Source organism: Dasypus novemcinctus, chromosome X (assembly GCF_030445035.2).
Source record: "Dasypus novemcinctus isolate mDasNov1 chromosome X, mDasNov1.1.hap2, whole genome shotgun sequence".
Lineage (NCBI taxonomy): Eukaryota > Metazoa > Chordata > Mammalia > Cingulata > Dasypodidae > Dasypus > Dasypus novemcinctus.
In genome coordinates, this window is record NC_080704.1 from 182,788,169 (window position 1) to 182,859,092 (window position 70,924).

General features: G+C 46.2%; 2 protein-coding genes and 1 pseudogene across 4 annotated transcripts; 2 read left to right on the forward strand and 1 right to left on the reverse strand.

Annotated features, from left to right (window-relative positions):
* Positions 1-2,441: 2,441 nt before the first annotated feature.
* NSDHL (NAD(P) dependent 3-beta-hydroxysteroid dehydrogenase NSDHL) lies at positions 2,442-28,971 on the reverse strand. 3 transcript variants are annotated; one of them, XR_009184458.2, is made up of 9 exons: positions 28,859-28,971; positions 22,276-22,390; positions 17,274-17,432; positions 10,813-10,959; positions 7,708-7,836; positions 5,474-5,616; positions 4,640-4,742; positions 3,381-3,832; positions 2,442-2,559 (listed from the first exon to the last, which is right to left on the reverse strand). XR_009184458.2 is itself a non-coding variant. In XM_058292081.2 (9 exons), exons 2-9 carry the CDS (start codon positions 22,345-22,347, stop codon positions 2,551-2,553), a joined length of 1,086 nt encoding a protein of 361 aa, XP_058148064.1. In that variant the 5' UTR covers positions 22,348-22,390; positions 28,859-28,971; the 3' UTR covers positions 2,442-2,550. The 3 variants fall into 3 exon arrangements, 2 of the variants coding, with proteins under 2 accessions (XP_058148064.1, XP_058148062.1); XM_058292081.2 differs by having other exon boundaries at positions 3,509-3,832; XM_058292079.2 differs by adding an exon at positions 25,497-25,574 and having other exon boundaries at positions 2,442-3,832; positions 28,859-28,967.
* Positions 28,972-29,121: 150 nt separating this feature from the next.
* CETN2 (centrin 2) lies at positions 29,122-33,626 on the forward strand. Its single transcript, XM_004470135.5, has 5 exons — positions 29,122-29,266; positions 30,499-30,657; positions 30,994-31,122; positions 32,487-32,624; positions 33,021-33,626. The coding sequence occupies exons 1-5, from the start codon at positions 29,264-29,266 to the stop codon at positions 33,108-33,110; spliced, it is 519 nt and encodes a 172-aa protein (XP_004470192.1). The 5' UTR covers positions 29,122-29,263; the 3' UTR covers positions 33,111-33,626.
* Positions 33,627-40,888: 7,262 nt separating this feature from the next.
* Positions 40,889-41,535, forward strand: LOC101426350 (ornithine decarboxylase antizyme 1 pseudogene; annotated as a pseudogene).
* Positions 41,536-70,924: the final 29,389 nt, after the last annotated feature.

Consider the following 70,924-nt stretch of genomic DNA (forward strand, 5'->3'; position numbering starts at 1 on the left):
TGAGCGGCTAGGCCAATGGTTACATCTGGGGGTAAGGGCCTTGAGGAAGATGCTGAGGGTGCTGCAGGAAGGAGGAGGAGGCCTGAGGGGGAAGCTGCGAGGAGGAGAGGACATTTGAGGTGGGAGTTGGGAGGAGAGCAGTAAGTGGCCCAATGCCCTGAGGCCAGGAGCCCAAGAGCCCAGAGGACCTAGGTAGGAGCCCAAGGGTTGGAAGGAGGGAGGGAGGACAGGGAAGTTGCAGCGGAAGGGAGAGCTTTCTGTGTGAGACAGCCTTGCACTCCTAGTCAGTCAGCAGACTCCTGCTCCCAGCCTTGGCCTTTGTGCCCCGTCTGCGATGCTGACATCCACATAGGTTCCAGCTCCTTCTTGCTTGGGAGTCACTGACCCCACAGACGGAGCAGCTGGCCTAGGGACCTAAGCAGGTGGGGGCCTCTGCCCCTCAGGCTTGTCTCTCTCCAAAGTGGAGCCTTCACACTGGTAGCCCCCAGTCTACTGTCTCAGGTCCCCTTCCCTGGCTGGTTTAGTTTCTGCCGAGATTCCAGGATTCCCACCAGACAGGGGGAGCTCTGGGCAGTGAGGGCCCGGTGGGCTCTGCCTTCAAGTAGCTGCTGGCCTGGGGTGGGCGGTAAAGCACCAACTGGTAATAGAGAAAGCCTCCTCCGTGCAGCTGAGATGGAGAGCCACAGCCTGGCAGTTCTGAGAAGAGAGTTTCCAATGGGGAGCATCAGGCTAGGTGTTGGGGGGAGCTGAGACCACTGCAGGGAGCTGTGTTCTGTTTGGCTGGAGGTCAGCAGGTGTGATGCACGTGGGAGAAGTTGGAAAGGTGGGCCAGGCACGGTGGCCTGGCTGCGGAAGGCCAAGTGAGCAAGGACCAACCATTAGGGAGAAAATTGGAACCTGCCATCGCATTTCCGGCAGACAGAGAAGAGAAGGACCGGCTGGAGGGGTGGGGATCAGCTCTGAGGCTGGCCCAGGACACCGGACCTCGGTGCTAAGTCTGTGTCGCCGGAGAAGGAAGAGGGGCTGGCACACAGGACCTGGGGCCGTTTCTGTCACAGCGGAGCGGGGTGCCGGCCTGGGCCTGCATGCCAGGATGCCATTTCAGCTGTTGGGAGAGGGACGGGTGGCCCTGGGACTTGGACACGGAGGTTGTCAGTTGCTGGAGGGGGCTGCGATGGGGCATGAGCTGGAGCCAGTTCAGTATTGCAGTGGCTGAGGTAAGGTTCCAGCTGGACATGATGACCTGGTGGGAGGCTACTCTGGTGGCTTGGAACCATTCGGAAGGCAGGTTAACACGGAGTGCTGGGTCCACCCCGAGTTTCTGGTTGAATAGGTCTGCGATGCTGGTGGTGGGACTTCCTCCAATCGGTTGTTACAGATTGGGAGTGGGGCTGAAATAGGTCTGGCTGGAGAGGCAGGGAAGGCACCCACCAACTGGCTTAGGCCCTGGGGGTGCTTTCCCCTCCCAGGACCTTAGCTAAGGAACTCTGCTCTGCCCGTCTCTCCCATGCCCACCATTCTGCTTCCCGGGGCGGCCCTGGCGCTGTCCTGCCCCACCTTCTCATCCTGGCATCCACCTGCAAGCCGACTTCTCCCAGGGCCTTGCATTTTCCTTCTGCCCCGCCCAGGATGTCAGCTTGGGGAAGCCTGGGGGCCATGGTGCCCAGCACCCACATGTGGGAGGAACAATGAGAGCAGACAGATGCCTTCAGTCGTGGTAGCTGTTAAGTGTTTTCCTAAGGATGCCAGAAGAAGCTGAGGGCCTGGTGCTCCTCACTCGGCCAGGGCGCCCAAGCTCACCCCTCACCGCCCACCCCCCGGCTCTGGAAGGGGCTTTGTCCTCCTCTAAGCTGCGTCTTCCCTAAAACGCCCCCTCGGTCCCTCCCACGGGTAAGCATGCTCCCGCTGAAGGCTTCCTTCCCCTCTCCACCGCCCTCGAGTGTTGGTGTAGAGGGTTTCCCAGGCCTGCAAGACTAAGCTCGCCCCCTTGGCTTGGCGTTGGCTCTCCACCAGGGCCCAGTCCTCACACCCACGCTGGGCTGGTTGCTTCTGTACTTCTTTGACACAATTATTTTATGTACCACTAAGAAAGACAAACACGGGCCAGTGACCAGATGAGATGTACCCAGACTTCAGAGCCGTTACAGGGTGGAAAAGCGTCAGCATGGACAGTCCACCTGGGTTCTCCTGTCCTGCTGCCAAGCACCACAGGCCACTTCCTGAAACGCCAACTGGGGGGCTGTACCTACCGCACCTCTATCCGATGGCCCCCGCTGGAAGCAGTGCCTCGTTCCTCTGGACTTAAGGGTATCATCCTCTGCCTGGTCTCACAGGAGCGGCTTGGGAATGCTCCTTGGTTATGTTTATACCCCACCCCATCAGGCCAGAACCATCCCTGCCCCGGGGTGGGGGTAACAGCCACACAATACCAACTGCACAGCACGGATGACACACTTTATTCAAGGCTTCCCAGGTGCCTCCCACCCTTGCAGGAAGGCAGAGAAGACTCCAGAGGTACTGAGAGCACATTTCATTTAGCTGAAACAGAAGTCAGATTTTCTAAGGAGAAAAGAGAAGGTGAGTTATTAGATTTACATTGAAATGTCAACAGAAGGCCGAGGGCGGGCAGCAGGGAAGGAGCCCTTTCTGCATCATCTTGTCGGGGATGTGAGGACCGCCCTAGAGGAGGCTTCCCACGCCTGACCTCAGCCAGCCGCAGGCCCCGCCTCGGGAGGAGCTGCCCCAGCCACCGGCCCACTGAAACGACAACAGGACTCTGGGGACAACAACAGGACTCTGGGGACGAAGAGGAATGTGCCTGCCAAGGAATGTTTTATGAGAAAACAAAACCCGCCAATGGTACCGGGACCAGACTGGAAGCAGGTGGAGTCCAGCCACCGGCAGTGTTTTTTTTTCCAGGGAAAGGCAAGATCACAGCTGGTTTAGCTCCTTACGTTGGAACGCTTTTAAAACTCTGTGTGTGTGCCACGAGATGGACCCCTGAGGTCTCACCCCGTGTTTCTACCTCCTGCTTTTCCTCTAAGGTCTTTTAACGCAGGGCCTTAAACAGAGGCAAGGGACATCTGCTCTAGCACTGGTGAGGGTGGAAACCAAGCAGCTCTCCATCTTCAATCAGCAAATGGCTTATCGTCTTCAAAGATGGAGTATAGACTAAAGAGGAACTCAAGAGATTCCAAAGGTGGTCTCTGTGATAAGGAAACTGAGTGGGGGCAGAAAGAGGGAGGGAGGGAGGAAAGGAGAGAGAAACACACAGAACGGTAGAACACAAAGTCGCCTGCTCTGAGAAATCCAAATGCAGCCTGAGAAGAAAGCCAGCCTGCTGCCTCTGCCCCCTCACAGCCACAGCAGGGGCCGGGTACCTCCATTGGGCTAGCAGGGGGAGTCCTGGGCTCCGAAGACCCTCACTGGAAGGGGCGGAAACTTGTGTTGGTTCATCGGTTCACAGGGAAAATATGAGAGAGCTGGGTCCCAGGGCACGTTACTCAACCCTCCGCAGGTGGCGGAAGCTCTGCACGGTCCTCTCCACAGCCTCGTCCATGGTGACCAGCGGCCGGTAACCCAGGGCCTTCTTGGCCCGTTCGCAGCTGTAGTAGTGGAAGGTGCCAGCCAGCGCGACCCGCATCGGGGTGAAGGTGGGCCGGAGCTGGAGGACGGGGCGCAGCAGCGCCACCAGCAGGGTCAGCAGGAGGGCCAGGTAGTAGGCCACCCAGTAGGGGATGTGGTACTTCGGTGCCTCATAGTTGAGGCCCGTCAGGAGGCGGGCCAGGAACGTCCAGAAGGGGATGGGCTCGTCGTTGGTGATGTGGAAGGCCTGGGGAGGGGAGGGGGCGTCAGAGACACACCGGCTGGGAGCTGAGTGGGCCATGCCCTGGCCGCCCTGGTGGAGACTCACTGCCCCACACATCCCTGCCACTGAGCATTTCAGGCGGTCTGTCTTGACCTCTGAAATGCCCCTCAGGACAGTGCTGAGATGCAGAAGGGGGAAAAGAAAGTTTTATGTGGAGATTGCAGTCCAGGAGGTAAACTTCAATCTGACGGGACTAATGGTGAGATTCATCTATCTTCTTCTCCCACGTATGCATCGGTTCCAAACTACCCTAAGAGTTACTGTGGAGATGAGCAAAGGCTCAGGAGAACAAAATGAGGCCAAAGCAGCAAAGGGCAGTCCAAAATCGGGAGAGGGTACAAGGAAAGCACGGGCCCTGGTACTGAGAGGAGGGGATGAGGGGATGGTGAGTGAGAACCGGCAGATAGTGGCCAGTGCTAGCCACCTGCTGCCCACCGGTCAGCCAAATGCCAGGAGCTTCAGACGCCTCTGGAGGGGTGGGGGGAATGGGCGCAGGTGGGTGACAGGTGAACAGAGACTTTGGTGAACTTGAGGGGGCGGGGTGAGGAGCAAGCACCCGCCCACACACACTGGGCCACATCCCACCGGGCAGATGGTGGCTGCCTGTGAGTTAAGGACAAGCCTCCTATGGGATGCTATGGTGGCGGTGACATAGCACTGTGCACCACAGGGGCTCAACCAAGGCACCAGGTGGTTCAAAAGCAACTTGCCAACAAACCCAGTCTCGGGGAGAATCAACCCAAAGCCAGTGGACGGCCACAGCTCCCTTACCTTCCCGCATAGTGCTGCGTCGTGGGCGAGGTGCTCTGCGGCCAGGATGTGGCCGTGGACCACGTTCTCCACGAAGGTGAAGTCTACCAAGTTCTTCCCGTTTCTGCAGGCACAGAAGGCACAGTTCAGTCCTGGCAGGGCCCTGGCCCAAGGATCTGGGGAGCTCCCTGGCCTCAGCACCTGAGAGGGGCTACCACAGCTGCCTCCTGCTGTGGCAACGCCAGCCCCTGGAACATATGGATGCTGGGCGGGCCAGGATGTCCAGGGGCCCTCAGGGATGGGGTGTGAGGACAGGGCCAGCCAATGACTCTGGGAGGTCAGGTCTGCCCACCCCAGTCCAGGGGCCTTCGGGTGGCTCCCGCTCTGGGCTCCGAGGCGGGCAGCAGCCTTTTAAAGCCAATGCCTTGCTCCACTCTCCCATTTTTCTACCCATCTCTTTCTAATCCCTCAAAGTGATACTGAGAGGTGAGACAAAGCAGCAGACGAAGGATGGGGTGAGAAAGGGCAGAAATAGAGGAGGAAACAAAGGAAAGGGAAGGCATATTTGGGAAAGAGCAACCACCACAGCTGCCCGCCACCCTCTGTTGCCACCTGCCTAGGACCTTCCACCTGCACGTGCCTGCCTTCCTGGATGGAGTGGATACCCTGGGCCATTTGCATCCCCTCTGAGCTAGTTCCAATCTCCACATATGGGCACAGATATTTTCCCAGCTTCCCTGAGAGGGCAACCATGAAGGTCACACCAGGATAGATGCGAAGCTTCTGGAGTTCGGCCTAGGGGTGGTATGACTGCAAGGGACCCTCAGGGCACAAAGCCACCATGGGAAGGCTCACCCAATGATGAACTTCATCTTGCCCCTCCTGGCTGCCTCGATGAGGATGGGGACCAACTGGGGGTCCCTTGGGCCGAAAATGCCATGAGGGCGGATGGCGATGGTTAAGAAATTGCTCTCTGGACTATTGGCACTGAGGACCGCCTGTGGGAGAGGAGGAGGAAAGCTTAACCAGACAAACTGGACAGCCCAGCATCTCCAATAAGCAGCACCTCCCATGGTGGACAGACAGCCCACATGCCCTGCCAGGAAGCCTCCCCACCGCAGTCGCTGATGTAATTTAGGGCTACTTCTTTACCCCCATCCCTGTGCCCCCAAGTCTGAAAGTACAAGAGGGAGAGCAGGGTAAAGACTAGTCAGCCCAGCTACAAAGTCCTGGGTTGGGGTTCAGACACTGAAATGCATGAATGTGGCATGGGGAAGCCCAGCCTTGGCAGCAGTTGGTAGCTGCCAAAGGGGCACCTCCCTAGGCTCGAGGTGCCGACCACACACACAATCCCACCACTCCTGGGCTGTTCTGGTCAATTCTGAGACCTCAGTCAAGTAAGAGGCTTCACTACAAGGAAAGCCCAAAGAGCAGAGGCCCTTCTCCAGGAAGTACCCACAAAGCAGGAGCCATTACTCCCATCCTCTATTATAAGGAAAACACGAAGGCTTGTTCTATGGCTTATAAACCAGAACTTACAAGCTTCAGGTCCAGAGAAGTAGGTTGTCCCCAAAAGTAACAAGGGTCCACCTTTCCAAAGACCCATTATGTTGTCGATACAAAGGGGGCTCATAAAGGTACCTGCCCTGACAGGGCTGTGTGCCGGTTACAGGGGATGATCTGTGTCAATTTGTTAGCCGACAGGACACCAGGCCAGCAGAGTAACCCTGATGCCATATCACTCTATGCTCTACACTGTCTGCTCTACACTGGTGACATTTGCACTCGTGGTTTTCAGTCACGGTTATTTCAAATTACTTGTTGACTGAATTGACAATGATCAGTGCCGTCCAAGACTGGAGAAGTAGCTTTTTTTTTCTTTTTTTTAAACTGTGAATGTAGCAGCTACTCTGATTCCCAGATGCCCCTCCTCTTCCTGCCAGGCACTGGGTCCTCACGGTGACGGAGGGAACGACTTATAAATAAGTCTTCAAATGGCCTCTACCAAGACCCCCTGCTACTGCTAAAGAGGAGAGAGCGGGAAGGAGGGTCTGAAGCTGACAGGGGCTGTGGACCTTGGATGACAGGAGACACCAGGTGAGGTGCTGCTGGAGTCGCCAAGATACTTAGCATCTTGAGCCAAAGCTGTTTGTCTGAGCCAAAGCTGTCAAGAGGAGGGGAGGCCCTGGCACCTCGGCCAATATGTGCACAGGATCCCTGGATGACCAAGGTCACTGTAGGCCCGGAGGAGGCTTCCAAGTGCTCTGCGGTGGCACATGAGCATTGGAGGAGCAGGGTGGGGGCTGCCTGAAGATAGGCCTCTGACCCCGGGCTTGGGAAGACCTCACATTTCCCTGTGGATGACTTGTGGGACTTTGCGAGCTGGAGAAATAGCAGACAAATGGGATGTAACTGGTTCTCAGGTTCTCAGGGGGCCGCTGTTGGTTAGGTGCTAAGCTCTGGTTTGATGCATTTGCTTAGAAAGCGCTTTTAAGGGAGTGAGATCTGCTGCAAACCCCTGGGAGGCATTATTGGAGACTGCTGGCCACACTGCCTAAAGCACATGTCCCTTGGCGAAGCCTTATGCCCAGTTGAGAAGCATTTCTCTTTGATGTAAAGCCAGATCCCTCTGTGGTTCAATTTAAAAAAAGGGAGGTGAGTTCAGATGAATACACGCTTGCCCACGTGCTCTGGGCCACTGGGAGTTGCCTCTGATTTCTGAGTCCCCTAGTGAGCAAGGAAGGCCATGCATGATGCAGGAGCTCAGCTGCCTGGCTTCAGCCCCCCCACTGGCTGCATGGCTGTGGGAAGGCACCAGACTGCTCTGTGCTGCGATGGCCTCATTTGGAATATGTAGACAGTCAAAGAACTGACCAGGTCGGAAGGTTGTGACGTCTCAACGAGGCCATTTCCGTCAAGGGCCCGGAAGAGTGTCTGGCCACGTTTAAGTGCTCCGTTGGGGTCAGCTGTCCCTCACAAGTTAGGGACGAAGGCCTCCAGAGTACTAACCTCCTGGTTCACAACCGTTTCTCTGCAGAACTCTCACAGGATGCGCCTGCAACTCATTCGACCGGCTCCCAGGCACTTACCATCTCCTGCAAGATCTTTGTCTTGGTGTAGTAGTCAATGGGCCTCACAGCATACGGGAGATCTTCGGTTCCATTCTTGATGTCGACGCCCTCGAAGATGACACTGGCACTGCTGGTTAAGATGAGTTTCTGGCAGAGGAGAAAGGAAGATTTTGTGAAAAAAAAAACCGCATATCAGTAACTATCACTATTAAACGGCTTGGCAGTCCTGTATGAAAGAGAAGCAAGTGGCACCTGTCCACCCAGAGTCACAAGGCCGCTCTACCTTCACTCTTCAGGACAAAGGGTGCCCCTTGTGCAGTTACGTGGATTCCAGACACGTAGGGCGTGACATCCCAAAATGGTGGATTTGCACATTGTTTTCTATGCCAACACACCCGAGGGATACAACAGGTTTCCACGGGCAAGGATAGCTCAAAGTTCCAGGGAGATGTCTGTTTGGTGATGCTGATACACACACGCGCACACCCTGAGAAATGCTATTCTAGCCTTCTGGTTAAGGCACTGAAGGCCATCAATCTGGATCCTAAGTTTACATTTTTATTGACCATCATACTGGAAAGTCCTGACTAGAGTGGCAGGATTAAGACTAATAAAAAGGTATAATGGTTGGAACAAAGAAACAGAACTGTTATTGTTTGCAGAAAGTACAGGTAAATACACTCAAAAACTTTTTTTAAAGATTTATTTTCTCTCCCCTTACACCCTTACACCCTCCCCCCGCCCCTGCTGTCTGCTCTCTCTGTCCATTTGCTGTGTGTTCTTCTGTGTCCAATTGCATTCTTGTCAGGTGGCACCGGGAATCTGTGTCTCTTTTTGTTGTGTCATCTTGATGCATCAGCTCTCTATGTGTGCGGCACCATTCGTGGGCAGGCTGCACTTTTTTCCTAAGGGGCAGCTCGCCTTGTGGGGCACACTCCTTGCACATGGGGCTCCCCTATGGAGGAGACACCCGTGCATGGCACGGCATTCCTTGCGTGCATCAGCACTGCATGTGGGCCAGCTCATCACATGGGTCTGGAGGCCCTGGGTTTGAAGCCTGGACCTCCCATGTGGTAGGCGGATGCTCTATCAGTTGAGCAAAATCCGCTTCCCAACAGACAAAATTAAAGCAATATGAGAGTTCAATAAAATTGCTGAACACAAAATCAGTATACAAAAATGAACTGTGCTCCTATGCATTAGCAACGATTAAAAACATAATGTAAGAGACATTTTAAGCAGCAACCAAAAATAATGCACTAGGTTATTAATTTAACAAAAGATGACATCATGTATAAAATTCTATCATGAGGCAGTAAAGAGTGGTTAATAAATGGAGAGATATCCCATATTTATGGATAGGAAGACTCAATTTTGTCAATTCTTTCCAAAATTACTTCTAAGTCTAGTGCAAGTAGAGTAACAACCAAGGAACTTGACAAACTGATTCTAGAATGTATACAGAAGGGCAAAGGCAAGGCGATTTTGAAGAACATGGGTGGTGAGATGACTTGCCCTGCCAGACTGGGACTTAGTATCTAGCTGTCTCAGTTAAGACAGAATGTGCCAGCACAGGGAAAGGACGGGGCAAAGGGCCCTGGAGAAGACCTGGGCAGGGCGTGGATGCCCAGCATGCTGGAAGGGATAGTGAACAGCAGGGAAAGGACAGGTCACACAATCAATGGTGCCATAAGGAAAACAATCAGGTCTCTGTGTCACTTTGTACATGGACAGAAATTCCTGGTGTATTGAAGCCTTCAATGTGGAAAGCAACGCTTTTTCAAACTTTCATAAAAAAATACATAATGCAATCTTTTGATTTTGGTGTTGGGAAACATTCCTTTAAATATGCCACACACACGCAAACCATTTCCTGCACCCTTATCCACTAAATTCTTTTCTCCCTTCAGTGAATGTACTAGGGTTCCCAAAGAAAGACAGATAAACCGCAGCCACCTAAGTGTTGGGGAAAGAAGAAAGTTGCCCAAGAATAAATTCCATTTGATGGTGTTTTTATAAAGTTTTATAACATGCAGACTAAGACCTTATATCAGCTGTTCATGCAGCAAACAGAAATAAAATCAATTTAGAAGTGCCGATAGCTGTGGGTAGGGCCGGGCACAGGGGGGGCTTCAACTCTACCAGTATTCTTGTTTCTTAAGCTCTGTGACAAGTATATGGGTGCCACATTATTCTCCCACTCTTTTTGTGTGCCTGGAATATTCCCTTTCCAAAATGGCAGCAGTGCTCTTTACAGAGCTCCATTCATAAGCACATGGTGTTGTGCAGAGCCTGGAATTTGGCACCAGAAGTTCTAATTCACATCCCACCTCTTCCGTTTTCTAGCACAGAGCTACCTGTGAACACCTCTAAAGCTCAGTTTCCTCAATGGTTAGGGGATATTAGTAGCCTCTGGTTACCGAATGAGGGAGCAGATGAAGTGATAATGGTCTGGTCAAGTGTCTCGCAAGTTGCAGAGGGTAAGTGGGTGCACAGAACCTGGAGAAGCAACCTCCTTGGCTCCTCTTGTTGCCCAACAGCCTGAGGGGGCGGTTCTCAGTAAAGAACCTCCCCAACTCACTCTGGGCTTTTCTCCCACTTATACAGCATCCATGGCATATGTCACTGTGAGTTTGGGGTGCTGGGCTGACAGGTAGCTCTTTCATCCAGAAGCTGGTGCCTCAGAGAACCAGGATTTATCACAATGCGGGGAGCCTGTGGCTCGTGTGAAGTCCCTATCCTCTCAGAGCTGTGTGAAAACAGGTTTCCATTGGCTAAGAGTAAATACAGTTTGCTTTTCTTGTAAATTATAGCAAATGTCTACATTTCATAGCTGTTTAACCAGAGACTAATAGGCCTTAGGGTCCTCAGATGGCCTCAAAGGCCTCCAAGTCAAATATTTCTGTTGTCGCATGCAGTTAGGATGTTACAACCCTGCTGGCCGTGGCGCGTGGGCCATCAGCACATGCAGGGATGCCTGTGGCCAAATCTTCACAACAGAAAAGATCTTAGCAACACTTCAGGAAGCAACCGCGGCTAGGCAAAGGGGAACTGGGGCCCCATGTGCCTGGGAAGGGGTCACGCCACCTTCCCAAAGGCATTTCTTCCCGGCCTTCTCCTTACCTGAACCCCAGCCTCTTTGCAAGTTTCAATGACATTCTTGGTGCCAATGTAATTCACTCTGTAAAAGAGCTCCTTGTTGTTGCTGGACGGTGGGGGTGACGCACAGTGAAAAACCGTGCTGACACCTTTCAGGGCTGGGTACAGATCCTGGACAAGAAAACAAAGACCAGGAAAAAAAAAAGTCACTCCTGCTTTAGACAGGTCAAACCACCTCCTCGCGCTCCCGTTCCCTGGCCCGTGGGGGGAGGAGGGGGGCTCTCGCCCTTTCATAATTGTACAAGCAATACAGAAATACATTCTCCGAGTAAAAGAGCCAAACGGTATGGAAGTGCACTGGGTGGAAACCGAGCTGTCCCTTTACCCGCCCCATTCCCACTGCCTGGTCTCTAATAAAGACTGGTTGAGGGCAGAAGCCGGTGGGATCAAGGCAGAGGCAACAAAAGCCCCTACCTCCATGGTGGGGGCTCAATTCAGGGCACCTGTGGCATAAAACCCGAGGCAGGTGAGCTCGTGGATACAAATTATGAAGTATGAAAAAGCTGCACCCCATTCGAGCCAGTGGAAAGAGCCAAGACACAGGAATATTCCTTCCTGGGAAACTAGACATGCTACCGCAACTTGAAAGGGTGGGTTTAATTTACTGCTCAACGAAGTGCAGCTCCTGAGAGCAATGGCTGATGGCAGATCTGGGGCAAGAAATCCACAAGATAAGCCAGGAACATCTTGTCATTATCAGAAGGAAGCCATCAAGACTACTTGGGTCATGTGAAAGAGATGTACAAGCCAACTCAAAGAAGGGACAATCTGATCACCAGTAAGAAGGGCAATTCTTTCTGAAGGGTGGTAAATAAAAGGCAAGAATCAAGCATTTAATCTTTCCAAAGTACAAATATTTGTGCTAGCCAAGGAATGATAGCATGTCAGCATTGTGCCAAGCCTTAATTAATGCAGAGTACCTAGGCCTGATCATCAATGGAGGCCAATATCTCCAAAAAAATTCCATGCCTAGGTTCACCAATTATTAATATTTTGCCATGATTTTTTCCTCTTGCTCTACACAAAGACATAATTTTTTCCCTCAAACCTTTCAAAGCTAAGTTGCAGGCATCAAAGCACTTCAACCCTCAACATTCCCCCAGGCATCTCCCAAGAATAAGGACATTCTCCTAAATAACCACAAAACAATGATCACATTCAAAGAATTTAAGTGAAATGAAGCTATAAGCCAATAATTACTCTCTTCACAAATGTCCCCAATTGTCCCAAGAATATCCATTTTTATTTTTGGATACAGGAACCAGCCACAGCCAGTATGTCTTTTGTCAGTCTGGAACAATCTCCCCAGATTTTTTTCTTCCAGAACACTGCCATTTTTCGAGTCCAGGATCAGTCTGTTTCTGTTTATATGTTTTAACAGGTTAGTCTGTTCCCTCATGATTAGATTTGGGGAAAATCTTCACGTAAGCGATACACTGGCAGTCTAACCCATTGTGGGGGATGTTACATTTGATCAATGGGTTTAAGGTAGTACCTGCCAGGTCCCGGTCATCAAAAAGACACCTTTTCTTCCCTATTATTATTACATTATTACTGCTAGCCACAGTCCATAGGTCACTCCAGCTCTATCTTTCCCATGCTTCTCCACATTCCCACCACCCTGCAGTAGTGATGCACATTTGCTCTAGCTCACAAAGGACACTCTTGCATCTGTACCATCAACCACAATTCTCATCCACCTCTGGTTTACTGTGCTATTCAGTGCCTAGATTATTCTCTAGCATTCTGTCAATTGGCATTTACATCTGTATACTACCATTTTCAGCCACATCCCCATTTATAGGCCAGCTCTTTGTAATTAAGTAATCTGTGGGGTGATCATTAGAGACCGACTGCATAAATCTCGTTCTCCAACAACCTCCCACCGCATAGCTTTCACAACATTTATTGATTCTTGGTGGAGAAGCACACTCTATGCCCTGCTTGCAAAACAGCAGAGTTTGAACTCCAGCACTGCTTGTGTGTTTATTAGTAAAGTAGGACGCCCTCCTCCCCTCGTGTTTCTTTTAAGGGTCTCTACGGACTTGTGGCTTCTTTCTTTAGTAAATGTATTTTAATCTATCATGGTCATTGTGTTTTTGGATGCTCAAAATGCCCCAAATTCAGCCAGAGGAGATCTCGAAAGCTGCTCAGGGATCTGTGGGTTGGTTTCTGAGCATTTCCTAAAGGAATATTCCAAACTCACCTTGAACTACCCCTGGCCCAGGGTCCTGGACTAGGCTACTTCCCCAAGGAAACCACAATCTGAGCAATAGGTGTGTGTGCTGCTATTGCTATGCTGCTCCAGGAGGAAAAAAGGAACCAGTATCAGATCAACCCTTACGTCCAACAGAAATACAATACGAGCCACTTCAGCATGTGATCAACATTAGAGCTTATTCATGAGTTATTTTACATTCCTTTCTCTCTCTTTTTGTACTGTCTTTGAGGTCTGGTGTATATCTGATACAGCACATCTCGGCCCAGACCAGCCACATCCTAAGTGCTTGATACCGCTTGGGGCCAGTGGCTGCCAGACTGGAGAGTGCAGTTTCAGTCCTACCAGGTTGCAGGACATGCAGGTCTCCACCATGGGGATGCAGTTGGCAAAATCCAGATCACCGGAAATATTATAGGACAATAAACATGGTTTCTTCAACCAACAAACTCAAGTTTAAAAAAGTACATGAAGGGGATCTTGTAAAAGAATCTTAAACCTATCACCCAAATGCAATGGCTTGGCCTTGTCTGGAACCTTATTTGGAAAAAAAATACATAGAAATGTGTACGAGACACAGGGATTCCTGAACACTGGCTGGCTCTTTAGGTGCCATCATGAAATTGTGGGTCTTTTTTCCTTTTTTTAAGGAGTCTAATCTTTCAGAGACAAATACTGACGGATATTTACAGACAAAATGATCTAGTGTCTAGGACTGGCTTCAAAATAATCCGGGTGTGGAGTGCAGGGCAAAGATGAAACACCATTTGCCACGACTGCACAAAGAACAGAGGAAATATCCTAAAAAACAGTACAAAGGGAGAAGGGGAGGCTAAACGTGGAGGTCAGAGTGAAAATCTCTACCACGGGTCTGGTAAGGCATCCAGAAAGGGAGAAGACAGAATGAGGGAAATCAGTATTTGAGAAATTTTCCGGTAATGAGTCAATAAGATTTGAAAAGAAAACTCAGACATAGTCACTGTAGAATATAAAGTGTAAAAAAAAACAACCCCCTAAAAGGCATAAGGGGGAAAGAGGTGTGTGACCTACAAAGGAACACAGGTCAGACCACGACACATGTTACAAGACAGCGAGTCACGGTGAACCCAAAAGCCTGCTCCCACCCTGGAGCAGCTGGGTGGAGCTGGAGAATGCCACATGGTGCTGATCCATGGCCCCTGAAATCCAGGAGCCCGGGCACCCCACTACAGCCTCCCCGGGTCTATCTGCTCTCCTGCCCTGTTCTCCTCACACCTCCAACACCCCCTTCCACTCCGGCTCCACATTCTCAGCAGTGAAACTGGCAGCAAAGGCAAGTTTCTTCTGCTCCCCCATCGTAACCTGGCAACCCTCTGCGTCTGTGTCCACCTCCCCTCTGCAGGTCTGGGCTGCCTGGGTTCCTGCGCCAGGCCAATGCTGCAGCCAAATGCCACCAGCTCCCACTGTCCTGCCCTCCTCTGCCCCACGCGAGGATCTGCTCCGCCATCAATGTTTTGCTCCTCTATCAGCATACGAAGCCCTACTTGATCCCTACATCCCCCTAGCCCCATTTCTCTGTTGACATCATGCTAATACGGCTCAAGAGAGTCTCCTCTACTCTGTCTCCACCTCACTTCCATTTCTCTCACCCCACCCCTCCAACCCGGTGTTTCTTCCCAGCATTCCTAGACAACTCCCATTGTGTTACCAAAACTGCCTTGCTGCCAAATCCAGGAGCCCTTCCTTGGTTCTCAGTACCTGACGCCTTTTCAAAACATGTTCTCCACCTGGCTTCTCCCCCACCAGCCACCCCTTCTCAGTCTGTGCCGGACCCTGGCTGTCCTGCCTCCCGAGAGCCCCAGGACGCAGATGACAGGCTGTGTCTCCGCCCTGCTGCACTCACTCCGCCGGCAATTTCACTAGGCTCCAGATGGGCACAGACCACCATCTCCTCCATACCGCCACCTGCCTGGTGAGCATTCAAGTGAAAAGGCCCCAAACCCTTAACCCCTCACCCCTACAACCTGCTCCTCTCGCCTAGGCGTCCTATCTCAGAAAACAGAATCATCACTTCCCAAGTTGTTTCGGGCCCCAAACCTGAGCATCACTCCTGACTCTGCTCCTGTGCCCCCGACATCAAATACATCCTCACACTTGTTGGCTGTAGCTCTCAAGTACTTCCCAGGCTCCTGGCTTGGCCCAAGTCACCCATCACCTGGTGGCCAGGAGACTCCTTTCACGTGTTAGCATGTTAGTCAGTACCTTCCCAGTGGCTTCTCGCAGCCCTTCAACCTTCCAGTAAAGTACAACGTAGGGCACATAAAGCTTTATCTGGTCAGGGCTGCCGCCCTGTTCCCAGCATTCCACGGCACCCCCAACACACAGGCCTCCTGGCTATTGGGCACTAGAGCATCTCAGGCCTCTGCACTTGCTGCCTCCAGGTGTCTGAAGGACACCTCCTGGCCCATACTTCGTCAGGTCTCAGCTCAAATACCACCTCCTCGTGTATTCAGAGAGGACTGCAGCTCCAAGTAGTCTTTCCCATTGCTCTCTATCCTTGTATTCCATTTCATTTTCTCACTAGCAGTCTTGTCTCCTGGCATCCCAGGATATATGCCATGTCAATTTCTCTAGCCTGAGAGCAAATCAAGGGCAGGCGGGGATTTCTGACATTCTGCTCATGGCTATATCCCCAGAGCCTTGCACAGCACCTGGTACACATTATATACCTGGCGTGCACTTGCTGATGGATGGAACAGGTGGCTGGATGGATGAGTGAAAGTGCATTCAAGCAAAGCTGGAAATCAAACACCGGCACGTGAGCACAGGAGCTGGGGGAGCAGTTTGGAGGGAGGTTCAAGTCTGCTAAGGATTCCTGCTTCCTTTGAGGACACAAAACCCGTGTTCAGGGAGGTTACTTTCTAGAAGGGAAAGAGACAACTACACCGGCAAATGCGGAGTCCGTCAGCTACTGCTAAGTGTCACGCAGAGATATAAAGCAGAGTAAGGGGAAAGGAAGGAACTTGTCGTTTAGTATATAGGAAGTCAGGGAATGAGCTCTGTCGTTTGCAAAGAGCATTCCTGGCAGTGAGTACAAAGGTCCTAAGGCAGACACCTGGTTGGTGAGTCTGCGGAGGGGTGAGGAGACCAGTGTGCCTGCAGCAGAGCAAGTGAGATGGAGGATTAGAAGGTGTGAGGCAAGACAGGTAGTGGGGGTGGGGTGGGGGGCGCAGAGTCCTTTGGGAGTCGTTTTACTCAGGACATGGTCTGACTTGCGCTTTCAAAGGGTCCCTCTGACAGATGGGTTGAGGCAAAACTGTAGGGGCCAGGACAGAAGCAAGGAGGTGACTTAGGAGGTGATGGCAAAAGTCTACATGAAAGGCTGGACCAGGGTGGTAGCAAAGGAAGGAGTGCAAAGTTTTTTGGATGCAAGGTCTATATTGAGATTTGCTGATGGGACAAAGGGTATGAGAAAGGAATCAAGGATGAAACCCAGGGTTAGGGCCTAAACAATGAGAAAGCCGGTACAGACCATTTAAGACTTTAAATGGTGCGGTGGGGAAGGGGCTTAAGGCACAGAACTGCAGACCCGGTCAGTTTGAAACATCTCATATGTATCTAAATAGAGATAGTGTGCTCCTTTGAATTTTTTGTGGATTTGGTTAAGGGCCTTTGATTAGCTTGTGGGGCCCAGGGTAGATCCTAATCCTTTTTACTAGAGTCCCTCATAAGCAGAATGAAGCTCAGACCATTATAGAGAGAAAGCTACACAGAGAGAGGCCATCACGTGCCTGGCCATGGAACAGAGGAGCCCAGGACCAAGGATCACCAGCAGCCAGTCCCAGAACAGCAATCTCCAGGAAGAAAGCATGGCCTTGAAGACGCCTTGATTTGGACCTTTTCCTGGCCTCAAAACCGTGAGCCATTCAATTCCCATTGCTTAAATCATTACTTTGCATGGTATTTGCTTGAGCAGACTAGGAAACTACAATAGTGAATTATCTTTCAATTAAATGAATACTCTGTGGTGCAGCCAATGCACTTTGGGGTATATACCCTAGAGAAGGGGCTGGCACACCACAGCCCAACTTTTAAACTTCTCAAGAAAACAGAACACAAAAAAACCACAAAAATCCAAACAACCATTTGGTTGGCCTTGGAATCAGGGAAGCCACATGATGCCCCTGTGGAGACTCTGGGAGAACAGGAAAGGCAGGATGGCTGTTACCTGCTGGCTGCAGAGGTCACCCAGAAAGAACTGCACCTGGGGGTTATCAAACCCTTGGCGGATATCAAATACATTGACGGTGTAGCCTCTTGCCAGCAACTGTTCTACCATGTGCTGCCCTAGAAATCCAGAGCCTCCGATCACCGTGCATTTCTTGGCCTGCAGAGAGAGAGGGATGGCAGGTTAAAACAGAGTGATGATAATAGGCAAGTTCTAATACGCACAAATCATGAACCAGTGAAATGGCAGGTAAATGTGTGTGTGTGTGTGTAGGAGGGGTTGTTTTAAGCTCTTCTTGAGCTGACTTTGAAGGTTTCTAAAAGGCTGGTGTTCTATTGCCACTGGCAATCTCCTCTTCTGGGATCAGTCACGGGGGAAGAGAGAGAACAAATGACATGGAAATGGACTTTGGTTGGATGAGATGACAAAATACATACTGTAGATTTAGTGAAAGGAAAAGGAGGCACTGTTGAAATTAAAACACCTGTGACCAAAGCTGGACAAACTAAGAAAAAAGTGAGAGCTCCTATTCTCAATATTTGATCTCTGGGCACTACCTCTAAAAAAACAAAAACAAAAACAAAGCCACCCATGGGAATGTAAAATGGTACAGTCTTTGTGGAAGTTTGGCTGTTTCTCAGGAAGCAAAATAGAGAACTGCCATATGATCTGGCAATCTTGCCAGGAATATATTCAGAAGAACTGAAAGCAAGGATGCAAACAGATATTCACACACCATTGTTCATAGAGGTGTTATTATTTTTTTTGAGGAACGGACCAGGGATTGAACCTAGGACCTCGTATGTGGGAAGCCAGCACTCAACCACTGAGCCACATTGGCTTCCCTGAGTTTGTTTTTTGCCTGCTTGCTTGTTGTTTGTTTTTTCTTTCTTTTAGGAGGCACCGGGGACCAAATTTTACAAAGTTATCAATGTTGTTAACTGTAGTATCTAAATTACATTAGTTATATTTTCCCCATGTATCACCACATTCTTAACACCCTGTAGAACATTTCCGTACTTATATTATTAATCACAATCCTCATCAACTTCCAAAATTATTATTGTACATTCCCAATATTATCCTCCTGCCGTCCTCCACATAGGAGCATTATTGCTAAAAGATGGAAACAACCCAAGTGCCTGTCAACCAATGAATGGATAAACAAGATGTGGTCTATACACATGATGGGATACTATATAGCTGTGTAAGAAAAAATGGGATATGCATAGGATAACATGGATGAACCTGGAGGACACTGTTGAGTGAAATAAGCCAGATACAAAAGAACAAATATTGTATGGATTCAGTGACGTGAATGAAATACGATGAGTAAACTCATGGAGTTAAACTCTAGAGTATAGGTTAGGAGGGGACAGAAAGTGGGTGGGGAGAGAAAGTGGGTGGAGAAGGGGGAGCTGATGCTAAATGAATATAGAACATTTAATAAGGGGGAATGTAAATATGTGGAAGTGGATAGAGTAGATGGTAGCACATTACAATGGGTATAACACTGCTGATTTACAAATGTCATTGTGGTTGAAAGGGGACATCTAGGGAGGTTAATGTTACTTGAAAAACAGGTAGAGGATAATCTAGGGACTGTGTCACAGTGATTTTGGTGGTACAGGGGATTGTGATTATTAATATAAATATGAGAATGTTCCTCTATTACAAGGTATAAAGAATATGGCGATACCTGGGAAAAATACAACTAATGCAATTTTTAGACAATAGTTAACAGTAATACTGTAATATTTTTTACCAAGGCAAAGAAAGTACTGTATCAATGCTAAAGGTAAAAAAAAAGATTATGGAAATTAGTTTTATGAGATACAAATATAATCAAATATTTTTTCCTTCATTTTCTTCATTAACAAGGAGACCTGGTCATGTCACTGAAGCAGTCTGCGGTCATTTATTTATCTTAGTGAACACTGGAGAAACAACTGAGTTTGTTTGTAGGATTACATAAGATTAATGTGCCTTGTCAGAATTTTTTAAAGTAATGCTTCCATAATTGTCAAGCTGCCTTTTGTGTTATTTTAGTTTTTGAAGCTGAAATAAAGTTTACTTAAAAACAAAAACACAATTGATAGTTTGTACTTCAAACACTCGAAAGTTGCTAACCACCCAGACGCAGGCTCTGTTTTTTCTTCTCTGAAGGCTGGGGAAGTTACGGGCCCAGGGGAGAGCTATGGCATTTACAGTTCAGCCTATGGCACACACACAAATTCCTGGCCAAATTCCAACTCACTCTGGAACTGCAGCGACTGCAGATTATGGAAGGACAAAGCAGCAAATGCTTGTACTTAAATATTCTGACTCCAGGGAGTCAATGCAAAATTGTGGCTGCCCCACGCTGAATAAACTGGCTCTACGTGTCCCTGATGGAAGACCTGGGATGTCCCCTCCCCAGGGCCTTTCTGAAACTATATCTGGGTTTTCTTCCTTAAGATGGCAATCGCCCATTTTCCTTAGCTCATATATAGTAAATCAAAGTTGGGGGTGTGGAAAGATCTTCAAGACATGCTGCTCCTGAATAAAAACCAAATTAACAACCTCCCCTCCTTATTCCTTAAACACGTCCATGACGAAGACATTCAGGTGACTCAAGTGGTTCCAGGGCCATGCACCTTCACAACTGTCCCCCTCCCAATCTGGGTGTTTCATCTGGAGGTGGCACTGGAATGTTTACCACCCTTAGCTCTTGTGCCATCAATTCCCACAATTGACCTCAGTGTGTGGCCAAGTCAACTTCAAAAATCCCACTTGGCCCCCTTTGCTGAAATCCCTTTCTTCTCTCTATCCCCAATTTAGCTCTTCGGGCAGATTGCAGTTATTAAGAATAACCCACGGGAAGCGGACTTGGCCCAATGGATAGGGCGTCCACCTACCACATGGGAGGTCCGCGGTTCAAACCCCAGGCCTTCTTGACCCATGTGGAGCTGGCCCATGCACAGTGCTGATGCGGGCGAGGAGTGCCGTGCCACGCAGGGGTGTCCCCTGCATCGGGGAGTCCCATGTGCAAGGAGTGCACCCTGTAAGGATTGCTGCCCAGTGTGAAAGAAAGTGCACCCTGCCCAAGAATAGCGCTGCAAACATGGAGAGCTGACACAGCAAGATGATACAACAAAAAGAAACACAGACTCCTGGTGCCGCTGATAAGGATAGAAGCGGTCACAGAAGAACACACAGCAAATGGACACAGAGAGCAGACAACTAGGGCGGCGGGGGAGAAGGGGAGAGGAAAAAAAAAAAAAGAGTAACCCAGAGCCTTCCAGCCTAGTTTCTCTTGCTTTACTCAGTTTGGCTGATCTCAAAGAGGCTCAGAGCTAGACATGTTTTGTCAGCAAACCTAAGGGCTTCAGATTCTCTTTTATATAATCTGACCTTTCTCATTATGGCTGGTTCAAAGGCTGATAGTCTAGTTTTTAAAAAAAGCACAAACCTTTGGGATTATGTCCAGTGCAATTTCATTTTACAAGTTTAAATGCAACTAATCAGTGCTTTACTCTTTAACAGAGTGACATGAATTTGTTTATTACATTGGAATGTTGCACCAACACTGCTTGTAATGAGCAGGCCCAGGTCTGTTTCACAGAGAGCTTTGTAACAACTGGGATCGGATGACTATCCCAGAGGAGTCAAATGTGTGATGGGACAATATTCTTTAGCAGACCTATAATGCTACGTATTTAGGAGATTATATGGAACAATTATTAATTTTTCATGGCCACAAAAAACAAGGCATGGAATTGATCACAGAGGACAAGAAGGAATACTTATTAACAATTATGAATGACACTCGAGGTTAGAAATGGGTAGTGGGACTCCAAAATGGGTTACTGAGGAAGGTTATAAAATCAGTGCCTTGGGGATTGTTTTAAGAATAAGAAAGCAAGCCAACTGTAATATAAACTTGAGATAAGAGAATGGTCTAGACCACTGGGCTTTTTAAGCCTTGTTTTGCTTTGTCCTGAGCAGTGGAACCCTTTCTTCAGAGACTTTATGCAGAACATAAAGATAAGTAAAGAGATATTCTCTTTATTTTAGTTGTTTAAATGTATAACTTTTACTTCCTATAAGTCACTCAATGAGAAAAGATAAGGTTATTTTCTAGAATGCAAAAAATGGAAACTGGATGCCAGTGGCTATAACCATTGACTTCTTGATTTTCTTCTTATTTGCTGAGCAGCAATAAAATCACGGTGTCCACAAATAAGGCAGGTGACCGGTAGCTCTGTTGATCTGTCTGAACACTGGAATCTCAGGTTAACCTTTAATTACACAGAGGCCCCCCAAAGAGGCTTGACTCTGAGTTCTCCACCAAAATGAGGCTGTTCCAGTGGCCCATTTATTAACATTTGGTATAAACACATTTTAACATGGCACGAAAATTCATTACAAGTAAATCGAAGCAGACCTGTGCCAATCTACGTGAAGAAGCTCTATGGGGTCTGAAGAACATTCGACCCAACAACTCCTTAAAGACCCCCCAAGATTTGAGGCTACACTTTGGGATGCTTTGCAACCGCTGCTACTGCCCTTTGGGAATAGTTCTGCCATCAGACCAGAAGTCCACACTAACCTACTGGAGACTGAAAGGCCACATGGAGGGAACCCCCGACACCAGCCAACACCCATGTCACTGAGGCCACCTGGGGACACATCCTCCAGGAGATTACCAAATAACTGCAGTTACATGAGTGGGGTCCATGACCAGTCAAGGACCCTCCAGCTGGGCCCAGCGCAAACTGCATAACTGTGAGCAAATACATACGGTTTTGAGCCCCTGCACTTTGACATCATCTGTTACACAGCAATAAGGAACTGATACATCTAAAAGATGTACATTATAAAAAAATACAACATTGATTGATTGAATCTATGGGCTAAATATAATTTTAATCCACAAGTTAGATATCCCTGGCATGCTAGTATGTATGTGTTCACCCTTGCCTGTACCTGATTTTGGTGAACATTTTCTGTTGGTACTTACTTTTGGAACATCCTCTGACAAAAGCATCTCTTTCACCTTATCTCCCATTTGCTCTCCAACTTCTTGGTCCATTTCTGTGCAAAATACGGTCCTATTTGTGATGAGCTTCTCTCTTCTTGAAGACATATTTAGAAAAAGAGATTTATATTGTATAAATAAACCCGAACATATCTTAGCTGTTAAGTGTTTTGTGCATATGCCAGCCCCCTTTGTTTTCACAAATGGTTGAACCATAGCGAGAGCTGTTGGATGCAGCACTGCGTTATTACTCCTGTGACACAAGATGCTCACTTAGAGAAGGGGCAGAGCTGGGCCTATAACTCAAGAAATGTGCACTTGCCCTAGAGGCAGAATTGGAAGCTGGTTAAATCACCTCACCTGTCAATTACAGCAAGAACAACAACTTTGGTTTCCTAGCCTTTTCCCACTCTACAATCAGCACTTCAATTATTCTCTATTTGTATTGATCATAATGCCTGTGTCAGCACAGTGGGAAAAGGCAGACCTGGGGAGCCCAAGCCCTGGGCTTGGCACTATCAGGAACTGTGCAAATCGGCTCCAATCACTTATCTTTGCTGCAGTTCCGTTTCCTTATCAGTAACAAAAGACTTGAGTGCTTGTCCCGTGATGCTGGGCATGGGATGACATGGCACTCTCCTGGCTGTGCCGAGTGTGGTGGGGACTAAGCAGATGACATGGGTGTAGACAGTGCCTGGTCACACCTTTATGACAGCCCTTAGGATTTGCTCCTCTCTTCATTCACCCACTGTACTGAGCTGTAAGCAGAAAACAGCAGTTTGATGGGTGGGCTGGGCCCTATTTTGTTCTGTGCATATGCCTTCTTGGTAGTGGCTAACCTGCTGAGTCCCAGGTCCCTGGAGCATTGCCCTCCCCACCCCCACTTGGAACAAAGGGGGTGACATCCCGTGTCCCTGTAGGAACTGATTTACATGAAGTGTCAAAAGCTGATGTGCCTTGAATAACCAGGGTTCTTGAAGTTTGGTGGGACTGCTTTGGGGCCACATCTCTGAAATCATGGAAGCTTTCAGGAAAATAGATATCAAAACTTCACCAGCCATATTCATTTCTCAAACGCACATAATGAGTAAACAGAGTCCTCCGTAGCTCTCTGCCCACCCCATCCCACCCCATTTCCCTTTCCCCACAGTCCCTTTACACAGCAGTGTCTGTTCATCCCAAGCAGATCTGGCATGCGTGATGGGCTTCATTTGAGTCAAAGCATGTCAAGGCCAAAGTAGCTGGGAAAATGGGACTTGGGCCCTTGTGCCACAGCCCTGCAGACAATCTGCTGGGAGTTCTGTGTCTGTCTTGCTCACTGCTCTATCTCTGGCATGAAGCCCAGTGCCTGGCAGAGTGGGCTCTCACACTGGAAGGAATCCATTGTACATACATACCCATGCAGAACCCTTCCCACTGCTCTCTAGCCCCCAATGCCATCTGAGGTATAGGAGATTCATTGGGGCGGGGGTCAGGGAGGTCAGTACCCAGGTCTGGTATTTTATTCTGGTGGTGCTATAGTCACAAGTATCTACAGCCAATTTCTTATTCCAAATCCTCAAGAGCAAGAGGAAATGAGAGGGTGGAGGGCATCCATGGGGCCAAGGAGATTCCCTACATCTGCCTCTGACCTTGCCAAGTGTGTGCCTTGGCAGCTACAGTCTGGACCACAAAGTCCCGTGGTACGTCTAACCAGGCTTGGCAAGCCCGTCCTCTAGGGAGTGTGGGGCCTGGTAGCACCTGCTCACCCTCACTGCCTACAAAAGATGCCCATGCCTCTGTTCTCAATGCAGCCAGTTCACTTTGTGAGCCTGGCTACCTGGGTTCAAACCCCAGCTCTCCTCCACACTCACTGGGAGCCCTCTGGGAGCTGTGCTTCCTTGCCTGTAAGATGAACGGTCTCAGAAGGTCACTGTGAAGACTAAAGAGAGTTAACTGAGAAGATACCTGCAAAGCCCTCGGCACGGGGCCTAGTTTCTGGTGACATCCCCTTAAAGACAGCTAACACTGCCCCCACATATTCCTTCCTCTGCTTTCCCATGTCACCCTCCTTTCTCCTGCCATGCAGTGCAAGCTGTGTGCAGGTAGGGACTGTCCTGCTGCAATGACAGTTCAAAAATGCTGTCCTGACCCAGTTGTGAAGCAATGGCTAAAACCTGTCAATCCCCCTTGGCTAAGTCCCTGCTCCACTCACTTCCCTTATTGGGCCCCAAAGTTCCCGGACTACCACACAGTCAGCTGCTCAGGGACCCTGAGGCCAACCACCCAAGGACAGTCCCTTTCTGGGACCTGCAGAATTATCCAAACTACCCAATCCACAGGGAGCCTGCAAACCCCAGCTAGCCCCCACCTTGATTTCCACCTTGGGGACCCCACTGGCCCTGTGGGGCTGCCTCCTCTTCCTGCCTGGGACGGTAAGGAAGACTTCGGCCTGTCACCTGCCTGGTGTCTCTATGCAACATCTCACCATCCATAGCACCTATCATCATCCCTGACACCCCAGAATTCTAGAACACCTGCCTGTCACTGCACCTTGCAGTGCTCACCACTTTGGATGGATTTGGGGCAGATTCACCATGGGGAAGTAGAGTAGGTAGGCAACCAAATACTCCCCAAAAGCTCATTTTTGGGGTGGCCTCAACCACCAGAGATGAGTTTTTAAAGTATGTGTGCATCAAGAGGTGATGGCGGAGGCATGAAGAAAGAATGAGACAGATTGAGACTTGTGAGCAAACTGCAGGAGAAAGGACTATTTTCCCTGCCACCTCATCCAAGGAAGAGCATTACTGTCTCTAAAATACCTCATGCTGTTCTCCTTTCCTTAATAAAAATTAAGGCTGGAGGGAGCAGATGTGGCTCAAGCAGTTGAGCATCTGCTTCCCACACCAGAGGCCCTCGTTTCAGTTCCTGGTGCCTCCTAAAAAATAAAAAAATTAAGGCTGGGGATTAGCTTTCATCACCAGCACAACCTCAGGCTTTGCGAGAAAAGCAGGAAAAGAAAGGGACCAATAGAGCGTTTGTTTGGGGGTATATAAAGGAGGACAACATGCAAGGGGAGGAGGATGGCTTTCACTTGGCTTTCCCAGGAGCCTCAGGGTGAGAAGGCTCTCAGCAGGTCCCCTTGCTACCAGGCAGAATCAGGTGAGAAAGAGGCAGTTCAGGAAAGCAGCAAGGAGAACTACATACTACAGTTCAATGCTAACCTGAATGATCAGCTCCTCCACAGACAGAGAGGGCCCTCGGAGGGCGCCAGGAGCAAGGGCACCGGCCGGCAGCATGTTCTGCCAATGGAGCCACCCGGGGCACCAGGGAAGCATGGAGAGGAAGGAAAGAAGACGGCCACATGAAGACTTGTACACCAATGCTCTCAGCAGCCAAAAGGTGGACAAGGTCCAAGTGACCCTTAATGGATGAATGGCAAACACAAAATGCGCGGAATAGCCACAAGGCCCGAGGCTTCTGATGTGTCAGCCTTAACAACCCCCCTAGCCTGCGGCTCTCTGCTGCCTTTTTTTCCCCATTCAGAGGCTTTTGGATGTTTGCCGTAACTCGGTTATAGACCAGACGGCAGGTCTGGGTGGGGGAGGTCTGCAGTGGGCTCTGCCTAACTCCTTTGGCTCGTCCTGGACATCCCAACTCCTGGACACAACTAAGCTACTGGCAAAACTCTTAGCTGACTTGCAAAACTTAAAACTTTGAAAAGCATTTGCCTATATCTTGAGACAAAGTAGGCTTTGTTTGGATATTGTTTTCACAAAAGGGTGGTCTGTGATGCCTCGCAGGAGCCTTGTTTGAGCAGCACAGGTCCGTTGGTGGGGGAGGACATCCGTGGGGGAGGACGTCCAGGCCTTCTCTTCACCTGCAGATAGCGAGGAGGGTGCTAGGCTGTCTTAGTTTGCCAGGACTGCTTTGACAAAGTACCAGACTTGGCTGGCACAACAGAAATGTATTGTCTCCTGATTCTGGAGGCCAGAAGTCCAAAATCAGAATTTGTTCCCTGCTTTCCCTGGCTTGGCATGTGTGCAGGGCCACTGGGAAAGCAACCAGCATGCCTGCAAGCTTCAGCCCACCCTGCCCGGAGTACCTTCCCTTCACCCTCCCAGGCCCAGTTCAACTGCCACCTCTGTGACACCTCCTCCCCATCGCCAGCAAAGGTCATTGCTTCCTCAGCGCCTGTGACTGCACCTGCCCAAATGCTTAGCACACTGTTCTCTACCTTTCCCAGGGCCAGCAAAAAGCCTGGAATAGAGCACACGGGCACATGCACAGCTGCTGGCATGTACTGCTGCTTTAAGAGGATCCATCTGTCAGACAGCAGCTCTTTCTGCCTATCTCTGAGCAGGTGTGCAGCTCAAACAAGCCCAGGGGAAAATGGCTGCAAACTGTGAGAGGCCACCCTGCTGCTGACACACAGAACCTAGAAACAGACCTGCCTGCCCTAAGGGGGTGGACCTGAAGCTGAGTCCTGATTGAAAGGCTCTGGAGGAGCAAGCCCAAAGGAAAGGGGTGAGTGTCCACGGCCAGGGCTGGGAGGGACAAGGCAATGGTATAGAACCAATGTGTCTTGGTAGCTGAGACAAGCTGCATCACAGTGAGTGATGAGGCAAGACTGGGTAAGGGTTGGGAACATGCAGGCGCTCAGGAGTGACCCTGGGGGGATGTAAGTAGGAGTGAGTGTTTTGATCAGATACGAACTCTGGAAAGTTCACTTGGGCCAGTGTGGAGGACAGATTTTAGTGAAGACTAAGGCTCAGGGCATTCCAGGTAGAGGAATGAGGAAATCAGAGAAAAAAGATATCAAAGAGCTGCTGAATGTCAGGCCATTGCACATATGAGTACATTATCCCATAAGACCCAAAAAAACATCCAACTGTTGAAGGAGGTGGGCATTGTTGGTGTAATTCAACAGATGAGAAACTGAAACTTGAAGAAGTCAAGTGGCTTGCCCAAGGTCACACAGCTGGCACCCAGCCAAGACAGAACTGTGCTGGTTCCTAGGAGCCTCTGAAGGTATAAGATCAGGGGAGGGCCCTGACCAGAGCTGCAGACTGGGAGACTAACCTGGCATCACAGGGTAGGTTAGATGGGTGAGAGGTGGGAAACTAGGAGACACCCACCTGTCATTCAACCAAGATTTATTGAGCATCTAAGACATGGTCCCTTGCCCTTTAAGGCACTAGAGCACCAGCAGTGAACAAAGGACAAATCCCTGCCCTCACAGAGCTTGCCATCTACTGGAGAGGCAACGAAAAGTACACTGGTAAAAATAGACAGTAGGTTAGAAGATGCAAGATGCCATGAAAGAAAAAAGTAGAGCCAAGTGTGGGGGCTTGGGCATGTAGTGTTAAATAGGCTGCTGGGAAGATAAGAGCTAAGCAAAGACCCAGAGGAGGGAAGCAAGGGGGCAGGGCTAGCAGCAAGGACAAATGGAGTAGGAGAGTGCCTGGCACATTTGAGGCCTAGCAAGGAAGCTGGTGTCTGGGCCCAGGGAAGTGGTGGAGGAGAGAAGTTATGGAGGTGATGGAGGGGACCTGTCATGCTGGGCCACGCTGAGTTGGAAGGCTGAGGATGGTCTGAATCGGGAGAGAAGCAGCAGAGGTGAGAAAGAGAAAAGGAATGGCATTTCAGAGGTAGAACTGATAGAAAGTGGAGGCTAAATATGGGAGGGAGGGGGGAGATGTGCAGGGAAAGGAAGAGTCAAATATGACCTTGCGGTTTTGAACCTGGTTCACTGTTCAAAGGGGAAGAGGGCAAAGGGCATTTCCATTTATGGGGCACCAGTCCTAGCAACTTGTGCTCTGTTCTCTTACTGCTCTGATGCCAAGAGGGGAAGCAGGTAAGGGTTTTGAGAGACACTCGGTTCTCTGATGCTGGGCTGCCTAAGGAGGGCAGGTCCTTGGACCTACAGTCAGCTCCACCTCTACAGCTCCATTTTAGCCCACACCCTTGCCCAAGCCCCTCTGAATTCTCCAATCATGCCCCGACTTTCCAACTCCTCTGTGACACTGCACAGGATGGCCACTCAGCCTTTAATGCTCCTCCCTGGGTGCCTCGAGGGTCTGAGGGTCCAAAAGAGGGTATTTTGATGCCCTCCCCCATCCTGTGCTCATATCTCTTTCACTCCCTTCCAAGGAAGTCGGTACCCAAGGCCCCTAGCTCAGCTACCTGGGCTGTAACCACGGGGGGCCTAAAGTGATCCTTTCTTGGAACCCGGTTTGGGGACTATTCATCCGGCTCAGGCAGGAGTATTCTCCAAGGCGCACCTTCAGAGGAGGAGCTCAGGTTCGTGGAGTGGCACGGCCTGGTACGCGGTGGATTCTGTTTCTAAAGCCCAGCCTTCCGCGCGAACCTCGGAGGCGACGCTCGGACTGTCCCTTTCCCTCTCTGGGTCTCAGTTTCCCCGGGCGTCGCCCAACTCTGGGAAGTGCAGCTCTAAATCACCCTGGCGCCAGGAAGCGCCGACCCCGGCCGCCCCCCTCAGCCTCGAGGCCCCCTGGCGCCCGTTCTCACTCCCTGCCCACCGCCGACAGGAGGCGACCCCCGAGGGCCGGGCCGCGCCCCTTACCCGCCTGCAGAAGCCCTGGCCGGCCTCAGCTCGCTCGCCGCGTGAACCGAAAGTAGCCCATCCCACGCTCAGCCGGCCCTTCTCTTCTCCCGCGTGAGCCGAGAATCAGCAGAGGCCCCTCCACCAATAGGATTGGCCCGGCTCGGAGCTCGCTCAGCCAATCAGCGCTCGCGCCGAGATTTTGACCAATGAAACCCGGTCTCGGCCGCAAGCGCACCGCCTCCTGCCCGCGACCTGGGTTTTCCTGGGTTAACACCACCCACCTCTGCCTTACACCAATTGGGAGCGGTGGCGGCGAGCGGGCCACGAATGGGGAGCCGGGCCGCGCGCGCAGCGCTGTGGGAAAGGCGCCCAGTGAATGTGTAAGTCCGTTGCCATAACAACGGCTAGTGGAGTCCATCGGCGATGGTGAGTACGGGCGGCCGGGTGGTGCCCCGCATGCCGAGGCTGAGCTTTTTCCAGGCCCCGGCCGGGCGACGCTGCCTCTCCTGCGCGTCTCTGGGTTTGGCGCACCCCTGCTTCCTCTGAGCTGTGTACCGGAAGGGTAGGGTAGAGACGCCGGCCGCCCCGCTGGGCCTGTGCTTTGCTCCCCTTCCTCCCGTTACTCACAGCCGGTCCCCAAACTCTCCGGGCTCCCCCAGCCTGCCATGGGCTCCCCTCGGCCCCCTCGGCTACTGTTCCTGGGTAAAGAACACTCAGGTTTCTCGCAGGGCTCGACCCCTCTCAGACTCTTGCCAACAGGCAGCCTAGCTCTACAGAAGTTTCTTCACAGAGCTGGGGGCAGCCTTATGGTCTTGTTTAACACGTATTTAAAAATTTAAACGCAAAGACATTCGTGAAACGCGTTGAGCTTCTTGGAGAAGGCACAAATGTGCCTAGATGATTTATTTTTAAGTCTCAAACCTGAGACAATATAAATCCAAACAGTGTGGTAACATTTGGCAAACCACAAAGTCAGAGTCTTTAGAGGGAAGCCGAATACCTCGAGTGGATGTTTTGACATTTCCAGAACTAGGATCCGAGCCCCCATTCAGGAGAGCTGGTTGTTTCTACAGTGACAGAGGCAGCTCATTGGCTGGCTCTCTTTTGGATGATTTTCAGTAAGAGGTGTCCAAAAGAACAAAAGACCCCTTTTACCTCTAGAAGTAATAGCAAAGAAGAAGAGGAAGGGAGGATAGAGGTACATGGGGTGGGGAGGTGAGGCAAAGGGGTAAGGAGGGCCGACTCTTCTAAGATGCCTTTGACAGTTCTTTCCAGAATCAGTCGAACTGGTGGAGCACTTCTCTGAGCTACGGGGCGGGGATGGGGGTGCACCCGGCCATGTTCTTAGACATGCTAGTAAATGTATTTTTCACAGTGGTTTCTGGAGGGAGGTTTAGCTCCAATCTAATGATGAGGCTGTGGAGGCTTGGAAAAGTCAATTAGCTTCCTTTATCCACAAAGATAGTAAGCGACTTTGGCTTAAAATTCATTTTTCTTTCCAGTGAATCCTCTTATCTTATCTGCCCTGATATGCAAAGCTTTAGGATTGGCTAGTACAAAATATTGTAGAAATAGATATGGTTGTCTGCAACTGGCTTGTGTAATATATGGACTATGTTATGTCATCTTGGGGTTATGTGTTTGCATAATGTCAAAAGGCCTCCAGCTTTAAGAAGGCCAATATGGCATCAGCTGCCCAGCGAAAAAGGATGAGTCCTAAGCCTGAGCTCACTGAGGAGCAGAAGCAGGAAATCCGGGAAGCTTTTGATCTCTTTGATGCTGATGGAACTGGAACCATAGATGTTAAAGAACTGAAGGTAAGCACTATCTGTTTCTGCAATACTGCCTTGACTTCCCCTTGCCCCTTTACTTTTTCCCTGTCTTCATTTTCATCACCTCTCTATACCTGTTTCCCTCTTCTCCCTGCCCAGAGTACTAAGGGAGGTTGCTCTGTGGTTTGTTTTCCTGTCTACCTCCGTCAAGTGTTACTGAGTCAAACTGATTACAGATATCAGCGAGATCACTGCTAGAGTGTGCCTCAGTCATTTGAAATTTATTGTATCAGATATTGACTTAATGTTGTCTACACTGCCATTTTTGCTCCCACTTGGTTTAGATTTGCATATTGAGTTGGCATCCCGTTTTCATTGTAGGTGGCCATGAGGGCATTGGGCTTTGAACCCAAGAAAGAAGAGATCAAGAAAATGATAAGTGAAATTGATAAGGAAGGGACAGGAAAAATGAACTTTAGTGACTTTTTGACTGTGATGACTCAGAAAATGGTAAGTGAGTGAAGAGTAATACTGCTATCACTTATTCTTGCTATATTATCTTTTTCTAGCTGACATGTTGTATTAGTCAGCCAAAGGGGTGCTGATGCAAAATACCAGAAACTGATTGGTTTTTATAAAGGGTATTTATTAGGGATAGGAGCTTACAGATACCAGGCCATAAGGCATAAGTTACTTCCCTCACCAAAGTCAATTTTCCTGTGTTGGAACCAGATGGCTGATGACGGCTCTGAGGGTTCAGGCTTCCTGGGTTCCTCTCTTCCAGGGTCTTGTTTCTCTCTGGGTTCAAGGTTTCTTCCTTCCTGGGACTGGCTTCTCTTTCCTCTTTGAGCTTACTTCCATGGGCTCCGGCTTAAGGCTTCAGCATCAAACTCCGACATCAAAACTCCAACATCAAAAACCCCTCAACTCTGTCCTCTGCCATGCCTTTTATCTGCCCTAATGACGTAGCCCAATCAAAGCCCTAATCGTAACTTAATCATGCTCAGGTAAAGACAAGGTTACAAACATATTCCAATATCTATTTTTGGAATTCATAACTATCAAACTGCTACACATGTCAATACAGTAACTTGAGGCAGTACAACCTAGAAACACCAGCAATATTAAAATTCCTCACCTGTTTACAGTACAAAGTACCTCCCATCATCAGATCTCTGAGTTAGAATTTAAGTCCCTCCCTGAACTCAAACCCTCAAACTCAAGGTGTTTTACCCTACTGTGACTCTGGGACCTTGAAGAAAGCCAAGTAGAACCTTAATTCCTAATTCTTGGTCTAAAATTCTATATTTTCTCAGGTAAAATTCTCAGTTTTTAGTGTCTTTCCTTCAATGAAGTAATTTCCGTATTTAGATTCACATATGGAGTGAAGTCCATATACTTTAAAGTTTGAAATTCTTTTCTCTGGTTTTTCATCTCTATGTGGCCTCAGCCCTAGGGTGGCTCACTCAGAAGCTTGCATAGGGGATGTAGTTCTTTCCACACTTCCAGGGTCTAATTCATACAATCCCTACTCTCTCAGGAGTCACGCTTTTAAAAGGTCCCCAAACAAGTCCTTGTGCCTGTTTCTTAAGATTTCTTGGCTTATGCACCAAGCAGATGCCTCTTCCTTCTGAACCCTGAGCTAGTTTTGAAATGGTTGTGGGAGTCAGATAGGGAGCAAAGTCGCCTCAGCTTGGCGAGCCTGGCTTACCAACCGTGGCCCTGAGGTCAAAATGGGCTTCCTAACACTTGAGCCAGTTTGAACTGGAGTTACATTATTGAAAAAGGGAGGGTGCTTGGACTGTGGTGGGTTCCAGGATATGAGTAACCGCGACACTTCCCTTCTCATATATTTTTATGTTTTGTTTATTAAGTCTGAGAAAGATACCAAAGAAGAAATCCTGAAAGCTTTCAAGCTCTTCGATGATGATGAAACTGGGAAGATCTCTTTCAAAAATCTCAAACGTGTAGCCAAGGAGCTGGGAGAGAACCTCACTGATGAGGAGCTGCAGGTCTGTAAAGTGCCAGGCAGGATTATACTTTCTCTTTCAGGGAAAGCCAGTGTTCGCTTGCCCCTCTGCTGACCACTTAATATCAAGGAGTGATAATCTGACATTTATGGACTCTCCTACCAGGAAAATGCACATATGTACAATTTGACTTAGAATTTTAGGCTTTATAGATCCCCCTAGTCAAGATGTTCTTCAAGTTCCTCCCTTCCTGGTGATATGCACGACAACATATGACCCAGGTTTCCAATAACTTCCCAGGAATTGAGCTCTTATGAAAAGCCACGCATTTCCTATGGGCTGACTCCATTGTGTCTTCACGGAGCATTATTAAAAGCCTATCGCTTCCTTGATTTTTAAGTACAAATTAATCGAACCTGAATCCTTTCTGTCATGCAGGAAATGATCGACGAAGCAGATCGAGATGGAGACGGAGAAGTCAATGAGCAAGAGTTCCTGCGGATCATGAAGAAGACCAGCCTGTATTGAAACCAATCTCATCTTTTCTACAGCAAGCACATGGAAGTAGATTTAGCACCTGTCATTGTGTGAAATCTCTTTAGGGAGCAAAGTCGTTCTTCCCCACTGACCTTTCTCTATAACTTTAGGAACAACCTTCGTTTTCTGTGTTAGACTTTCAAAAGTGTCCTTTGATGTTCACAGTCTTTGTAAAATGACCTGCTGATCGTTTTCATTCTCAGAAGCAGAACATTAGATCAGAGTCAAGGGTCTTAAAAATTCCATCCACCTGCTCTTTTGCCTTGCATTGATTGTTTCACTCTTATTGTGCATTTCAACCTCCATCCAAATGCAGAACGGCTTCTTAGACAAGCACTTGTACCTGTGTTGCCACGAGCAGCAGAGAGACAGCTCTTCTGTGGTTCTGGATTTTAGATAACACCTGAGCATCGTCTCTTTTATAAAGCCCAAAGGAATCTCTCTTGCATTTGGATATTTGCTTGTGCTATTGCTTTTATCTTAAAAATAAAGCCTTTCGTATTTTGAGTTGCTTTTCTCTAAGGATGAGTTGTGTGAAAGGCTGCCTGGCAAATATAAAACTCCTTCCCAGGTCATGGACATAAAATGACATGATTCTTTGCTATTTTCCTAACAGATTGTTTCTTGCCTTGTTTGTAAAGCTAGTAGAATTTCCATTTTGCCTTAAGCCTAAATGATGCTCTAAAAATACTTTGGCAAAGTGAAAAAGAGTCTCATTGGTAACTTGTACTTAGGCAAATATGGAGAGCCCAGGCTATTACGAGTTGCGTTCACTTAACTTCTGGTGAGTTGATTTGCTTGTGGTGGCTCCTGGAAACCTGGAGTTGGGTTAGACTGAGTGACCTTGTCCAGCGCCTTCCTGGCCCTCTAAGGATGACTTGCAAGAGAAGCCCTGGGCGAGGGTAGGGAGCCAGAAGGGGCAGGGGCTATGGAAATTGAAAAACCACCACAATGGGATTTCCTCTGTCCTCCCCAGTGGGCAGGCAGAGAACTGGGTTTGTAAACTTCTGGGTGCCTTCCAACCCCTGGGGATAGATTGCCAGATTTAGCTAATAAAAAAAGGACACCCAGGTAAATCTGAATTGCTGAGAACCAGTGACTACTTTTTCAACGTTAAGGATGTCCCATTTGGCAGTTCTGTTGTTAATTCGTTATTTCTACCACTCAAGTAGCTGGGCATCCTGCATTTGAACTGACAGCCCTAGCTGGGGAGCACTTCGAGGCACAATCCTGGGGCTTCGTCCCTGGAGCCTGGCATCCTGGAGGACTTGGGTGCCCCACCCCCCAACAAATGCCATGCAGAGGGACTGCAGTTTGGGCAACACTGCAGGGAAAGCACAGACCAGTCCAAGACCTGGGTCTTCAAACAGGCCCTTGGCTGAGGGTTGGGGGTGAGCTCCTTCTCTGGGTACTTCAGTTCCTTTGTACAGTGGGGGAAGGAGTTGTGCTTATCCCAGAATTGATGAGGGTCAGGTGAAAACTTAGAGCTAGGGCCTGGCTTTGGGGTGTTGGAGAAGGAGGTTTATCAGAAATGTTAGTGCTCACTCCTTCCTTTGTCATGGTTATTATGTAAGCTCTTAAAATGTGGGTATGCTAAGCCTTCTCCTCGCCCCCCCAGATGGCTCCCTTGTCTGTTTGCTCGTTGTTTTTGCTCGTTGACTTTTCATTGTCTGCTCGTTGTTTGTCTTCTTTAGGAGGCACTGGGAACTGAACCTGGGACCTCCCATGTGGGAGGCAGGCACTCAACTGCTTGAGCCACCTCGGCTACTACATGAAACCTTTTTGGTAAACTTTCCCAAAAGTCGAGCTGGCAGTTTCTCCTGGAAGGATTTGACCTTTGTTGCATTGCTGTTTTCTAACAAAAGGCATATAATCTGATGAAAGCTATTTTGGAAAGGAGGGAAAAGCCCTGGGCATTACCTCCCACTTCTCTGTTAACTGTGACCCTGGACATCTCCTTATCTCCTTGCTTAGGGTTCCCAGAAATGAAATAAAGTCTCTCAGGGATCTTGGGGGCACAGGGAGCATGGTGAGGAAGCTGGGGATGCAAAGCATACAGCGTTCACCCATATCTGTGCCCAGCATCCATGGGAACAGAGATGGATAAGCTGTCCAGTGAAGAGGATGGGAACAGAGAGGGAGCAGAATGAGGTGATGTGAGACCGGGCCACAGATGTTGGTGGACTCAGGAGGATGGGGAAGGAGAGGGAGAATGGGATACATGTGGGGCAGGTGTGTGGCAGTAAGGGAATCGGGGTGGGAGAGAAAGCAGATTTCAGAGCCAGTTAGGCTGGACCAGAGTGATGTAGGGGAGCAGCTGGTAGGGAGGTGAGGGAACTGATTTCAGTTCATGTGTGGCTGTCCCAGATGGTTTGGGATGTTGGGGGATTTGGGACAGAGGGGTAGCAGTGGTAGGGTCTTGTGGAGATGGATCAGACAGCCATGAGTAGGGGGGTGTTGGACATTGAGAGCTGGAGGGGGAGTGGGAAGGGCAGGAGAAGAAGGAGCTGTAGGAGAGTGGCTGGCCCATCGGGCCTAACCCAAAAGTCAGGGAGTGTGTGGGTGAGGGCATGGTGGTGGCCAAGGCCAGTTCATCTTGGGCCTTGTGGACCTCCTTCATGACTCAGGGACATGCTAAATGTGATGGGGAACTTCGCGGGTCACCTTGGCTGTGGTGTTCAGGTGTTTGACCTTTTGTCAATAGGAGGGTATCTTGTAGGTGGAATTCGTGCTTGTCATCAGTTGGTCACATCCATAGTCAATAAAGGAGCTTGCCCTCGGCAGCATGGGGAGTCTCAGCCCATCAGTTGGAGGGCTTCACAGCCAGAATTTTCTCTCAGTTTTGGCACTAGTTCTTTTTTTTTGAGAGAGATGTTTTTGTTTTTGTGTTAGGTTTATTTATTTATATATATATTTATTTATTTAATTTCTCTCCCCTTCTCCCCCCGCCCCCCGCCCCGGTTGTCTGTTCTCTGTGTCTATTGGCTGCATCTTCTTTGTCCGCTTCTGTTGTCAGTGGCGCAGGAATCCGTGTTTCTTTTTGTTGTGTCATCTTGCTGTGTCAGCTCTCCTTGTGTGTGGTGACATTCCTGGGCAGGCTGCACTTTATTTCGCGCTGGGCAGCTCTCCTTATGGGGTGTACTCCTTGCGCATGGGACTCCCCTATGCGGGGAACACCCCTGTGTGGCAGGGCACTCCTTTCGCACATCAGCACTGCGTGTGGGCCAGCTCCACACGGGTCAAGGAGGCCCAGGGTTTGAACCACGGACCTCCCATGTGGTAGGCGGACGCCCTAACCACTGGGCCAAGTCTGCCGCCTCGGCATTAGTTCTTGCCAGAATTCCCAGCCAGCCAGCTTCCCCTGGGGAATTCAGACTTAGGACTTCAGCATCACCTTTTTAATTTTTCTCTAGTATTTCATTGTATCAGTGTACCATATTTATTTATCTAGATTGATATTTGTTTTTTTTCTAGTTTGAGTTTGCATAAATACAGCTATGAAAATTTTTGTATGTTGCTTCAAAAGGAGATATGCACTCATTTTTCTTAGGTATAGATATAGATGTGAGATTATTGGAATATAATTTAAGATTATATTTTTGCTCTTTTTGATTGGGCTGTTGTCTTTTTATTTTTATTTTAGTAATTCTTTATGAATTCTGTATATAAATTTTTGGCATATTACTGTATTGTGACCATTTTCTCCCTGTCTTTATTATTATTCCCTTAAGAGTATCTTTTTATTCTCTTATCTCTTTTGATGTACATATGTATTTAGTTTTAATGATACCTAATTTATCTTTTTTTTTCTTTTATGATTAGGTTATTTGCATCCAGGTTAAAACATTTTTGCAAACTCCAATATCATGAATATTTTTCCTAGGATCTTTGTTGTTTTACCTTTCTCATTTAGGTATATGGTCCATCTTGAATAATTTATGTTGTGAGTTAGGGATTTTATTAGTCAGTCAAAGGGGTACTGATGCAAAGTACCAGAAATCTGTTGGCTTTTGTAAAGAGTCTTTATTTGGGGTAAAAGCTTACAGTTACAAAGCCCTAAAGAGTCCAACTCTTTCTCACCAAAGTCATTTGCCAAGTATTGAAGCAAGATCGTGGGCGATCTCTACCTGGTCTCTCCTTCCTCTTTCCTCTTAAGGCTCCGTGGGTCCAACTTCTTCCGTCTCAGCTGTAGGCTGGCATAGGACTTGTCTCTCTTCCCAGGGCTTTAGCTGTTTAAGTCTTCTGTCTGTCACATGGCAGGACCAAAATGACCAAGTTCTCTCCTCTTCTGTGTCTGTGGAACTGGCCTTCTTTCTGTGGTACAGCAGCACCTTTATGGGAATTTCTGCCCCCCTCCCCCCCAGTCATGTGAGCCAATTCCTCACCAATAATGTCCGTCCCTTTTTCATGAAAGCAGTTGTAGGTTTACAGCAACATCATGCAAACAGTATGGAATTCCCATATACCCACTGTGTTAGTTTCCTAGGCTGCTCTAGTAAATACCGTGAAACGTGTTGGCTTAAACATGGGAATTTATTGCTCAATTTTGAGGCCAGATCAAGGCATCATCAAGGTAATGTCAAAGACTGGCTGCCAGCCCGTGGTGTTGTCTCCTGGTCTCTTCCTTCTGTTCTGGGTTCTGTTCCAGCTTCTTCCTGTCGGTCTGTCTGTCTGCCTCTCTCTCTCTTCATTCTGTTTATAAAGGGCTCCAGTAAGAGGATTTAAATCCCATCCTGGATGAGGTGGGTCTCACCTTAACTGAAGTCACCTCACCAAAAGATCCTCCTTACCCTGGACTCTGACCCACAGGAATGGATTAGCTTTAAGAACATATTTTTCTGGGGTATATACAGCTTCAAACCACCACACCCCCTTTTACATTCTATTATTAACATTTTGCATTAGTGTGGTAACTGTTACAATTCATGAAACAGTGTTATTATAATCATACTATTAACTTTAGCCACCTGTTTGCATTAGAATTCACTTTTTTCGTTGTCCAGTTCTTTGGCTTTGTGTGTCTGTTTGTGGTAACTCATATACAACCTAAAATTTCTCTTTATACCCCTTTTCGAATATACAATTCAGTGATGCTGACTAAATACCCAAAGTTGTGCCTCCGTCTTTATTACCCAGACTTTTCCATCACCCCAGACAGAAACTCCATACCAATTGTGTGTATGTGTGTATGTGTACACAGGATGAAAACCTCCTGTTGGTCCTATTTCTCTGGGGAACCCTGACTAATGAAAAGGCTTCCTTGGAAGAACGGTTCCGTGACTTAGTCTTTTCTTTATTCCAAAGTGTTAAAAACCACCATGAACCCTGGATTCTGTCCTTAGACATACTCAGGCTTAGTCTAAGAAGCATCTAGGAAGTTGTTTAAATGAAGAAAGTAGTTCAGTGCCTGTCACAGCAGGCCGTGTTGACAAGACATTGAAATGCAGATCAGCTGCTCCAGGAGGCCTCTCAAGGTCCTTTCACTCCCTGTGAGAGTTTACATATTTTTGGTTTCAGCTGTTTTGATTTGTAAAATTCGACAGATCAAAAAGAAAATGCACCTTTGAACATTTTCTCTTGGTTAACCTCTTCTTTAGGAAACCTAGTAGTTAGACTCTCAGGTCCTAACCTAGGCCTTTAGAGGACTGTCACTTGCACCTGGGGGCATCTCCACCAGCTACTGGGAGAGGTTCCTCCCAGATTAAATCAGGCTGGGAGAGGAATGCTCACCTTCTAAGCCCCAACCTCAAGAGCCCAGATCTGCTGTCTTTCCTTTGGCCGAGCCCCAAACTCAATCCTGGGCCAGCTCTTCTCCTCTTGAGGGAGCCTCTGGTTTCAACTGCAACCTCACTCCAGGGCTTCTTGACTTTATTTTGTACACCAATCACATTTTAAAACACTACAACTTTTGCAGCACACTCAAAGGGAGTCATAGACTCACAACAGCATTGGGATTTAGCAGCAATTGCAGCTCACATTAGTCCAGCCAAAAACAGCCTCCTTGGATTTGCTGAGAACTTTGTCCTGCCCTCTTGTGATGCTGTCCACAAACTACCCTTGTTTTGAGCCCATTGTGCTGAGTCTCTCACAAGTTGCTCTCCACTCTCCTTGTGACCTGCTCAGTTCCACGTTCTACATGGCAGAAGTTGCTGGGGTAGTGTGTGCCTTCAATTGTAGCGAACACAATGAGCATGCTGGATCACAGCTGGGAAGCAGTGACAGCATCTGCTTTGCCATTCTGTGACATTGTTGAAAATGATAATTCTTCACAGATGACCTAAATCTCCAACAGACGCCCCCCACCTCCACCATCGTGGGGACACCAGGCTCATTTGTAAGAACATCACCATGAGCACGGGATATATGTGGAATCGAAATCCCCCTCTTCCAGCTTTTCCACCGAGCCGCTGCCTTCTCTTCCCGACATCCCCTTTGTTGTGGCTCTCACCTTTTCTTTTTGATCACTTTGGTCTAGAGGCTGCTTGTCGTTTTCATTGCCTTTCTGCTCTTTGCCTTGAACAGCTAGTATGTCAGCAAGACTTTTCCTGCAGTGGCCCCTCTGCTTGATTCACCATTTCCTTTTCACTTCTGAAGCTAGGCATCTCAGTGCAGTTTTTTTTTTTAAATTTCTATTTTTTTTATTAAATTGTCTTTTTCTTAAGGTACATAGATCACAAAAAATGTGATCTATTAAAGAATATAAGAGGTTCCCACATTCCCCCCCCCCCCGACTCCACCTACATCAACAACCTCTTCCATCATTGTGGCACTTTCATTACATTCGTTGAATACATTTTGGAGTACTGCTACACCGCATGGATTATAGTTAACACTAGTATATACACTCTCCCCCAGTACATTCAGTGGGTTATGTCAGGATATATAATGTCCAGCATCTGTCCCTGCAATATCATTTACGACTACTTCAAGTTCTGAAAATACCCCCACATCGCATCTCTTCTTCCCTCTCCCTGCCCTCAGCAGATTGTGACTTTGATGTCATATTTAAGAGGTCATGAACATTTTCTCCTGTTTGCATTAAAATTTTGCTCTTGCATTTTGGTCTATGACCAATCCTTAACTAATTTTTACTGGCTTTATTTGTGTGCACTATATGTTTTGCTTGTGGATATCCATTTGTCCCAGCACCATTTCTGGAATTAAAAAAAAATAAACACAAAAACACTCTGGACTTTCCCCCACTGACCTGTTTGAGAACTTTCATTTGTTGAAAATCAACAGGTAATGTAAAAAATAGCCTGAACAGTTTTGAAAAAGAACAAAGTTGGAAGACTTATGCTATCTAATTTCAATTTTATTATAGGCATGGTAATCTAGACAGGGGGATACAGGCACAAGTTAGGCATGTATCAACAGAACAGAATCAAGTGTTCAGAAATAAATCCTTACATTTCAGTGCAGATTTGCATTGCTGTCGTGGCTTCCTCGCTGCTCCTTCTTTCCTGTCTTTGCCCAAGAGCATCTGATCTACCGTCCCGCTGATGGAAGGAGTATGGCCTTTGGATTCAGTCATACCTGCTTCAACTCGCTCATGCTCACCATCTGTGACCCTCTGGAGCTTTCGAGTCCTCATCTAGAAAACTAGGGTTAAAAGGAACTAAAGAATGTCAGGTGCCCAGCACCTGATGGGCACGCAATGCAGTGTCCCACCAGCCTTATAACTTTTCTGCCTATGGCGAACAGCTGTAGCTGTGGCAGCGCGGAGTCAGGCAGCAGATGTTTTCCTGGCTTCAGACCCCAGCAGCCGGATGGTGAAATCCTCCCTGCGGCGGATCCTCAACAGCCACTGCTTGGCCAGAGAGAAGGAGAGGGATAAAGCCAGCGCCACCGCGGCGGACGCGGCAGCGAGAGAGTCTCCCTTAACGGCTGCAGTAACCTGAGTCTAGGGTCTCGGTGGTGCTCCTGATGCCCCTCACCCACCCCGGAAGATCCCAGGTAGGTGAGGGGATAACCAGAGGGAGCCCAGTCTTTCAGCTAAGTGATTTTACTCGGATAATCGGCTGAATGTCACCGAGGAACTAACGTCTAATAACAAGACGAGACTCACCGTCCAGCCCTATCTCCCCGGCAGGCTCGTGGGCTGGCGCGGCGCCGAGCAGCAGCGGCCTCTACGTCGAGATCCCCGGGGGCGCCCTGCCCGCCGGCAGCAGGGACAGCTTTGCAGTCCTGCTCGAGTCGGCCGAGGAGCAGCTCCACATCGACCACGTCTTCATTTGCTTCCACAAGAATGGAGACGACAGAGTCGCCCTGCTCCGCCCCTTCAGCTTTCTGGGCTTTGAGATTGTGAGATCGGGGCACCCCCTTGTCCCCAAGACACCCGACGCCTGCTTCATGGCCTACACGTTCGAGAGGGACTCCTCGCCACAGGAGGAGTAGCGGGCGTGCGTCCTCAAAGTCCCCAGAGCTTCGCGGCTGCCTGTGAGGGAGTCTGGCGATGGTGTCTGTTTAACGTTGCGCTTTGGGGCGTCGTGGCGTCCCCTGCTACGCTGGCAGGAGGCCACGCGCCAGACTCATCCACCTCTGGGCTTGCCCGCATGATGTGATTCTGCAAAAAAATGCTCATTCCAAATTAGATATATATATATATATATATATATATATATATACACACACACACACACACACATATAAATACATACATATACATATATATATGTATATATATAAAAAAGAGGATCCCATATTACCCCCCCACTCCCTTCCTCCCACATCAACAACCTCTTTCATCATTGTGGCACATTCATTGCATTTGTGAATACATTTTGGAGCACTGCTGCACCGCATGGATTATAGTTTACATTGTAGTTTACACTCTCCCCCAGTCCATTCAGTGGGTTATAGCATATATGTAATATCCAGCACCTGTCCCTGCAATATCTTGTAGGACAGCTCCAAGTCCCAAAAATGCCCCCACATCACATCTCTTCTTTACTCTCCCTGCCTTCAGCAACTACCGTGGCCACTTTCTCCACATCAATGCTATAGTCTCACTGTAGTTTTGATTTGCATTTCCTGAAGAGCTAGGCTCATGGCATCTGCAAATAGGGAAATTTTTACTAGAAATTTCCAGTCTCCTAGAGGTTTTATGTCTGACCTCATCCTACTCTCTTACTGAAAAGCTTTCTGTGTTCTTTTAAGGGTCCTGACCAGCATTCCCGAGGAAACAAACCCAATCTTGGACTGTATGCCATGGCACTCACTGCTCAACTCTTTGTGACATAGTGTACATGGGAAGATATTTGTGCAATCCCTTATACAAATAGTTTCAAAAGGTGCGCCAATGACTACGAAATGAGTCGGAAAGGCACGGGGGAAAAGCAGGAGGAGGGGCAGAGTGATGGGGTCATTTCTAACCTGCTGTATTTAGTTTAAGGGAAATGCTTGTAGGACAAAGCTGGCGAAGGGCCAAGCCAGTCATACCTGAAAAGACAGCAGCTTGTGGGGGCCCCAGTGCAGTGGTGGGAAACGTCTCCACGGCTGGCTCTACCTCTGCTAGTGAGCCACTTCTGGCAGGTTAACTGAAATGCTCCTCATCTGAGTTAATAGATCTAAAGCACGGAGAACAGGTCCTGGCAGATGATGGGCATTCAATAAATATTTGTTGAATGAACACATTTCAGAATTTGGCTACGATCCTAAACTAGAGGGTTCCAGAGTTACATCAGTCATCCACTGTTGCAGTTTTGAGGTCACTTGGGGCACTTAGATACCATGAACCACCAAGAGAAGCTCTTTGAGCCTTCTGAAAGCACACGCAACTTCTGTGTGTGGGGGTGGCAGGGGGGTGGCAATTGGTTCAGGCATCACCTGTCCACACAGTCTTCCCCTGAGGAGTGCCCGCTTCCTTGCTTTGTCCTGTGATGCTGCTTGGGGGCTACACTGGGACATGAGGATCTTTGTCCCTGTCTAGACACCGCCACCAGCCCTTGGCTTCTGGGAGCCTCAGGGATCCACCAAGCTCACCACACTGCAGGATCCCCCGCCGCCCATCCCCCTCCCCTCCAGCGGTTTCAGTTGGAAGATCAAACTTCTCGAAGGAAACTTGCCCACAAAAAGGACTTGGGATTCTCTTTCAAGAAATGACTCTCTTCCTTACTTAGACTAAGAGGCCTTTTACTTCTCTGGTTTCAGCGTTTGTTGAAAGCCTCAATTCATTTTGGGCTTTAGCCTCCCTGACACACTTCTCTGGGATTCACATCATTGTGAATCTGTTCTCTCCTTCTCTCTTTTGCATTTGTTAATTTATTCATGCCTTTAGCAAATGCTTAGTGAGTGCCTATTCTGTTCCAGGCCCTTCAGTGAACAAAATCAAGTCCTTAGCCTTGTGGGGTTTACAGTCTAGTAAAGGAAACAGACAGAAAAACAAGTTAACACATAGAAATAATAGCAGCAGAGGAGATGAGGGCTGTTAAGGAAGTAATGCAGGGTAAGGAATGGACAAAGGATGGAGAGAGTGTGATTTTAGACAGAGTGGTCAGGGAAGGCTACTTTAAGGAGGTGACATTAGAGCAAAGACTAGCAAGAGGTGCAGGGAGCCAGTCATATGGATATCTGGGGAAAGAGTGCCAGGCAGAAGGAACAGCAAGTGCAAAGGGCCTGAGGCTGCAGCAGCTTGGCATGAGTGAGGGGCTGCCTCACATGGCTGTAGCACAGTGAGCAAAGTGAAAAGTGACAGGAGAGGAGGTTGCAGAAGGTGGCAGGGTGGTCAAGTAGGCCTCGTCAATCCCATAAGGGAGGGTTACATTCTATGGGTGATGGGGAGCCATCACGAGGTTTGCATTGGAAAGTCTCATGCTGGTCGCTGTGCTGAGGAGAACCTCTGGGAGTGAGGGTGGAGTATGTGTCTTTACATCCTGAGCTTATTTCGAGGCCTCCGCGCACAGTCACAGGGTGGGCTTTTTTTTTTTTAACCTTGTTTGGGCTATTTGAGATTAGGACATTTCTGGGGCAACTTTTGCTCTAAAATTCAAAGTGATGGAGGCAGATTGCCCCTTTTTCGGATGCCGGTCTTCCAGCAGCCACCTTCCCTTTTAAAGTCTCTAGTAGTACAGCCACTTTGTGCTGTGATCTGCCTTCTCAGGTTCTCGTAGTCTAACCCCATGCCTGACAGCTGCCCAAGCTTGTCTCTTGTCATAATGAACAGCCAAACTGCCATTATCGTTTCCACCACCATCGTTCTGCCCATTTTCTCATCCCTAGTCAGTTCTCTCTTGCTGGTCTGACTTAATAGATCACTCTAGGGCCAGCAACCTACAATTCCCAGACCTAGGATTTCCCAAACTAGTACCTGACGAATAGAAGGACATGTCTTTGGGTTTATAGAGGACCCGGTCCAGTCCTTGCATTTCACAAATAAAGCGGCTGAGGGTTGGGGAGGTTGGGCATGGAAGCTGAGACTCACATCCACAGTTTCTGACTCAAAAGTCCATCATGCTCTTTCTACTCTAAGCAAGATGATGTGCTCATTGTTTCAATTAGTCTAAATGCTTTTCAAGGAAGGTGGGAGGGTTGGGTCCATTCTCTTTCTTTCTGCTTGGGCTTGCAGGATTTCTTCATTTTTCTTGCTCAGTTTAAAAAAATTTTTTTTAAACATTTTTATTTTTTAATTTTTAAAATTTTGAATGTACTTATATTTATTGTCCAACATTTACCTTTTTTACACTTTTTAAAAATTAAAGTTAATAGATCACAAAGAATGTTACTTTAAAAAATGTAAAAAAACATAAAAAACATAAGAGGTTCCCATATACCCCATTCCCCATCTCCCACCCCATCATTTTTGTAAATTGTATTTTTTGAAAATATATACATCACAAAAAAGGTTACATTAAAAAATAAGAGGTTCCCATATACCCCCTCCTCCCCGCACTCCTCCCACATCAGCAACCTCCTCCATCATTGTGACACACTCATCGCACCTGGTGAACACATTTTGGAGCTCTGCTGAACCACATAGGTGAGAGTTTACCCAGCTTGGCCAGCAGGGAGCAGCCTCTCACCAAACATCGCCTGGTTTCCAAGTTGGAACCTTGAAAAGGAAGATCTTTCTGAATAATATTTTTTTTTCTTCAAACAAAAGGGTATAATTTCAGAGAGGGGAGCATAAAGAGTTGCTGGAATACGTAATAGGAAGAGGTCAGCCCAGCAGAGGCCTGAGACCTCCTAGGAAATGCATTCTGCATGACCAAATTCCCAACGCAGCTTGCTCTTCCTGGACACTGCTGGGTGAAGCTGGAGGACCAGAATTCAGAAGTGGAGGTGCCTTCACAGGAAGAACAGGGAGATGGGCAGAAAGGACAAAAACTGACATTTGTGACATGCTGTACATGGACACTTACTTGACATAAATGCAGAGAACAAGGTCTGTAAACTTTTAGCAGTGGTTATCTCTGGAGCAGGGAGGGAACTTGGAGGGGTTCCACCAAAAGGGGCTTCCACCTCTTACTCTGTTTCTGGGTTTGAATTTCTTGAAACAATACACATTCATGTAAGACTTTCGTATTTAAAAATATTATTAAGAGACTGGTGTGTTATACTATTAGATCCAGTCAGACCCTTTCACCAAGGGGCAAAGAGTTAGTGCCAGGAACTTAATTTTCAGGGGAGTGCATTTGTGTGGAATGGCAGATGCTGAGGATGTTCCTAAAAGCTGGCACATGAAAGTGAGAGAGTCTACAACTGCCAGCAGGAGAGTCCCATTCATCTGCTCCATGAGATCTAAGCCCCCTCTCAATTAGAGGTGGAGTGGGCATCACCATCCCAGAATCCTCAGGACTGGGGAATGTGGTATTCTACCGTAGACTTATTGGAATTCTAGCAATGGAAAAAATTATTTCATTGATGTGGAGGCAGTGGCCACGGGAGGTGCTGAAGTCAGGAGAGGGACAAAAAGGTGTAATACAGGGAAGCGGACTTGGCCCAATGGATAGGGCATCTGTCTACCACATAGGAGGTCTGCGGTTCAAACCCTGGGCCTCCTTGACCCGTGTGGAGCTGGCCTATGTGCAGTGCTGCCCTGCGCATGCGTGTCCCCCACATAGGGAGCCCCACAGGCAAGGAGTGCTCCCCATAAGGAGAGCCGCCCAGTGTGAAAGTAAGTGCAGCCTGCCCAGGAATGGCGCCGCACACACGGAGAGCTGACACAGCAAGATGACGCAACAAAAAGAAACACAGATTCTCGGTGCTGCTGATAAGGATAGAAGAGGTCACAGAAGAACACACAGCGAATGGACACACAGAGCAGACAACTGGGGGAAGGGAGAGAAATATATAAAAATAAATATATTTTTAAAAAAGGTGTAATACAGGGAAATTTCAGGACTTGGAATTGTTCCTATGTGACATTGCAATGACAGATATGGGTCATTATATATATGGCCATAACCTACAGAATTGAGTGGGAGAGAGTGTAAACTATAATGTAAAATATAATCCACGCTTAGTGCCAGTGCTCCAAAATGTGTTCATCGATTGCAAGGAATATGCCACACTCATGAAAGAAATTATTAATGTGGAGAAGGCTGGGAAGTATGGGGAATGGAGCATATGGGAATCCCTTATAATTTTTAAATGTAACTTTTTATGTAATCTAAATATCTTTACAAAAATAAAAAAATAAAAACCAAACAAACAGCAATACAGTGTGGTAAAGGTACAGGAACCAACAACCGGACTCCTGGAACCGAAGAAAGAGCTGAGAGACAGAGCTGAGGGTCGGTGGAGATTATATTTCTGGGAGGGGTGGTCTTGAGAGTTGGTGTGAAATGATTCACACAGGTAGGCATGCATGGAGGGCTCACACATGGGTGTGCTTGTACTTTCCTTTTTTTCCAGGAAGATTCAAAGCAGCTTAAAAAGCTTCCTTCCAGATGACAAAATAAACAAACGCTGTAAAGAGGGAGAAAATGACCTTTTGGGACACTGAGGTAAAAGATGCATATAGATTTTCTATAACTCTCAAAATCCCTGTGAAACTGACTGCTTTAAACACTGGCGCTAACCTGATTTTAGCTACCTTGATCAACTAGTGCTGGGATATCGTACACCAATAATTCCTTTTTATGTAACTTGCTCTGAAATGTCACTGTTCAGGTGCAGACGCACATACCTTCCTGATGTTGCTCTGAAAATCACAAGGCCCCTGCTCCTTACTCCATGTATTTTGCAACAGCCTTTGACCACAGCCAATAAAACCTGACCTGAACGTTAGACGGACACTGTTCCGGCCTCAGAAGCAGATTCTCAGCCATCCAAGGATCTTGATTTCATTTCTCTAGTAATTTCTTCATCCTGACCCCAAATGTCCCTGCACGAGCCATCCCATGCTGCATGGACACTGAGCATTTTTTGGCATTTTAACACCCTGAAGCCTGTGCACAGTCATGTATTTATAATGTCCTCTTTTTTCCTTCTCTCCTTCCTATCCAGCTTAACTGGCAATCCCAGAGGGGAACCTTTTGTGACTGTCCCAGCCCTTGTCCTCTCAGCCATAACTCTTGTCCCATCTCCTCCAAAGATTTGAAGGATGCTTCAGATCTGCATCCTTGGGACCAACACGTGGTGTGGGAAGCTTTGTAGCAGAGAGGTAGGGATTACTATTTCCAACCCCAACTACTATTGTGACTTGGATGCCGATTACACGAAAGTATGCATTTGTCAAAATTCTCATCGAGTTGTACACTTGAGATCTGTGCAGTTTCTTATAGGTAAACTGTACCTTGCGAAGGCATTAATAAAAAAAGAAAGAAGAAGAAAAAGAACAACCATCCCTTCGACTACCTGCAGTTAGTTTTGCTTTCCAGGGGAGGGGCATGGCTTTCTTTGGAGCAATAGCTCCTTTTTTTAAAAAAAAACATTTTATTTTTATTTATTTAATTTATTATTTTTAAAAATTTCTCTCCCCACCCCTGTTGTCTGCTCTGTGTGTCCATTCACTGTGTGTGTTCTTCTGCGTCTCTTGTCAGGGGCACTGAGAATCTGTGTCTCTTTTTGTTACATCATCTTGCTGTGTCAGCTCTCTGTGTGTGCGGCACCACTCCTTGGCAGGCTGCACTTTTTTCGTGTGGGGTGGCTCTCCTTACGGGGCGCACTCCTTGCGCGTGGGGCTCCCCTACGGGGACACCCCTGTGTGGCACGGCACTCCTTGCCTGTATCAGCACTGTATGTGGGCCAGCCCTCCACACGGGTCAAGGAGGCCCGGGGTTTGAACCCTGGACCTCCCATGTGGTAGGAGGACACTCTATCAGTTGAGCCAAATCTGCTTTCTGATAGCTCCTTATGTAGGGAGACACCTGATCCCCTTGGAGGGAGTAAAAGAGAGAGCTCTGTTGCTCTCCCCCCATAAAGCAGCAGAATCTGGGATCTCTTGGTGCAGTCACTTCAGCACTCATGGGAGGCTGTGCCCCCATTGCTGAAGATGCCTTGTAGAAACCACTATGCTTAGTGACCTTTTTCAGAGGCCTTTCCCATCCACTCTTCTGTTCAGTCTTCAGGCCAATAAATGTCACTGTGGTCCCACAGGCCTTCTGTCAAAGGAGGCTGCCAGGGTGGCCAGCTTAATGGGGGGCAGAGGGTGCGTTGAGAAACTGGAACCCAGGCAGAAATGTGCTGGTGATGGGGCTGGAAGCCCTGTGCCCCAGGCCAGCTGAAGGGTGGGCGTGCCTGGGAAGGGCTCCAGTTGCTTGAAATCGGGCGATCTGGGATTCAACCCCACCTGGGCTTGGGAGTCAGACCCAGCTGGGTTCAAGGCCTGGCCTGGCCCAGGAGCAGCTTCACCTCTGGGCCAGGTCCTTAACCCCTCAGAGTTTCGGGTCCCTGCAACCCAGTCCCCAGGAGCCTGGCCTGCAGGAAGCCTCAAGAGATGGGTGTGCTGTGGTGCACGGGGCCTTTCCTGTGCACTAGAATTAGTGACGGAGAGACCAAGACATGGGAAGGATCCACTTTTTACAAGAGTCAGGGTGGTTGGGAGCTGACACCGTCTACCCTCTTTGGGGCCCCCTAAGACCTTGCAGTGCTGGTGCTGCTACCGTGCGCCATGGCCTTGCTGCCGCCTCCTCAGCCCTTATCCTTTTTATTTTTTAAATAAATTTTATTTGGTCAAATATATGACATGACCTCTGTTTTCCATTTTAGAATATTTTAAAATTTAGGTGGCATTAATTCCATTCATGATGTTGTGCTATCATCACCATTGTCCATGACCAAGAATTTTCCATCGCCCCCAGCAGAAGAAACTCTGTTCCCATTCAGCCATAAATTCCCATGCCGCTGGTAACCTCTCAGCTACTTTCCATCTGTGTGGATTTGCTTATACTAGATAGTGCATGTATGTGGACTCATACCATAGTGTCCTTTGATGTTTGCCTTATTTCACTCAACTTGTCTTCACAGTTCATTCACAGTGTTGCTCAGATTGAACCCTCATCCCTTCTTATGGCTAAATAATAATCTACTGTACGTATGTGCCATATTTGTTTATCCACTCATCTGTCAGTGGCCACTCGGGTGGCTTCTGCCTTTTGGTGAGTGTGGATAGTGCTTGGTCCACATTCTACTTGCATTTCCTTCATGCCATCGGTCTCCCCTACTGAAGCCCTGTTTCCTCCAACTCCGTGTTCAACCCCTAGAACAAGAGAGGGGACCGTGACTCTGGCCACCCTGCCTTTCTGCCCTGGGCACCCTGGGGATGCCTTCCCAGGTTGAGGGCCTGCTTGGGTCAAAAACTGCCAGCTGTTATTGCCTGAAAGGAGCCAAGGGGAAATGCAGTGGTCTCTAAGGTGTGCATCCTGATGCGTGAACTTGGCCAAGTTACATCGACTCCCTAGAGGTCAGTGTTCTCCTTTGTCAAATGGGGATTATAATTAGGATAGGCTGCACAATTCATGATGCCCAGGGAAAAATAGAAATTCAGGGCCCCTTGTCTAAAGATTATTAAAAATTTTGAAAGGGGAACAACAGCATTCAAGTCAGCATGCAGAGCCTTGCTTCTAATCTCGAGCCTTCTCTTGCAAGACAGTATGTGTGTCCTGTGCAACACAATCTCAGGAACATGCTTTAGAAACAGCCAAGTGCCGGCCTTGAAGACTGAAGAATTTCCCAAAGCCCAGCGTTGTTCACTCCCTGGCATCCTCTGGGCCCATTTGGACTTTCCAGTTCATTTGCTTTCCATCGTCATCCCTGTCTAGAAACCCCTACCATATCGGCAGCCCCCTCTCAACTTGTGGGTGGGCCTGGGGCCCTTGAAAGGACCAGAGTCAAGGGGGCCACCCGGCCCCGGGGCTCAGCCCCACAGCTGCGCTGGTGCCTTGGCCCTCAGGCTAGAGCAGCTTTGCTCATCCAGCAGCTTGGGAAATCCCAGCGTTCCCTAGCAATAAGGCCCAACCGGAGCTGTTGCTAGGGAAACCCTGGGATTTCCATAGCTACGGAGAGCGCCCTGAGCATCTTGGCTCTCACGGCTGAAGATAACTGTTGTCAGAAGAAGAGGGGGAAGGGGAGTCCGTTTTCTTCCCAGGTCAGGCTGCAGGGTTGCTTTCCTGAACCTCTCCAGGGGCCCAGGCGGGCCTCCCCTAGCAGCTGCTGAGAAATGGTTAGTCCCCCTGGAGTTGCTTTGTCTGCTGGGCTCCCACGGCGTCAGGGGCCACTGCAGCATTCCTGCACAGCTTTCTGTGTAAAAGAAAATATGGAGGATGACAAAGGAAAGCAGTTTTACCGAAATGCAGTGATGAACATATTTTAAAAATCAAGTTTGTGATGTCGTAATATGTGTGCATCTTCATCAATGCATTGAATGATAAGATCTAGCATGATCTGGAAGTGGTGACAAGAGCAAAGCATATTTGGAGAGAACTGCTGCCACAGTAACTTGATAGGAAAATATCTGGAATTTCTCTTGGCAACAAAGTCACAGATACCAGTAGTCTAGCTGTGCTTGACTGTCTGCATTCAGAATTCATCACGCTGCATTTCAGTTAGATGCTGGTGAAAGTAAAGATCCAGTCTTCTGTCATCTAATTCCCCAGACCTCCCCCAATGAATGAATGAACACTTGAATGAATGAGTGAATTAATTAATCAGTCAATATAACTTTGGCCACCACTATCTCTTCATTATTAAATACATATGATAGGTGGTATTCAGTCCTTTACTCACTGGATATCTGCAGAATGTGACATCAAGACTGGGCAGGGAAGCAGATTTGGCTCAGTGGTTAAGGTGTCCGTCTACCACATGGGAGGTCCGCAGTTCAAACCCCAGGCCTCCTTGACCCGTGTGGAGCTGGCCCATGCGCACTGCTGATGCGCGCAAGGAGTGCCCTGCCACGCAGGGGTGTCCCCCGTGTTGGGGAGCCCCACGCGCAAGGAATGCACCCGATAAGGAGAGCCGCCCAGCGCAAAAGAAAGTGCAGCCTGCCCAAGAATGGAGCCGCACACATGGAGAGCTGACACAACAAAAAGAAACACAGATTCCTGTGCTGTTGACAACAACAGAAGCGGACAAAGAAGGACACGCAGCAAATAGACACAGAGAACAGACAACTGGGGCGGAGGAAGGGGAGAGAAATAAATAAATAAATCTTTAAAAAGAAAAAAAAAAAGACTGGGCAAAAGTCAGACTCATAACCCTTGGCAGATGATGTCCCTAGAAATGCTTGGTGGCATTGTACATGGGAATCAGGCACTCAACCACTTGAACTACATCTGCTCCCTTAAGTCTGATATTAATGTAGGTTTTTCCTTCATAAATGATCTGTCTCTCCTCCCTGGGAGCTTTCTTTTCACCCCTCCCACTACCCCTCCTGCTGTTTTTGGCTGTCTGTGTCCATTTGCACTACTGTGTCTGTTTGTCTTCACTTGTTTTCTCCTATGGGCTTCTGTGATTCAATCCTGGGAACCTCTGATGTGGGAGGGAGGTTTCCTGTCACTTGTGCCATCTCAGTTCCTGGTTTCTGTTGCATCTCACCTTGATTCTCCCCTGTGTCTCTCTTTTGTTGTGTCACCATCTTGCTGTGTGGCTCATCGTGCAGGCCTGGCTCACCTTTACCAGGAGGCCCTAGGGATTGAACCCAGATTCTCCCACATGGTAGAAGGAAGCCCAATTGGTTGAGCCACATCTGCTTCCCTCTGGGAGATTTTAAGAGTTTCCTTTCCTCTTGAATATTCTGCATCTTGACTCTGATGTTTGCAGCTTGGGGATTTATCTATACAACTTATTTATATCATGTTATGACTCAATCTAATAGTTCATGTCTTTCACTAATTCTAGAAAATTCTCAGCCATTATACTTTCACATGATGCTTCTGCCACATTTGATCTGGTCTCCCCTTCTTGAATTCCTATTAGGGGCATGTTGGACATATTTATTCTGTTCATCCTATTACTTGGGTTCCTCACATTTTTCATCTGTGCTCCATTCTAAGTAGTTCACTTAGATTTGTCTCCCATTTCACCAAATTTATTTTCAACTGTTACTAATCTGCTGTACATTCCTCCTTGAGTTTTTTTTTTAATTTTTATTTTTTTAAAGATTTATTATTTATTTCTCTCCCCTCCCCACCCACCTCCAGTTGTCTGCTCTTTGTGTCCATTCACTGTGTGTTCTTCGGTGTGACCACTTCTATCCTTAGCAGCAGCACTGGGAATCTGTGTATCTTTTTGTTGCATCATCTTGTTGTGTCAGCTCTCTGTGTGTGCGGTGCCATTCTTGGGCAGGCTGCACTTTCTTTTGCACTGGGTTGCTCTCCTTACAGTGTGCACTCCTCGCACGTGGAGCTCCCCTATGCGGGGACACCCCTGTGTGGCACGGCACTCCTTGTGAGCATCAGCACTGCGCATGGGCCAGGTCCACATGGGTCAAGGAGGCCGGGGGTTTGAATCACGGACCTCCCATGAGGTAGGTGGATGCCCTATCCATTGGGCCAAGTCCGCTTTCCCCCCGGCCCCTTGAGTTTTTAACTCCAATGACTGTTTTCATTCCTAGAAGTTTTTATTTGTATATTGCCCAAATATGCCCATTCTTTCTTTAAGGTGTTTTGCTCTTTTATTGTATTTTCATTTTTTGTCTTTATTTATTTTTTAATGTTACATTAAAAAAATACGAGGTCCCCATATAACCCCCACCCCCCTCACCCCACTCCTCCCCCCATAGCAACAATCTCTTTCATCATCATGAGACATTCATTGCATTTTGTGAATACATCTCTGAGCACTGCTGCACCTCATGGTCAGTGGTCCACATCATAGCCCACACTCTCCCACGTTCCATCCAGTGGGACATGGGAGGACATACAATGTCTGGTAACTGTCCCTGCAGCACCACCCAGGACAACTCCAAGTCCCGAAAACGCCTCCACATCTCATCTCTTCCTCCTATTCCTCACACCCAGCAGTCACCATGGCCACTTTCTCCATACCAATGCCACATTATCTTCGATTACTAATAACAATAGTTCATGAATAGAATATCAGCAAGTACACTCTAATCCATATTCTATTACTCCATCCTGTAGATCTTGGAATGATTGTGTCCACTCCACATCTATATCAGGAGGGGGCTTAGATTCCACATGGATGCTGGATGCAATCCTCCTGCGCTCAGTTGTAGGCACTTTTGGGTCCCTGGTGTGGTGGTTGACCTTCTTCAACTCCATGTTAGCTGAGTGGGGTAAGTCCAATAAACCAGAGTGTAGGAGCTGAAGTCTGTTGAGGCTCAGGGTCTGGCTATCATATGGTCAGTCCAGAGATTCAGATCCCGTGGGTATATATTAAACCCCAGAACCAACTACAGTTCTGGTAAAAGTAACAGAAAAGGCTTGTGAAAAAAGGTCACATATGAGTCCAGCTCCATCACACAGAAACACAAACTCCAAAGAAGGGCCAACTGACATGGCACTGAACTCCATTTGCCATGACTATAGAACCTGTGGGTCTCTGTAGCCCTTAGAAGAATCAATTCCCAGGATTGTATCTACTTTATCTGTCTCTGGGACTCTGCTGAGGTGTGCATAAGGGCAACCCCTCTGATAACTTCCTGGCTCTTTTTTGGAGACTCATAGCCATATACACTCATTTGTCCTTTCCATTGCCCCCTTGATTCAGGTCAAAAAGCATTTTTAACTCCTGGTATTATATGTAGACTGAGATGTTCTGATGGTCTGAGTTGACCATTTTATTCAAGGTCATTTTCTAGATACATCTTCAGCTGGTACTTGGTAGTAATCCCTCACTGCCAGGGAGGCTCATCCCTGGGAGTCGTGTCCCACACTGGGGGGAAGGCAACACATTTACATGTTGAGTTTGGCTTTGAGACTGGCCACATTTAAGCAACACGGAGGCTCTCAGGAGGTAACTCTTAGGCACCCTGCAGCTCTAGGCCTTGTTCTTATTTCAGGTGCACAGGTTCACAAGCATGGTCATTAGTATAAAGGGCTCATTGTTGGACCTTCCTTCTTTTTTGGTCTCTGCCGTTGCACTTGGGGGGTTGTTTCTATTCCTTTAGGGACTGTGATAGAGCTCTCCTGGCTAGGAACTCAGCACTCCCTCAGTTGTTGTTTTCAATTGTTCCCACTATGAAATATCCAAACATTTTTATGTACCCTGGATATATGCCCTGGAGAACTCCGTGCCAACCATGTGTCCCCTGTCAATAACAGCCCATACCAGTATTCCTCCACTGCCATTGTTGAACCTCTCTGTGATCCAAAACTTCCTGAAAAGTGAAGCCCAATATATTTCCAGGTTCCCTTAATAGTAAAATGGAATGTAGTGATGCGTTTAAAGGTTAGATATAGAATACATATTAATTTGGAAAAATTATGGAAAAAAATAAATTGGGGTATCAAAAAATTTAAAAATGCAAAAGCTTTGTTTTTGATGCTTTGCCTTCCATCACTGCAAAAAGTGTTGCCCTTTATGCAAATTGGCAAGACAACTACTTCAGTCTTTTCCTCAGTGTCTACGTCCTTTTTCTTTTCTTTTTTCTAATTATTAAGCTTATCTCCACAAGAGTTTTAGATCACAGTAATTCATATATACAATATACAGTACTCCCACATATCCAACATAAAATCTTTTCCCTTCCACAGCAATAATCTTTTTACATATTCATACTGTATTTTCTGAAACTGATGTAAAGATATTGAGACAATAGCTTTCAAACAAGGTAACATTTGTGTTTACATTGTGGTTTATATTTTAGACTATACAATATTCTAAGTGTTTAGTTATCCTATGTTTTACATTATGATTTTCATTTTAGCCTATCAGCCCCTATATATATTTGGTGTAATTTTACATGCCTTATATCCATCCTTGCATACTCTTGTGAAACACTTCTATTGCCCACACGGTTACATTGGTTCTATCTATTCAATACCTCTTTTCCCCTCCCCTTAGGGCTCACAGTGACAGTCTATCTTCATTGCTTGAAGGGCCATGTTCAGAGGTACTTGCAACAGTGTTGAGGGCTTGACATGCTCAACTGCCCTAATGCACCTGGAGACACCATTTCTCTTGAGAGATACAGTTCCCTCTATTTGATGGCATCAGTCCTCCCCAGGATGCGGGTATAACTTCACTCTCATTATATGGGTCTCTATCCAATGATATAACCCACTATGGCAAAATGAGCATTCACATATTCCCTAGGAGCCTGTCCTGCGTCAGATTATCCCCTTTAAGCATCTTAAACAGGTAACTTCCCTTATTATATTTTTGAAAAGGTTTTCTCAGCATTATACTTTCAACCAAACACCTGACAATCTCCTATGTTCATATGTTGCCCAACCCTCCCCCCAATTTCTTGGGCAATATTACCCATTCTCCCATCCCTAGCCCCCTCAAGCCCACAAAGCCCCACCCAAAGGTAGCCCTATGCCCCCATTTTATCCCTTCCTTGTACAAATACTTACCTCCAGCTTATCATAGATTTCACCCATGTAGGTGTCAGCTTACAATCTTCCTCTACCCCCCAATTTCCTGTAAGCCTATCATCCAGTCTCTAGCTCTGTGAGGCAGCTTGGATTACATATTTCATATCATTGAGGTCATGTAGTATTTGCCCTTCAATGCCTGGGTTGCTTCACTAAACATAAGGTTCTCAAGTTTCATCCATGTTATCATGTGTGTTTGTAATTATTTGTTCTTAAAACTGAGTAGTATTCCATTGTATGTATATACCACATTTTATGTATCCATTCATCTGTTGATGGGCATTTGGGTTGATTCCAACTTTTGGCAATAGAGAACAATGCTGCTAAGAACATTGGTGTGCATATATTGGTTTGTGTAGTTGTTTTCAGTTTTATTTGGTATATACCAAGCAGTGGAATTGATGGTTCATATGGCAAATATATGGTTAGTTTTTTGAGAAACCGCCAAACTGTCCTCCAGAATGCTTGGATCCTTCTGCATTCCCACCAGCAGTGGATGAGTGTACCCATTCCTCCACATCCTCTCCAGCATTTGTAGTCTTCTGTTTTTTTTTTAGTTGCCATTCTTACGGGAGTAAGATGGTATCTCATTGTAGTTTTTTAAAATTTTTTATTTATTTTTTAATTGATTCTGTAAAAATATTACATTAAAAAATGTATATGAGGACTCATTCAACCCCACCACCCCCACCCCACCACTCCCCCCCCAGCAACACTCATTCCCATCATCATGACACATCCATTGCATTTGGTAAGTACATCTCTGGGCACCTCTGCATCTCATGGTCAATGGTCCACATCATGCCCCATACTCTCCCCCATTCCATCCAGTGGGCCCTGTGAGGATTTACAATGTCTGGTGATTGCCCCTAAAATACCATCCAGGGCAGCTCCAAGTCCCAAAGACGCCTCCACATCTCGTCTCTTCCTGCCATTCCCCATACCCATTAGCCACCATGTCCACTTTTCCCACTCCAATGCCACCTTTTCTCTGTGGACATTGGATTGGTTGTGTCCATTGCACATCTATGTCAAATGGGGGCTCAGATTCCACATGGATACTGGATGCAATACTCCCGCTTTCAGTTGTAGGCACTCTAGGGTCCATGGTGTGGTGGTTGTCCTTCTTCAACTCCATCTTAGCTGAATGAGATGAGTCCAATAAATCAGATTGTAGGTGCTGGAGTCTGTTGAGGCTCAGGGCCTGGCTATCACATTGTCAGTCCAGAGATTCAGATCCCCTAAATATATCTTAAACCCCAACACCAACTACAACTCCAGCACAGTAGCATGAAAGTCTTATGAAGAGAGATCCCATCTGAGTCCAGATTCATCACGCATAAACACCAGCTCCAAAGAAGGGCCATCTGACATGGCAGTTAACCCCATCTGCCATGACCATAGCACCCATGGATCTCTTTAGCCCTCAAAGGAACTAATACCTGGGGGTTGTATCTACTTTATCTGTCTCTTAGACTCTGCTCAGTTGTGCATAAGGGCAATCCTTCTGACAGCCTCCAGACTCTTTTTTAGAGACTCATAGCCATATAAACTCATTTCTCCTTTCCATTTCCCCCTTACATTAGGTCAAACAGCATTTTAACGTCATGTTATTTTATGTAGACAGGGATATTCTGCTGATCCGCATTGAACCTTCCTTTTCAGGTCATTTTCCAGTTGCATCATCAGTTGGTAGTTGATAGTGATCCCTCGGTGCCAGGGAGGCTCATTCCCGGGTGTCATGTCCCACGCTGGGGGGAAGGCATTGCATTTACATGCTGAGTTTGGCTTCGAGACTGGCCACATTTGAGTAACATGAAGGCTGTCAGGAGGAAATTCCCAGGCACAATTCTGCTCTAGGCCTTGTTCTTATTTCAGGCATATCAGCTCACAAGCATAATCATTAGCGTCAGGGGCTCACTGTTGGACCCTCATTCCTTCCCGGTCCTTGCTGCTGCACCTGGGAGACTGTCACTGCTCCCCTAGGGACCACGACAGAGCACCACCGGCCAGGAACCCAGTACCCCCCCAGCTGTAGTTTTTAATTGTTGCCACTATGAGTATATCCAAACATTACCATGCACCCTGGACATATGTCCTGTATAACTCCCTGTCAGCCATATATCACCTGTCAATAGCATCCTATACCAGTATTCCTCCATTGCCATTGTTGAACCACTCTGTGATCCAGAACTTCCTGAGAATTGAAGCCCAATATAATGTCAGGATCCCTTACTAGCAAACTGACATAAAGCGATGGGTTTAAATGTTAGATATAGAATACGTGTTGACTTGGAAAAAATTCTACATCCTATCTTTTTCTTTTCCTTTTTTTCCCCTAATTATTGAACTTCTCTTAACAAGAGCCCTAGACCACAGCAATTCATATATATAATATACAGCACTCCCACACATCCTTCACAAAACCTTTTCCCTTCCACAGCGATACTCTTACACCCTATTCACATCATATTTACTTAAATTGATGTACAGAGTCTGAGACAATAGCTTTCAAACAAGGTGACATCTGTGCTTACATTGTGGTGCATACTTTAGGATACACAGTTTTCTAATTTTTTAGTTATCCTATGTTTTACATTATGGTTTACATTATCAGTCTGTTGTCTCCTATATGTTATGGTGTAATATTATATGTTTTATATCCATCCTTGTGTACTCTCGTGAAACTCCTCTCTTACCCCGCATTTACCTTGGTTCCACACATTTAACATCCATTTTCCCATCCACCTTGGTGCCCACGGTGACAGCCAACCTCCGTTTCCTGAGGAGCCACGTCCAGAGATAGTTGGAATAGTGTTCAGGGCCTAACTTGCTCAACTGCCCCAATGCCCTGGGAGCCACCCTTTCTCTCGAGAGATACAGTTCCCTCTATTTGATGGCATTAGTCCTCCCCAGGATGTGGGTCCACCCCCACTCTCACTACTTGGCTCTCTACCCAATGGAGCCACCCACTCTGGCAAAATGAGCATTCAGACATTCCCCAGGAGCCCGTCCCGCATTGGACCATCCCCTCCGAGCATTCTAAACAGGTAACCCTCTTAATTATATTTTGATATGATTTTCTCGGCATTTTACTCTCCACCAACACCTGACCCTCTCCTATGTTCGTATGCTACCCCTCCCCCCCCCCCCACTTTTGGGCAATATTACCCATCCGCCCATCCCCGGCCACCCTCAAACCCGCAAAGCCCCTCCCAAAGGCAACCCCTTGCCCCATTTTGTCTCTTCTTTGTGTTCATACTTACCACCAGCTCGTCATAAATTCCACCCCTGCAGACGTAGGCTCACTTCCTTCCTCCACCCCCCGATTTCCTGTAAGCCTATTGTTCAGTCTCTTGCTCTCTGAGGCAGCTTGCTTATTTCATATCATTGAGGTCATGTAGTATTTGTCCTTCAATGCCTGGGTTGCTTCACTCAACATAAGGTTCTCAAGATTCATCCATGTTATCACGTGCGTTTGTAGTGTATTTGTTCTTACAGCCGAGTAGTATTCCATTGTGTGTATATACCACATTTTATTGATCCACTCATCTGTTGATGGGCATTTGGGTTGATTCCAACTTTTGGCAATAGTGAACAATGCTGCTATGAACATTGGTGTACATATATCAGTTTGTGTCCTTGTTTTCAGTTCTGATGGGTATATACCCAGCAGTGGTATTGCTGGGTCATATGGCAAATCTATGGCTAGTTTTTTGAGAAACCGCCATACTGTCCTCCAGAATGATTGGATCCTTCTGCATTCCCACCAGCAGTGGATGAGTGTTCCCCTTTCTTCACATCCTCTCCAGCATTTGTATTCTTCTGTTTTTTCATAGCTGCCAATCTTATGGGTGTAAGATGGTATCTCATTGTAGTTTTGATTTGCATTTCCCTGATAGCTAGAGATTTGGAGCATTTTTTCATGTGCTTTTTAGCCATTTGTATTTCTTCTTTGGAGAAGTGTCTGTTTAAATCTTTTTTCCATTTTTTAAATGGGTTGTTTATCTTTTTGTTTTCAAAATATAGGAGTTCTTTATATATGCAAGTTATAAGTTTCTTATCAGATATATGGTTGCCAAATATTTTCTCCCACTGTGTGGGCTCCCTTTTTACTTTCTTGACAAACTCCTTTGAGGTGCAGAAGGCTTTAATTTTGAGGAAGTCCCATTTATCTATTAGTTCTTTTGCTGCTTGTGCTTTTGGTGTGATATTCATGAAGCCATTTCCTATTACAAGGTCCTGTAGATGTTTCCCTACACTGCTTTCTAAGGTTTTTATGGTCTTGGCTCTTATATTTACGTCTTTGATCCATCTTGAGTTGTTCTTTGTATAAGGTGTGAGATGGTAATCCTCTTTCATTCTTCTACATATGGCTATCCAGTTCTCCAGACACCACTTGTTGAATAGGCCACTCTCTCCCAGTTGAGAGGGTTTGGTGGCTTTATCGAATATTATGTGGCTATATATGTGAGGTTCTATATCAGCGCTTTCAATTCGATTCCATTGGTCTGTGTGTCTGTCCTTATGCCAATACCATGCTGTTTTAACCACCGTAGCTTTGTAGTATGTTTTGAAGTCAGGTAGTGTGATTCCTCCAATTTCATTTTTCTTTTTCAGTATGTCTTTGGCTATTCAGGGTCTCTTTCCTTTCCAAATAAATTTCATAGTTAGTTTTTCTAGTTCCTTAAAGAAGGCTGTGTTGATTTTTATTGGGATTGCATTGAATGTGTAGATCAGTTTTGGTAGGATAGACATCTTAATAATATTCAGTCTTCCTATCCATGAACAAGGAATATTCTTCCATTTATTTAGGTCTTCTTTGAATTCCTTGAACAGTCTTGTATAGTTCTCGGTGTATAAGTTTTTTACCTCTTTAGTTAAATTTATTCCTAAGTATTTGATTTTTTTACTACTATTGTGAATGGTATTTGTTTCTTGATTTCCTCCTGATCTTGCTCATTATTGGTGTACAGAAATGCTACTGATTTTTGCGCATTGATCTTATAACCTGCGACTTTACTAAACTCATTTATGACTTCTAGAAGCTTTGTTGTAGATCTCTCAGGGTTTTCTATGTATAGGATCATGTCATCTGCAAAGAATGAAATTTTGACTTCTTCCTTTCCAATTTGAATGCCTTTTATATCTTGTTCTTGCCTCAGTGCTCGAGCAAGTACTTCTAAGACAATGTTAAATAGGAGCGGAGACAATGGGCATCCTTGTCTTGTTCCTGAGTTTAGAGGGAAGGATTTTAGGATTTCTCCATTGTAAACAATGTTGGCTGTAGGTTTTTCATATATACTCTTTATCATGTTCAAAAACTTTCCTTGTATTCCGATCTTTTGAAGTGTTTTTATCAAGAAAGGGTGCTGTATTTTGTCAAATGCTTTTTCTGCATCTATAGATATAATCATGTGATTTTTTTCCTTCAGTCTGTTTATATGGTGTATTACATTGATTGATTTTCTTATGTTGAACCATCCTTGCATACCTGGAATAAATCTCACTTGGTCGTGGTGTATAATTTGTTTAATGTGTTGTTGAATACGATTAGCAAGTATTTTGTTAAGTATTTTTGCATCTAGGTTCATTAGAGAAATCGGTCTGTAATTTTCCTTTCTTGTGGTGTCTTTGTTTGGCTTTGGTACTAGGGTAATGTTGGCATCATAGAAGGAGTTCGGCAATGTTCCTTCTGTTTCAATTTTTTGGAATAGTTTCAGCATGATTGGTCATAGTTCTTTCCGGAATGTTTTGTAGAATTCACCTGTGAAGCCATCTGGCCCTGGGCTCTTCTTAGTTGGGAGTTTTTAATGACTGATTCTATCTCTCTGCTTGTGATTGGTTTGTTGAGATCATCAATTTCTTCTTTCATCAATATAGGCTGTTTATGTGTTTCTAGGAATTTGTCCATTTCCTATGAATTGTCATTTTTGTTGGAATATAGTTTTTCAAAGTATCCTCTTATGATAGTCTTTATTTCTGTGGGGTCAGTGGTGATATCGCCTTTCTCATTTCTTATTTTGTGTATTTGCATCTTCTCTCTTTTTTTCTTTGTTAGTGTTGCTAAAGGTTTGTCAATTTTGTTAATTTCTCAAAAAACCAGCTCTTGGTCTTGTTTATCTGTTCAAGTGCTTTCTTATTTTCTATTTCATTTAGCTCTGCTCTTATCTTTGTTATTTCCCTCCTTCTTCTTCCTGTTGGGTTACTTTGTTGTTGTTTTTCTAATTCCTCCAAATGTGCAGTTAGTTCTTCAATTTTTGCTCTTTCTTCTTTTTTGATATATGAGTTTATGGCTATAAATTTCCCTCTCAGTCCTGCTTTTGTTGCATCCCATAAATTTTGGTATATTTTGTTATCATTATCATTTGTTTCAAGGTAGTCATTGATTTCTTTTGAGATTTCCTCTTTGACCCACTGTTTTTCTAAGAGTGTGCTGTTTAATTTCCAAATCGTGGTGTGAAATCTGGGCCTCTGCCCCTTGCAAATTTCCAGCTTGACTCCACTGTGGTCAGAGATATTGTTTTGTATGATTTCAATCTTTCTGAATTCATTGAGCCTTTCTTTGTGGCCTAGCATATGGTCTATGTTGGAGAATGATCCATGTGCGCTTGAGAAAAATGTATATCCTGCTGTGTTTGGGTGTAATGATCTATATATGTCTATTAGATCCATCTCCTCTAATATACTGTTCAAATGTTTTGTTTCTTTAGTGATTCTCTTTTGACATGTTCTGTCCAGAGTTGATAGTGGTGTATTGAAATACCCCACTATAATTGTAGCTGCATCTATTCTTTCACTTAGTTTTTCCAGTGTTTGCCTCACATATTTGGAGGCACCCTTGTTAGGAGCATAAATATTTATGATTGTTCGATCTTCTTGACAGATTTTCCCTTTCACTAAAATGTAGTATCCTTCTTTGTCTCTCACAATTGTTTCACATTTAAAGTCTATTTTGTCTGATATTAATATAGCTACTCCTGCCTTTTTTTGGTTATTGTTTGCTTGTATGATTGTTTTCCAGCCATTCACTTTCAACCTCCATGCGTCTCTGGGTCTAAGATGTGTCTCTTGTAGACAGCATACGGATGGGTCATATTTCCTTATCCAATGTCCCAGTCTGAATCTTTTGATAGGTGAGTTTAATCCGTTGACATTCAGTGTTATTACTTTCAAGGAATTGTTTGTGTCAGCCATATTTTGATTGTATTTTTGTTTGTCATATTTTGTATTTTTTTCCTTCTATTTTTGTCTTTTTTTTGTTGCTCTTATACTCTCCTCCAACTCTGCCTGTCCTGTTTTTTCCTTTCTTCCTGCAGAACTCCCTTTAGAATTTCTTGAAGGGGAGGTTTCTTGTTGGTATACTCTTTCAGTTTCTGTTTATCTGCGAATATTTTGAACTCTCCATCATGTTTGAATGCTAGTTTAGCTGGATAGAGTATTCTTGTTTGGAAATTTTTTTCCTTTAGTACCTTGACTATATCATACCACTGCCTTCTTGCCTCCATGGTTTCAGATGAGAAATCAGCACTTAATCTTATGGAGCTTCCCTTTTATGTGATGGTTTTCTTTTCTCTTGCTGCTTTTAGGATTTTCTCTTTGTCTTGAGCATTTGATAATTTGACAAGTATATGTCTTGGGTTGGGCCTGTTGGGGTTTATGACTAGTGGAGTGCGCTGTGCTTCTTGCATATGTACATCTGTCTCTTTCAGTAGATTTGGGAAGTTTTCAGTCATTATTTCCTGCAACACTCCTTCTGACCCCTTTCCCTTCTCTTCTCCTTCTGGAATGCCTATAATATGTATGTTTGAGCATTTTGCATTGTCATTCAGGTCCCTGCGTCCTAGCTGGATTTTTTCTATCTTTTTATCGACCCCTTCCACTATCTGTTTGATTTCTGATGTACTGTCTTCCACGTCACTAATTCTCTGCTCTGCCTCTTCTAGTCTGCTGATATTGGCTGCAAGTGTATTTTTGATTTCTTGAACTGTGGTGTTCATTCCCATCATATCTGTTATCTTTTTGCGTATGTCTGCAATTTCCCCTCCAAGTGTTGTCTTCATGTTGTTAACCTCTTTCATTACTTCATCAAATTTGTCGGTCATAAATGTTCTGAGATCTTTCATTGCTTGTGTGATGTTCTGCTCCCCTTCCTGATTTTTAGTTTGTTGATTGGATTCAGCCATGTTTTCCTGATTACTGGTTTAATTTGTCATTTTTTGTTGCTGTCTCATCATCATTTTATCTTGACGGGTTTATTCAGTTCCTTATCTTCTTTGTCTACTCTTGGAGATTAGTTAGCTGTTGTTTTTGCCTAAGTGTTATATCTTCTCTTTGTCACTTTGTTCTTCTTATTCTAATTTCTTGTTGCTGGTTAAGTTCACTTTAGAGGAAAGTGTTAGTGCTGGGGAAAGGCAATTGTGTAAGCAAGGAAAACGTGTAAAGTAGTATTGGTGATATATGTTAACAAAGCAAGAATATGAGATCTGGGAGGGTGGAGGTTAGATTCGTGTAAATTGTGTAGAGTTATAGCAGTAGGCAGAGTACCTATTATGAGGTAGATGACTGAATATGGGAGGAATATGGTATGCGCGAAAAAGCGCATGAGAGAGGGAAAGAGAAAAGAAAGGTAATAGTTTCAAGAGTAGATAACAGACAGAACACAAAACAGAGGTATTAGAAATTAAGAGTTAGACACTTTGTGGATCAAAGAAAGGGAGGTGGGAGGTGGAATATAGGAGAGACAGTAGATGATGGAGGATATCAAGATGTAGGGGAAAGGGGATAGTGTTGGTAGCCTAAGTCAGTTCACACAGAAATGAGGCAGTGGAGGGTGCGAAAACCCAGCAAATGTGAGGTGTTCCCTGCAGCACTTATTGTATAATTGAGTTAAAATGAAATAATTAGGAAAAAAAAACCCTAAATAACTGAATAAAAAAAAGACTTTAGGGGATACACTGGGAGAAAAGACTAGGGGAAAATGCAATAGTAGCAATCAGGACATTAAAAAAAAATTAAAAAATAAGGTAAAATGTAAATAAAAACAAAACAAAATGAACCAATAAAGAAAAAATGCAGACATTGAAAGTTAGGGCATTCAAGGATCTCAGATGGACCTCAGGGAGTGATGGATTCAGGGGTGGAAAGTCTGAGTTATTGAAGACTCAAGAGGTGTGAGTCTTGGGTGTGGGCCACCAGAATTTAGGGGATTCAGACCTGGCAACGTCAAATCTGGTCAACAGGAAGCCTAGGAGCCCCGCAGTGTAACACAGCCCTCAGGGAGCCCCGCAGCTGGGTGTCAGCCCTATAGGGGAAGTCAGATCCGCAAACTCTATCTTATGTCTGAACCCTGCAATTCACTTACTCAGTAGGGTTTTTTTTTTTAGTAGGTAAATCGACAATTCAGCTTTTGGACAGCTCCCACCCTGTGATTCCAAAAAACGGCCAGCTGAGGGCGCCTCTACACCGCAGTCAATTTACTGAAGCAGATCCGAAGCCTACCGTGGGTTGGGTTCTGGTTGGAAATGCCGAAAACGGATTCCAAAACCGGAATTCCCAAGCTTCACAAAATATTCCCCACTCGGCTTCCTGACGTGTCCCCCTCCCTCACCGCACCCTTAAACTACCTCCCAATTATGTCCCTTTATTACTAAGAATCTAATTTCGTTGCATATCAGCAGCCAGGCCTGGGGGGCGGGGCTGCAGGCGGAAGCGCTATTATTTGTGTCCACAGTCAAAAATTCCCCCGCTTCACAAAACACCGTCTGTCTCCCCAAATTGATTCGCAAAGGCGTCCGTTCCCTCAACGTCCCAACAGCCCGCCCAGGATTCGCGAATTCCCTAGCACCACAGAGCTGCCAAAAGCGCAGCCGGAGCACCCATACCGTGGTACCCCCACCCCCCCAAGGAGTGAGCAACCCATCTGCCGGTCTCACCTCCGGGCAATAGAAGCCAAATTATATCTTATAGACCAATCCTCTCCGTTACCTTTCCACCAAATCGATGTCCAGGCACTTCCTGCCCTGCAAAAATCCTGAAAAAGCCTGGCCTCGGAGAATCTCCAGTGGCGCCCAGCCTCCTTTTCCCATGAGAGACTGCAAGGCAAGTTCACTCAGCCACCATCTTGGCCCCTCCTCCTGGAAACACTCTTTTTTTTTAATAAAGATTTATTTATTTATTTAATTCCTCCCCTCCCCCTGTTGTCTGTTCTCTGTGTCTATTTGATGCGTCTTGTTTCTTTGTCCACTTCTGTTGTCGTCAGCGGCACGGGAAGTGTGGGCAGCGCCATTCCTGGGCATGCTGCACTTTCTTTTGCGCTGGGCAGCTCTCCTTACAGGGTGCACTCCTTGTGCATGGGGCTCCCCTACGCGGAGGACACCCCTGTGTGGTGCGGCACTCCTTGCGCGCATCAGCACTGTGCATGGGTCAGTTCCACACGGGTCAAAGAGGCCCAGGGTTTGAACCATGGACTTCCCATGTGGTAGACAGATGCCGTAACCACTGGGCCAAGTCCGTTTCCCTCATTGTAGTTTTGATTTGCATTTCCCTGATAGCTAGAGATTTGGAGCATTTTATCATGTGCTTGTTAGCCATTTGTATTTCTTCTTTGGAGAAGTGTCTCTTTAAATCTTTTTCCCATTTTTAAATGGGTTGTTTATCTTTTTATTTTCAAGATAAAGGAGTTCTTTATATATGCAGGTTATTAGTCTCCTATCTGATATATGATTACCAAATGTTTTCTCCCATTGTGTAGGCTATCTTTTCACTTTCTTGACAAACTCCTTTGAGGAGTGGGTTTTTCATATATACTCTTTATCATGTTCAAAAAATTTCCTTGTCTTCCAATCTTTTGGAGTGTTTTTATCAAGAAAGGGTGTTGTATTTTGTCAAATGCTTTTTCTGCATCTATAGATATAATCATGTGATTTTTTTCCTTCAATCTGTTTATATGGTGTATTACATTGATTGATTTTCTTATATTGATCCATCCTTGCATCCCCAGAATGAATCCCACTTGGTCATGGTGTAATATTCATTTAATGTGTTGTTGAATATGGTTAGCAAGTATTTTTTTGAGGAGTTTTGCATCTAGGTTCATGAGAGAAATTGGTCTGTAATTTTCCTTTTTGTGGTGTCTTTGTTTGGCTTTGGATCTAGGGTAATGTTAGCATCATGAATGAGTTAGGTAATGTTCCTTCTGATTTGATTTTTTGGAAGAGTTTCAGCAGGATTGGTGTTAGTTCTTTCTGGAATGTTTTGAAGAATTCACCTGTGAAGTCATCTGGCCCTGGGCTCTTCTTAGTTGGAAGATTTTTAATGACTGATTCTATCTCTTTACTTGTGATTGGTTGTGGGAGAAGATGGACCAAAGGGTATCAGGAATGAAAGATAAAGACTGGGTTCAGGGGATCTGTGAGCATTGAAGCCTCAAGCTCATCAGACAAGTTTATTAATCTCAGGGGCTTCTTTATATACCCCAAGCAATTGTGAGAACCAGCAACTATTCTAGCTAACTATTCCCATTACCTCATTCTAAATAACATAGTGCACAGTGGATAAGATAGTTACTAAACCTCATAATGTTCTATTATATTATTAAAACAAATATACTCATTGATCTTGTTGCCCAGGTTACTTGAAATATCAAGTCTGGGTTCTGCTGGAATGTTATGTTTCCCAGAGAGATTAGCCACCTGCACGTACATCTCCAGGGACAGCATGACCCAGTGGTCAGAAAGTAACTTGCTTCCATGGAAACAACATGCCTTTGTTTCCCACAGTTGGTTTGTTGAGATCATCAATTTCTTCTTTCATCAATATAGGCTGCTTATGTGTTTCTAGGAATTAGTTCATTTCCTCTGAATTGTCACTTTTGTTGTAATATAGTTTTTCAAATTATCCTCTTATGATAGTCTTTATTTCTGTGGGGTCAGTGGTGATATCTCCTTTCTTGTTTTGTGTATTTGCATCTTCTCTCTTTTTTTCCTTGTTCATCTAGCTAAGGGTTTGTCAATTTTATTGATCTTCTCAAAGAACCAGCTCTTGGTTTTGTTTATGTTTTAAAGTGTTTTCTTATTTTCTATTTCATTTAGTTCTGCTCTTTTCTTTGTTATTTCTTTATCTTTTCTTCCTGTGTGGTTACTTTGTTTTTTTTTTTATTTTTTTTTATTTTTTACTAATTCCTCCAACTGTGCAGTTATTTGCTCAATTTTTGCCTTCTTTTTTGATGTATGAATTTATGGTTATACATTTCCCTCTCAGTACTGCTTTTGCTGCATCCCATAAGTTTTGGTTTGTTGTGTTACCATTTTCATTAATTTCAAGGTAGTTATTAATTTCTTTTTGATTTCCTCTTTGACCCACTGTTTTTCTAAGAGTATGCTGTTTAATTTCCATATCTTGGTGTGAAATCTGGCCCTCTGTCCCTTGCAGATTTCCAGCTTCACTCCACTGTGGTCAGAGATATTATTTTGTATGATTTCGATCTTTCTGAATTCATTGAGCCTTTCTTTGTGGCCTAGCATATGGTCTATCTTGGAGAATGATCCTTATTCACTTGAGAAAAATGTATATCCTGCTGTATTCAGGTGTAATGATCTGTACCTGTCTATTAGATCCAGCTCCTCTAATAAGTTTTTGTTTCTTTGTTGATTCTCTTTTGAGATGTTTTGTCCAAAGTTGATAGTGGTGTACTAAAATCTCCCATTATAATTGTAGATGCATCTATGCTTTCACTTAGTTTTTCCAGTGTTTGCCTCACATATTTGGGGGCGCCCTTGTTAGGAGCATAAATATTTATAATTGTTCGTTCTTCTTGAGACATTGTCCCTTTTACTAATATGTAGTATCCTTCTTTGTCTCTCACAATTGTATCGCATTTAAAGTCCATTTTGTCTGATATTAATATAGCTACTCCTGCCTTTTTTGGTTATTGTTTGCTTGTAAGATTGTTTTCCGACCATTCACTTTCAACCTCCACGAATCCCTGGGTCTAAGATGTGTTTCTTGTAGACAGCATATAGATGGGTCATATTTCCTTATCCAATGTCCCAGTCTGAATCTTTTAATAGGTAAGTTTAATCCATTGACATTCAGTGTTATTACTTTCAAGGAATTATTTATGTTAGCCATATTTTGATTGGACTTGTGTTTGTTAAATTTTTTTTTGTTTTTTTCCTTCTCTTTTTGTCTTCTTTTTTGCTCTTACACTCTCTTCCAACTCTGCCTCGCCTGTTTTTTCCTTTCTTCCTGCAGAACTCCCTTTAGTATTTCTTGAAAGGCAGGGTTCTTGTTGGCATACTCTTTCAACTTCTATTTATCTGTGAATATTTTGAACTCTCCATCATTTCTGAATGCTAGTTTAGTTGGGTAGAGTATTCTTGGTTGGAAATTTTTCTATTTTAGTACCTTGACTATATCATACCACTGCCTTCTTGCCTCCATTGTTTCAGATGAGAAACCAGCACTTAATCTTATGGAGCGTCCTTTGTATGTGATGATTCTCTTTTCTCTTGCTGCTTTTAGAATTTTCTCTTTGTCTTGAACATTGGATAATTTGACAAGTATGTGTCTTAGGGTGGGCCTGTTGGGATTTATGGTGTTTTAGGTGCGTTGTGCTTCCTGGACATGTACATCCATCTCTCTCATTAGATTTGAGAAGTTTCAGCCATTATTTCCTCCATCACCTGTTCTGTCCCCTTTCCTTTCTCTTCTCCTTCTGGGATGCCTAAAATACATATGTTTGTGTGTTTTGCATTGTCATTCAGGTCTCTAAGTCCTAGCTGGATTTTTTCTATCTTTTTATTGATCAGTTCTACTATTTCTTTGATTTCAGATGTACTGTATTCTATGTCGCTAATTCTCTCCTCTGTCTCTTCTAATCTGCTGCTATTTGCTGCGAGTGTATTTTTGATTTCTTGAACTCTGGTGTTCATTCCCATCATCTGTTATCTTTTTGTGTATGTCTGCAATTTCCTCTCCAAGTGTTTTCTTCATATTGTTCATCTCTTCCTTTACTTCATTATGTTGGTCTCTAATATATGTTTTGAGATTTTAATTACTTGTCCAATATTCTGCTTCCCTTCCTGGTTTTTAGTTTTCTCATTGAATTCAGCCATGTTTTCCTGATTATTGGTTTGGTTTGTAGTTTTTTGTTGCTGTCTGGTCATCATTTTATCTTGACGGGTTTAATCAGTTCCTTAACTTCTTTGTCTTGTATTGGGGATTAATTAGTTGTTGTTCTTGCATAAGTGTTATGTCTTCTCTTTGTCACTTTGTTCTTCTTACTGTATTTTCTTGTTGCTGGCTAAGTTCACTTTGAAGGAAAATATTAGGGCCAGGAAAAGCAAAATGAGTAAGAAAAGAAAATGTGTAAAGTAGTCTTGGTAATAAATGTTAACAGAGCAACAATGTGAGATCTGGGAGAATGGATATTAGACTCATGTAAGTCATGTACAGTTATAGCAGTAAGTAGAGTACCCATAATGAGACAGTCCACTGAATATGGGGAGGAATATAATATGAACTAAAAAGCCAGTGTTTTCATGTGAGAGGGAAAGAAAAAAGAAAAACAATTATCTCAAGAGTGGATTAAAAACAGAAAACAGAACAAAGGTATTAGAAATTAAATGTCAGACAATTTGGGGGCCAACGAAATGGAGGTGGAATGTAAGAGAGACAGTAGATGCTGGATGATAGCAAGATGTGGGGGAAAGGGGATAATGTAGGTGGCCAAAATCAATTCACACAGAAATGAGGAAATGGAGGATGAGAAAACACAGCAAACGTGAAGTGCTCCCTGCAGCACCTATTATTTAAATAAAATACAATAAAATAAGAAGAAAAAGAGAGAAAAGGAAA

Excerpts from the sequence above, each read along its gene's own strand:
- NSDHL (XM_058292081.2), bottom strand. The coding sequence starts at position 22,347 with ATGGACCAAGAAGTTGGAGAGCAAATGGGAGATAAGGTGAAAGAGATG. Across the intron at positions 10,960-17,273 it reads GTGACCTCTGCAGCCAGCAG|GATCTGTACCCAGCCCTGAA; the intron begins GTAACAGCCATC and ends TTTCTTGTCCAG. Across the intron at positions 7,837-10,812 it reads GCAAAGAGGCTGGGGTTCAG|AAACTCATCTTAACCAGCAG; the intron begins GTAAGGAGAAGG and ends CTCCTCTGCCAG.
- CETN2 (XM_004470135.5), top strand. Across the intron at positions 30,658-30,993 it reads TAGATGTTAAAGAACTGAAG|GTGGCCATGAGGGCATTGGG; the intron begins GTAAGCACTATC and ends TTTTCATTGTAG. Across the intron at positions 31,123-32,486 it reads CTGTGATGACTCAGAAAATG|TCTGAGAAAGATACCAAAGA; the intron begins GTAAGTGAGTGA and ends TTGTTTATTAAG.